Source organism: Juglans regia, chromosome 1 (genome assembly GCF_001411555.2).
Source record: "Juglans regia cultivar Chandler chromosome 1, Walnut 2.0, whole genome shotgun sequence".
Classification (NCBI taxonomy): Eukaryota; Viridiplantae; Streptophyta; class Magnoliopsida; order Fagales; family Juglandaceae; genus Juglans; species Juglans regia.
In genome coordinates this window covers 11,900,668-11,972,293 of record NC_049901.1, presented here as the reverse complement: position 1 = coordinate 11,972,293, position 71,626 = coordinate 11,900,668, and the positions used below count along the sequence as shown (strand labels likewise).

The 71,626-nt window shown below is 36.0% G+C and overlaps 5 protein-coding genes and 1 pseudogene across 9 annotated transcripts in view; 4 read left to right on the top strand and 2 right to left on the bottom strand.

Annotated features, from left to right (window-relative positions):
• Positions 1–4,954, bottom strand: part of LOC108996359 (O-fucosyltransferase 38) — an 8,742-nt gene extending 3,788 nt beyond the window's left edge. Inside the window, exons 1-3 of one of the 2 annotated variants that reach the window (XM_018972219.2) lie at positions 4,430–4,954; positions 970–1,048; positions 644–711 (exon numbers count right to left, since the gene is read on the bottom strand). In XM_018972219.2, the coding sequence (XP_018827764.1) occupies positions 644–711; positions 970–1,048; positions 4,430–4,627 (345 nt within the window). In that variant the 5' untranslated portion in view covers positions 4,628–4,954. Of the gene's footprint in view, positions 1–643; positions 712–969; positions 1,049–1,372; positions 1,427–4,429 lie in introns of those variants that run through there. The other variant, XM_035695443.1, reaches the window with a different exon arrangement.
• A 13,558-nt stretch (positions 4,955–18,512) lies between these two features.
• On the top strand, positions 18,513–19,328 carry LOC108996146 (annotated as a pseudogene).
• A 183-nt stretch (positions 19,329–19,511) lies between these two features.
• Positions 19,512–22,520, bottom strand: LOC108996197 (probable indole-3-pyruvate monooxygenase YUCCA10). Its single transcript, XM_018971967.2, has 4 exons — positions 21,877–22,520; positions 20,455–20,688; positions 20,207–20,329; positions 19,512–19,883 (listed from the first exon to the last, which is right to left on the bottom strand). Exons 1-4 carry the CDS (start codon positions 22,486–22,488, stop codon positions 19,707–19,709), a joined length of 1,146 nt encoding a protein of 381 aa, XP_018827512.1. The 5' UTR covers positions 22,489–22,520; the 3' UTR covers positions 19,512–19,706.
• A 6,585-nt stretch (positions 22,521–29,105) lies between these two features.
• Positions 29,106–56,130, top strand: LOC108996221 (phosphatidylinositol 4-kinase beta 1-like). 3 transcript variants are annotated; one of them, XM_035687967.1, is made up of 16 exons: positions 29,106–31,184; positions 40,129–40,320; positions 40,454–40,502; positions 42,206–42,338; positions 42,515–43,034; positions 44,600–44,680; positions 44,771–44,890; positions 45,504–45,573; positions 47,529–47,626; positions 47,747–47,851; positions 49,357–49,410; positions 49,970–50,113; positions 50,283–50,336; positions 50,460–50,534; positions 55,007–55,090; positions 55,177–56,130. In XM_035687967.1, the coding sequence occupies exons 1-16, from the start codon at positions 29,667–29,669 to the stop codon at positions 55,276–55,278; spliced, it is 3,399 nt and encodes a 1,132-aa protein (XP_035543860.1). In that variant the 5' UTR covers positions 29,106–29,666; the 3' UTR covers positions 55,279–56,130. The 3 variants fall into 3 exon arrangements, with proteins under 3 accessions (XP_035543860.1, XP_035543864.1, XP_018827537.1); XM_035687971.1 differs by lacking the exon at positions 49,357–49,410; XM_018971992.2 differs by lacking the exons at positions 47,529–47,626; positions 47,747–47,851; positions 49,357–49,410; ... (3 more) ...; positions 55,007–55,090; positions 55,177–56,130 and adding an exon at positions 46,940–47,522.
• Positions 56,131–57,535: 1,405 nt separating this feature from the next.
• On the top strand, positions 57,536–62,411 carry LOC108996223 (NAC domain-containing protein 82-like). 2 transcript variants are annotated; one of them, XM_018971994.2, is made up of 6 exons: positions 57,536–57,650; positions 58,151–58,537; positions 58,639–58,949; positions 60,049–60,429; positions 61,625–61,808; positions 62,061–62,411. In XM_018971994.2, exons 2-5 carry the CDS (start codon positions 58,378–58,380, stop codon positions 61,775–61,777), a joined length of 1,005 nt encoding a protein of 334 aa, XP_018827539.1. In that variant the 5' UTR covers positions 57,536–57,650; positions 58,151–58,377; the 3' UTR covers positions 61,778–61,808; positions 62,061–62,411. The 2 variants fall into 2 exon arrangements, with proteins under 2 accessions (XP_018827539.1, XP_035547388.1); XM_035691495.1 differs by lacking the exons at positions 61,625–61,808; positions 62,061–62,411 and adding an exon at positions 60,894–61,602 and having other exon boundaries at positions 57,558–57,650.
• Positions 62,412–62,811: 400 nt separating this feature from the next.
• LOC108996222 (BTB/POZ domain-containing protein At2g13690-like) lies at positions 62,812–66,246 on the top strand. The gene is made up of 2 exons (XM_018971993.2): positions 62,812–63,656; positions 65,108–66,246. Exons 1-2 carry the CDS (start codon positions 62,970–62,972, stop codon positions 66,041–66,043), a joined length of 1,623 nt encoding a protein of 540 aa, XP_018827538.1. The 5' UTR covers positions 62,812–62,969; the 3' UTR covers positions 66,044–66,246.
• The last annotated feature ends 5,380 nt before the right edge of the window (positions 66,247–71,626 follow it).

Genomic DNA, 71,626 nt, shown 5'->3' with positions numbered 1-71,626 from the left:
ACATAAATAAATCAAAGTAAATGATGCCATTAGGACAGATGGAGCCAGCAATGTAAGTAAACATTAGTTTTCGAATTCAGATCCAGGCTCCAGCACAGATGCAGATATATCATATCAGTTATAATGATCCAAACAATTATGGGCCCATTCAGGATGATGGTTCGGCAAAAAAGTAAGAACCAAACACATGCATCCAAAAGGTAGTTTCGAATAACAGAACCAAAGCATAAAGTGACTCACAGAGACATGTTAGGATATTTTCCCAATGCAAGGTTTCAATTCCAGGTCAACATTTGTTTTCACAGAACTGGCATGAGGAACTCCACACATACATCCGATCCTTTTTGGAAGAAATGAAATTTTGGGAAAAATGGAAATATGTTCAATTAAGCCCCAACAGCAGAATAAATTCTCCAATTGGTATAGGGGTAGAACTAACCATTAACATGATCTGAATTCTTGCATTGATTTATAAGTTGGACACACTATCCATGAGTATGTCCACAAAAATGCCATGTTCAGCAAGAGGAGCTATCTTAACACAATATTTTTCTAATTTTAAACAACAGCCAAAACGTATGACTTACACACAAGTGGAGACAGAGGAAAAAAAGTGCAGGATATATAAAGGTCAGTAACTTACACCAGTGCGCATTTGATTTAGTCCTCCATTACTTCGAACAGTTATATAGTGCTCTGATCCTTGGGCAGCTGGCATAGTGAAAGAAAATTCAGAGACAGTGATTCATTCACTGTGACTGAAGAATTTGAAGTATGGGAAGAGAGATATGCTCTGGCTTAAGCAAGAAACTACTATACACTTGACAGGACCAAATAAAAGAGCCATGGTTATATGCGTAAAAATTTCTTCTACATACGTAAAGAGAATAAACTTAAGAGGAGCAAACAAACATTTTCCATCCTAGACAGAGAGAGAGAGAGTATGAAAATATCATGTATGAGTGTAACCTTTATATTTAGAAGTAGGCTTGACACATGGGTGTAATCCATAGCCAAAAGGAGAATCCCAAAGTTTTTCTTCGAGAATCTGCATCATTGGAAGTGGAGGACAGAAGAGTTATTCATATTTATTAAACGAAAGGCAAAACTTGTACAAAATCTTTCCCAAAATCAGTTTGTAAAATTTGTAACAGCTATTGAAGATTATGGAAAATGCATCACATTTACATTATTTCGGCCATATCCACTTCATGAGAAAAAAGTTGTTTATAATATTTATTAGGTGAAAATTAACTTTTTATAATGTCGTAGAATGATGAATAAGTAGCAAACATGTCAATAAGGGAGGAATAGTACAAAGAACAATAAAGTCACATTATAATTTATAATTTTCAAGTTCCCAGAACAGTACCTGCAGATTTAGCATCTTTCTCTAGTAAGCACAATTGCGTGGATCAGAATGTTCTGAGAACCTAATTCCAGCAATGTCTGTTCCTTGTCTTTTATTGGGGGGGGGGGGGGGGGGGTGGGGTTTTGCTCACAAAGACTGGCACTATGTAAGTTTCTCGTTTCTTTCTTCCCCACCTAAAATGATTTACATTAGTTTTTTTTATTGGCAGCGGGGGCCGAAGAACAAAGTTAATTCAAGGGGGTGTATAGACCCTCAACAATGAGTTTCCTGTAAGTGCACGTCGGATAATTCAAGGGGAAGTTCCCCTAGTCCTATAACCCTAGAAATTATTTTGAATCTTAGACCTGGAGGGAGCATACCACCAAAACCAAGACTTTTTACCACTTGAGCCAACCCCTAGGGATTTTATGTACATTAGTTATAACTTTGATAATACTAACCCCAAGGGGTTGGCCTTGGTCTTACGGTATCACTCCCTTCAATGTCCAAGGTTCAACACCTCATGAGTGCAAACAGTCCTTTGGGGCCACACCCCTAGTGAAAAGTCAGCGATTTAACCAGTTTTGTGTAGGGAAACTTCCGAGAGTACAGTACACGGAACCGGGATTTACTCTGTAGGAGTGAGTCCAAAGGGCCCTGCCATGGAAAGGTTCCCCAACATTAAAAAAAAAAAAACTTTGATAATACTAATTTCATGCTCATAATCATTTTCAATGTCCAATTTACATAACAGTCTTGACTCCCATAATCTCAATCTACAATTAAGACATTCATTGGTAGAGAACTGAGTCAAGTATTTGCCTTCTGGTTACATATGCATTTTGAGAGTTGGAGATGATCTTTAATGACACCAATTTCATTCTATATGCAATAACTTTGACCTTTTGGCATAAGGGCAATGAAAGTGACATTAAGGTTCTTTCGAAGTTGCCCTACATAGGAAAATCTCAAAACACTTTAATGATACCATCCTTTACTACATCCCAATGTACTTGGAAAAATGGCCGTAGAATAACCATCTGGACCCCATGCCTTATCACCATTCACGACACTACCTCCCACACCTTGTTTTCCTCAAAAGGTATTTTCCAACCACAAGGCCTCAACTATTGGGCTTCTTTGTGTGGAGCATTTTTTTGTTTGTGTGCGGTCCGGTTTGATAACCCGACTCGACAATGATCCGTTTACCATTTTTTGGTGGATTTTCAACAAGGCTTGGATGGTACAAATTACATGGAGATTTAAATTTCTACCATTCTATTAATCAGACTTGCCTTTATTCTCTAAGATAAGATACATGAGGAAGAAAATAAAGGAGTAATACCAATCCTCTTGATAGAACAAGAAGTTGATTATTGCCCCTTTATTTTCAATAACTTGTATATACTAGGACTGAAGCCTTATCCACTTGTAGATGGAGCTTCGAAAGCAGCTAAGTCTAGAGGGAAATTATGAGCACTACGTTCATGCATAACTTTCATACCAAGGTTAGCACAATTAATAATATCACCCCCCATATTAATTACCCACCCTTGTGGTAAAGGCCTTGGGCTTGGGGGTATGCTCCCCCCAAGTCCAAGGTTCAAATCCCCTTTGGTGCAAACAATCTCTAGGGGCCACACCCCTTGGTGAAAAGTTAGCGATTTAACCAGTTCCTTGGAGGGAAACTTACGAGGGTACGGTGCACGGAACCAGGGTTTACTCTGTAGGGATGGGTCCGAAGGGCCTGCCTTGGAGAGGTTCCCTAACATAAAAATAAAAAAATAAAAATAAAAAATAAAAAAATTACCCACCCTTAACAGCCCAAATCGGAGCGATCACGAACAAGTCTCGTTTGGGAAAAATTTTTGATCTGTCTTGGCTCTTAATCCAACCCAACCTGCTAATTAGAATTTACTATATATTTTACTAAACCCTTGAATAGCCGCCGCACTGTATCCTTAATTATCATCTGATAAAATCCTCTGCGGCTTCGTGGACGTAGGCACGTTGCAGAACCACGTAAATCTTGTGTTGTGTGTGATTGATTCCAATTTTATTTTTTTATTTCTTTTATCATTCCTAACATCGACCTCCTCAAACGAAAGGAAAGTCCATCCAAACTTAGGCCTCTAAGTGAATTGTTCCATGTGCAAATTGTGCAGTTTTATGCACAATGTGATTAATAATCTTCGAAGGATCATAAGAAATTGTGCCATTAACAAACAAAGAATCAATGGAATTATTCCTTCTGAGTGAATTGGGCACCCTTATAAAAATCATACATTTATCCCCTCTAGAAGCCGTAGCACCCTTGATTTTTGTCTCTAACAGATTTCCTCAATTGGGATTGTCCTTTCCAATCACCAAGTGTTTCCTTCCTCAACTTCTCTTTAACATCCAAGAGTCTTTCTTCCCCAATCATTTCAATGCCCTTTAACCCTTCAAAGGGAAGCTTCTTTCTTTTGCCAAAACCACCACCACATTCCAAACCTGTAAACCACTTTCCAAGCTTTTAGTATACGTGTCAAGGTATAAGTTGAAGAACCTTGAGAACTGTAGGAATCACACTAGTAGTCTAATATGCTTATCGCACGTTTTATTTTTTCTTCAATTTACCCTATCAAACAGCAAAAACCAAGCTCCAGTTCTCTTCTCGTAAATATTTCAATTAGTTCATTACTTTTATAATCTCTTTTAAGAATAGCTGCCATTTCAACCGAGTGAGTATCAATATCCACTGACTAACATATATATGCTCAAAATCTCCAATTTTGGATCTATCTCAGAAGCAAATCCAAGCATCCATAGACTTCGCCGTAACCAATAATCAAACACATGTAAACATAATTAAAAAAAAGAAAAAAAAAAAGAAAGCAAAACAAAACAAAAACAAAAAAGCAAATGTCCATACGATTATAGCAACGAAAAAAGAAAACCCAGAATGGAAATGCAAAGATCAAAGAAAAAAATCGTCAAAACTGCAAAAACCCCAACTACCCATAAAAAATTACATCACCAGAAGCAAAACACAAAGCTCAAAACCACCAAAACAGAAAGGTTGAAAAAACGTCATACCTGCTCTGATTGCAATTCTCCAAATAAAAGCGGTTTTCGCTCATCTTCCTCCAAGATACTCCTCGCATAGAACAGAAAGACGAAGATGGAGAAAGCAAAAAGAGATATAATGTAAAGTGTGAGAACATAAGGCGATGGTTTTCGTGGGAGAAATCTGGTAGCTAAAGTCCTGTTGTGGGAAGACCCTCTGTTCACCATTTCGGCCACTACAAGAAGGCTACAACGGAATCAGATCTACTTGCATCGCGGGCACCGCTCGCTGCTCTCTTTATTGGCGGCACCCACCAAACAGGTCGTAGGTGTGTGCGAACCTTCACTCTAGTATAAATTTGAATGGCATGTTAAAAGCTGATTGATTGTGGCTGGCCATGACTCTTGAAAGCTCAGATTAGGGGTGCGCACTCCGCGGTCCCGTCCTGCTTCCGCTTTACTCCTATTTACGAGGCAGAGTCCTCATCTGTCAGATGCGGGATAGATGACTCTGCCCGCATTTAACCCCCAAGGCAGAGTGAGATAGGGGCGACCCTCGCCTCGCAAATCTCTCGCGCCACCCTGTTTATATAATATATATATAAATATATATAAAAAAAAATAACCCATGCCTCGGTTTTTTTTTTATTTACAAATAACGAAACGACATTGCTTTATCAATGAAAAAACAACATCGTTTCGTTATTTGTTTAGATCTCCCACAAGATTACCCTACCTAAAAATTCAGAATCTCTCTCTCTCTCTCTCTCTCTCTCTCTCTCTCTCTCTCTCTCTCTCTCTCTCTCCGCTCAGTTGCTTACGTTTTGCAATCTGCATCTCCGTCGCTGTCGCCGTCTCCATTATTGTTATTGTAGCCTTCCGTGACTCCATCTTCATCTCCGTCGCCGAAAGTAAGAAATCCTAAATCTACTTTAATTTTTTATAATTTATATTTTATAGAATATTGAAACTCCTAAATTATTTTAGGGTTTTGAATTCGAAATAATTTAGGTATTTAATTTAATTAATTAATTGTATGAAATGTCTTCTAATTACGTGTGTGTGTGTGTGTGTGTCTTAATTTTAATGTACCCTAAAAACATGCTAAGCATATGTTCCAGTTCCTATGCATGTGGTGAAATTGTTTTAAACCATTGATAGTTTCTTAAACTAAGAATCCAATGGTATAGTTTCTTGAATTGTAGTTGTAACTTGTAATGTAAAATGTGGATAATAGTCCATGATTGGAAAATCATGCTAATGGCTATCGTTTCCATGTGTGATCATGGGCATACAGTTATGCAAAACCTTGTTGAAAGGATGAAATCTACCCAAGAATACAAGTATACAAGGATCAAATTCCAATTGCACAATCTCAATCTCATCTTGGTTAGTGCTTTTAATATTTTATATTTTAATTTTTTTAATTTTTGTTTCATTTTATAACTTTATAATTCTAATTTGTTTTATTTTTAACTTATTAATATTTTAGGTTTTATAACTTATTAATTTTTATGATCTTGATTTTCAGTCTCACAGCAGTCGACACAACTCACCACTCAGTGAACTCACCGTCACAGCACCACCCCAAATTGATCAAATTGAAAAATTATGAGTTATAATTGTTAATTTACAATTAAGTGTAATGTTGCTACAATAGTTAATAGTACAATTTGTAATATTTAATATTTTTAAAGGAGTTTATAATATTGTAATAGTTTATTAGTTCTCTTAAGTCTTAATTTGTATAATTGTAATTTGTAATAACTTAGTGTCTTAGTGATGATTATTACTTAATTAGTTAATAGTTAAAATTTAGTATATAGTTAATAGTTCTATCTATATATATTTTAATTAGTCAATTCTTAAATATATATATATATATTTTTTAGTTAAATTCTAGGTCCAGACTGGCCCAAAAAAAATGATTCAGGACCCAAAGTGACCCCAAAATAAATTCTGGGTCATTTGGGGCCCAAAAAACTGAGCTGGGCCAAAGGCCCAGTAGAGGGGGGCGGAAGGATGGGGGTCCACCCCTGCACCCCGGCAAGTAGATGGGGTACCCCACCCCAGCCCATACGGGGAACAATTTCTCAACCTCGCCCATGCGAGATAGGGGTGGCCCCGCCCCGTAAGGGTAGGTAGCACCCCTAGCTCAGATACCAAAACCATCGCAACCCTTCTCATACTGTATTAGGCTCAGATACTAAAATCATCTCAATTAATTTCATTTCATCTCATTTCATTATTATAATTTTAATAAAATTTTGTATAAAATACAATAAATTATTTAATTTTTTCAAATCTTAAAACAAAAATAATATTAAAAAAAAATATTCTAACAATATTTTATTTTACTTTCAATTTTCATTTAAAATCATCTCATCCCATCTCATTATCCAAACCCCAACGTAGTGTCGCATTATTAAAAAAAAAAAAATTTTAAAAAAGTTTTAAATTTCTTATTTCCTCTTCTGTTTTTACTCACTCAATTAATATATCCTCATTTTAAGGTAATAAAAAAAATTTAATCCGTACAAAATATGTCGCATCTTTGTATTAACAAGGGGAAGGAAAAAGTCATGATAGAAAAATATTGCATTATAGATATGTATTTAGTAGTAATGTATAATTAAAATATGGGAAATACTCTAGTTATAAAAGGATTACAATAAAAATAATTTCACATGGTTTGATTTAATTCGTCATATTGTAAAGTTACTTTTATTGTAAAGTAGATATAACTATTTTTATTGTAAAGTAGTTAATTTCACATGGTTTAATTTATGAAATTGTTTTGTGTAATTTCTTAATAGATGTAGCAGTAATTTTAAAATATTGCCTAGCTTTACTTTCTATTATAAATATCCTATAATTTTGGGTTTCAAGCTTTGGTTCTTTAGCAAGTATTTGTAGATGAAGGCGGGATATAGCAACTAGTTTTGATACAGTAACAAAACCCACCACAAAATTCATGTCCTTTCTGGAGGTCAATAGTCAAAATCTAGCATAATGTGGCTTATATTTAGTTACCAAGTAGTCAAGTAGTCTTATCTACATTGATGATGAAGTTATTGTTGCAGATGTCCAAGATATATATCTACCAAATAAATCGAAATAACTCAATGCTATAACGTATTTAGTCCCCCACCATGTGCAATCTTTTTAAGAATTAACTCAATGTGATATGAGATTTAAAAATAAGATTATTTGTTTATTTTTTTGTCACAAAAAATATAAATCGAAAATATTTTACTGAATTACAAATAGCCACTGCCACTTTATTTTCTTACAATTTTATTAAAAAGCTTATTTTTATTCATTAAAATAAAAATCAAGAGGTTTTCCACAGGGAGGTGGCAACCACCAGATAACGTTCACTGTGAAATTTTTGGTAATTCCTTCTCCGGCACATGACGCCACTACAACATAAATGACTTTTTGTAAGGAAAAAAATCATTGTAAATAATCTAATTCTCATTACTAAATAGTATTTACAACAAACATTTGTCGTTGCCCTACTCTCGCAGAAGCCGCATTGGAGAAAGTTTACTCTACCAATGATTTTTTTTACAAATAGTCACCTTTAGTCACCAGATTTTATCGTTGCAAATGCATATATTGTCATTAGTATTGTCCATATAGGTAATGTGGGTGGTCGTCCCAAACAATTAGTCCTTTACCAACGAAAGCATGTCTCCTTGCAATTATTTTTATTTGCGACCAATTTTTATTGTTGCAAATAGTAGTTTGTGCAAATAGTTGGTCTTTTACCAACTAAAGCGCGTTGCAAATATAGTTTTGCAACAAATGCTACCATTGTAAATATATTTTCAGTTTTACAAATATATATTTGCAACGAAAGGCTAACGTTGCAAATATATTTCAATTGCAACGAGATAAAACGTTCCACATTACTAATTGCAACAAAATTAAACTCGTTGCAAATATATTTCTAGCTTATATTTTGTTGCAGATGGTTTTGGGTTGTTGCAAACAATTTAAATAATTTATACCTTTGAGGTTTGTAATTATACTAAATGTCATGATTGTGAATTGGATCCCATGAAAGAACAAGTCCTTCCAATAAGCCCTACATACCTATAGTATTGCATTTAATTCAACTACTAATATTTTAGGATGATTTCATATGCATACACATGCTATAATGCAGTACACATTTCTGCACGTGAACATCAATTTATTTGCAACAACTATGCACCATGTATTTGAGCAGACTAACCATTTTACAATTCAATCTTACATGATTACAACATAAATCAATCCAAATATATAAATTAAAATCATGTATTTCACATGCACATCATTTTCAGACAATAATGATGTATTTCTGTTGCACAAGCACAAACACAAGCTACAAGCACAAGCTACAAGCATATCAATTTCATTCATAAATTAGCACAATACATTATAAACCACTTCAAAACAGTTCCATTATAATATAAAGTCATTATAAAAAGTTCACAAAACATTAATATGTGACTATTCTATATATAGTTTGAAGAGCAATTGCATACAAATATACATGGTGCCTGAATTCAAATCCTAACAGTCAGGCCTCACCTGTTTCTTCACAATTATTGTCACCTTACACTTACATCAATGTTCTTGATGATTTACAACCACATAATTACATTTGTTACCTAACATATCACTTCTTTTGCTTAACAAAATACACATGCATCTAATTCAAAAGGCCAAACATGCCAGACCAAAATGAAGGTTATGTTCGAAACTATCTTCTTGATCATTTCCAAAACAACTTGCTTAGGACTATATATATATATACCTCTATAATCAGTTTCATGTCCTTCTGTAAGCCAACCTATGGATCTCTTTTGTTTTCTCTCTAAGACTCCATCAATGCCAATGTCATGTTTATTTATTTTTCATATAGCCTTTGATTATCCATGACTACTTGCAACATCCTTATTAGTTCCTCGCACTTTTTTTTTGTACATCTCAACTTGTTGTACTAGATTGTTTGCTCACCAAATGAGAGCAAATTTTAGGTTCAAGTATGACAGAACGACCAAATCCTCAAGCATACACAGATTTGTCCCCTATTTCCTAATACCTCTTTGAATACCTGTTTTGCTACATCTTTATCCATTATAGTAAGGATTTTTCTCTTTTCATAAAAGACCATTTGATTCTATCATACAAATATTCATATCGTAGAAAATAAGTTAACCTTATATATTACAAAATAACTTAACACAAAGACAAATAAACCAAATAAAAGTATTGTTGCTTACATAGTTCTCTTCATTGTGCTCTATTACAAATGTCTCCTTCTTCCGAGGTCACAAAAATAACTTATAGAAACCCACTGAATTATCCACTTCCTCACATTGCAAAGTAAATAATAAAAGTAAACTTTATACATCTGGTATACAAAAATTTACCAACTAGAGATACTATATAAAAAAATTTAATTCTTACATTCTTAGCGATTATTCTTTGGTTACCAAATAAGTGTAAATAAATGATATGTCACCTATTTACATATTTAGAATATGTTTATGCATAACAAAACCATCAACCTCAATCACTCAAAATGACCAATAAACCAATTAAACCCAATCATGGGCTTTGGTTGAGGTGTAAAAAACTATAGCATCATCACTATGACTATCATTATATTCAAGATCACTGGGATTTATTTCCACTATTTATTTAATTTAAACTAACCCAATTTGGATATAGTTATAGTTAGTTGAAAGGCATGAGATATACATCATTCACACAACTTTTTCCAAACTGGTGCATCCACCATCTTTGAGCCTTTAGCCTAGGCTGCTACATGTGTAAGGCTTGTCTTATATTCCACTTATAGTTAATGATAAAAGGCATTGTAACTATTTTGTAGTTATAATCTAGCATGTTCTCGGTGATTCGCGTTCTTCTAGTCCAAGATGAAATCCGCCTAATAACATATTCTTATTTAATTATTATGGTTATTTAGCAACAATAGCAAGTAATAAGTTAGTAATAGAAAATCACTCACCCTCACACGCTAAGTCAGGTCCTCTTCCTTACTGCCCGGAACAAACCTCCAGCTATCATACATCATGTTTACATGGTACTTGACAATCCATGTCACTTTTCGACTATAAACCTTAGCATTATCACATAAGAATGAGGTATACCCCTCATAAATTAATAGAGGAATGGACCTCAGAGAATGAAGCTTTGCAAGCAACCTCTCACTTGCTACCGCATGACCTTGCTTCCTTGTTGGTTGCACTACATATAATACACAATGCAAACCTAAACATATGAACATCTACATTCAAGCTGACTCATTTTCACTGTTTTGCCAATTTATCAAAAAATTCTCTCAGTACCGACATTATATAAAAACATCTCACACTACAACATGAAGTTAAATATACATGGCTAAGAGCCAAAATAAAGAGCCATAAAATTGATGTGATACGAAAAGACATGGAGACTTGTTGTATACAAAAACTTGAGAAATATCCACATAACATTTTGGTTAGACCATGTGACCACCATGTTCCCTACCAGTCTATGCATGTCTAGTTTTCCTCAAATAAACCAACAAACAAAGACAAAGTAAATCCAAAAAACACAAAGTAAAGACATTTTAACCATGCAGGTGATAGAAGATGAACTACAAGTAATAAAAAGTCGGTACCTTTAGTCGATAACTCCTGAATGTCCATTTTCAAACTGTCCATCGTTCGAACTTCAAAAGAACCTAGCTTTATCCAGTATACAAAAGCTCCCAAAACCACAATAGTTTAAATGAAAGCAGAGAATGGGTTGCCACTCCCAAATGTGCTAGCACGTGATGGTGTGTGTGTTGGGTTTCACAGATGGGGACATCGAAGGAGAAGAATGGCATGCAACTTTCCTTGGCCTAGCCCCGCCATACGTGTGGTAGCGCTTAGAGACATTGAAAGACTCGGTGAATCTGAAGGGGCAGATGAGAGGAAGAAAACTCCTAATGCTCTTTAGACTAACCTAAACATACGCCTTTTGTCTGAGAATGGAAAACAATTTTCCCTTGTGTCTGGACAGATTTTAGACAAGCCCATACATGTAAGATATTTTGCTTGCTGCTTTCAATCCTCCCTGGATGAGCTAGCCTCAATTCTCCTGCCTGAACATAAATATGGAAAAATACATTTGGTCTATTTGTGAAGGGGACTGTATTGATGATTAATATAAAGCAAACTCATTTTAGGAAAGTCTTTATTTCAAATTTTAGAATTTGTGGTTTTGGCGTCCAAATATTAGCCATATGTGTGCAAAATCTTTTGTTTATTTTAATGTCTACTCACCAACAAAGCATTTTAATTTGAGTCCAATTTTTTCTGTAAATTAAAATTATTTTTTATTTATTGACCCAAGTTATTCAAATGGAAGGCCAGACGGTGACTCGTCCGAACTATTGTGGTTTAGTTTACATTTGTTATTCACATAGATGCTCAAACAGAAGACCCGGCAAAGTAACACAAATGGACCATCCGGGCAGTCTCTCGTCCAAACTACTGTGCATGTTAGTGAGAAACCGAGCCTCAAAGAGTTATTCTAACGGAGTGGCTGAACATTCCACCGTCTGAGCATCTCCTATTTTAATTTACATAGGCTTATATGAATTGCTCGAACTAAACAGACGAGCGATCTCTCATCTGAAATATTGGGGTTGGATATACATGGGTCACGTACAGAGCCACTCGAACAGAACTACCGAACAGTCCTTTGTCTGAATGCGTCTACTTTAACTTACACGTGCATCTCAGAGATGCTCGAACGAAACAAACAAGGTCGCTCGTCCAGACTACTGGGGTTGGATACATGGCTCGCTCACAGAGACAATCAAATGAAATTAACAAACATTACCTCAACCGAACAGAGCCAATTTGAATTACGCCAGATGGTTAAACGAAATGACTGGTTCTCACACGTTTGAATGAGCCTCAGACAGAGATGTTCAAACAGATTATCTGAACGATCCCTCATTCGAATGGGTACTTCTTTTTAACTCATTCGATACTTAGTAGTGCTATGAGTTTTTTTAAAAAGCCCATCTCCCTCGACTCGAAGCCAAGGATGCCGCGCAAAAGAAGAAAACGAAAAAGTCACATTCCGATGAGGTACTTGGTGGCTGGCTTTCAGAAGAATATAACAAAGGATAAACATACTCCAATCCAATCCAACCAACGGATTATCTTCAAGAAACTAAAGGATTTCGACTTTCACAATAATCTGGATACTAATCCATTCGTCTCTTTAATAATTGTTGGGGTTTTTTTTTTACTATATATTTTTTTTTATCTATTTACATCAAAAGTTGTGTTGTGATGGTTGTTGTCGAAATGTGTATTTCACATTTGTATTGAAGACATTTTTTCAGTTATCTAATAAATATTGTCCTCCACTTATCAAATCATGCACATCAAGTGTTTGTAAAAATATCTCAATAATATATTATTTATTACTTTGTTTTTTCCTTTATTTTTGCAAAAATATTTTCTATACATGCTTATCAAGATATATATATATATATATTAATTCTATCATTTTCTTCAATCATTACTTATTTCACAACTATTGGATATATTATTAACGCAATGTGCTCATGTGTATAATGGACACCAACATAGATTCCTAATTTTCCACAAGACCATAAAATTGTGCAACTTGTAATGGTGTAAAATGGCTTAAACATGCTTATATCTAACAATTGACATCTTCACCATTCATATCTTGACATGGTCACATATTACATGTGATTTTTTTATAATTAATTGATAAAATTTGATTCTTGCAAGATATATGAAAGGAGTGATGACTGGAGTAAAAAGAAAGTGCTACAAGATGCCTGGGCAAAAGCTAAAGAAGTAGAAAACTCAACTGGAGCCATCTTTGACACCATCAGTGAACGTGGGTAACTAGTTCAAGAATCGAGGTTGTGAGAAAATGTACTATGACAAGTTCTACAACCAACTCGTAATAGGTGAACGAACTATTAAACTATCTGGTGATTCTGATCTAATTGACAAGACTTTTAGGTTCATACCACAACAATTTGAGTCTTGACATTGAGAGTATTTGACTTCCAAACCAACATCTATCTGTGTTGAACTCATTCGTGAGTTCTATACAAATTCCTCATCATTGATTGAGGATCCTCTAACATTTGTAAGAGGCACTCAATTTGAGGTAATGCCTATTTTTATCTCACATGTTATCGGTATTCCTATAGTAGATAATCCTATGTATCTCTATCCTAAGTTTGATACTCCTTCAAAACAACTTGTGTCAACAAAGTTTATCTATGAAGATAAGCCTCGTTATTGGTGTGAGCAACATAGGGTATTCAGTTTTGCTGATATGTCAATTCATGTGCGTTTACTTGCACGAATACTTTTTCAAAAGATTTGTCCTGTCGACTACTTCTCTGACATTAACATTACAAGAATTGAGTTCCTCTATGTCATGCTTAATAATAATAGTATTTTTTTTTCCATCTTTTACCATTATCATCATGGAGGGGGTCTTTCATGAAAGAACACTAAGCTTGCCTTATGAAGTATTGATTACTTAACTTTTGTGTCATCTATCCATGAGTCTTCACACGCCCGAACCAACTCAACATCCTCAAGGGCCTTTCTCTCAATACACTGTTTAGAAGTCGGTAGAGCAACTTTTTGAGTTGAAGATGAGATTCATTGATTGTACGACCATACCTGATGGTTCAAGCAACACCATATAGCAAGTAAGAATTCGTTAGGGACCTCATTTGCAGGGACAAATGATATAGTTATCTTGAGTTAGTTGTCTTCCATAAGGGAACAACTATCTCAACTTTACTCCATCATGGGTTAGTTATGGAAAGGTCAGACAATTATCACAGCTCGTCAGATCAAACTTTAAGATCAATTTGCCCGTGATCATGACCTTATAGTACAAACACAAATAGATGTACAAGCTATTCTTCAGTGTAGGACTGATAACGATAACATAGATACTGATTGAGAATGATGTAGAAACTTGGAGTTATTATTTAATTATTGGTAAAATATGAACTATTTTGGTTATTTGTATCAAAGTGGGAGAATGTACACGATGTCAATCAATACATTGCATAGTTTGCACTATTTGTAATGTTGTTCTACTTTGATATTTTTATATATAAGTGGTTGTGAGAAATCAAATTGCCACAATTAGCTTGTTAAATTCAACTATCAGTTTTTGAGATGGGTAACACATGCAAGCTAAATAAACAATACAGGCGCAATAAGATCTCAATATAGCATGTTACAAAGTTAATCAATGATCATTTTACTAGTATGAATTCCCATACAGTCACCGTGAATGTGAATTATTTCGTAGCTTGCATACCATCGTCACTATTGCTATCGATGTTTAAGTCATTCTTGGTGAGGAAGTCATATTTCTTATCCTCTTAATTTTTATCATTTATAAAATGAATGAAATCTATAGTTCGTCGATATTCTGGAATGGCTGACGCATCAACTATTAAAGTTGGTACATTTTCTCTACGTAATGGAACGTAGTTAGGCCCTAAGGTTTTAGGGGTTGGATATATAGATGAAGACTCATTTTCTTGATAAGCCTTAACCAGTTCATCTTCATGGTTCCATGTTTGTACATGCAAGACATTATATACATTATTGTCAATAATATTTTGTACAACTTTCCAATCACCACTCCATATAACATCATCGAAATAAAATACTTGCTGCACTTGAGATGCCAATACGAATGGCTCTTCCTTGTACCATGAACAAGATATATTGACATGGGTATAATGTGGATCCATATGTAGTCCACTATGATCACTAATGTCCCACCAATCACATTTGAAGAAATATACGTGACGCCAACCCATGTAGCACAACTACAATATATGATATATCTATGAGCACACTGTAGTAGTCTTGTATACTCTCATCATATCCTCCACTAACTACCATACCAAAACATTGGGTGCGATGGTTTGCTTCACAATCCCTCGTATGAAACATTATTCCATTGTCTATACAACCTGAATATAATGCAATCCCAAGTGTCAGGACCACACGCCAATGAGTACAATTCATTAAACACATCGTTTAAAGCCAACATACGCCTCTTTTTTACATGTTAGATATGGAGACGATAAATATAAATTATGCACATGAGCACAAATAACATAAGTGGATAGGAGCAGAAATCATTAAAATTAGTAACGGACACATGCTTTCAACCATTATGGGAATTCTATTTTGTGCCTCTCATTAACATTATTGGTGTATTCTACATTGATCTTCTCATAATGCATGCTACAACATGAAATACTTCTAAGTACAACATTTGAGATATATATAAGTATAGAAAATGAAGGAGAGAAACATAAAATAACTAAAACCAAAAACTCATTTGACGTAATCCCTAATCTGCATGCAATTATTGAGCACATACCAATGGACTTTCTAAAACATTTTATCACATAATTGATATGATGATTTAGATCCTAATGGATGCAAACATTGATAAAAGATAGAAAATGTTGGCCACTCCTGATGTTGAACAACATTCATGTTCTGTTCTTGTCGGTTGAATTTGGTCTCAACATCATTGAGGTATTGGGAGAAAAAAGTCAAGTACTCCACATGAATGTAAGTCTCTATTTCACACATAATGCTCAAAACGTCCAAACTATCTCTCGATTAAGTACATCCATCGATACTGAATTAGACCTGCTAACAATGTCTCGTGTGGTAGATGAATAGTTTGATAAACCATTATATCAAAAAAAGCAATTGGGAATATTCTTTCCAACTTACAAAGAATAACATAGATGTCACATTCAAGCTTTTTCAAGGCCTCCACATTCAAAGTTCTTGCATAAAGTTTCCGAAAAAATTTACTCTGTTCTGTTATTTTCAATGTTATATATTCTTGTAAATACTTGGGAACAACAATTGGCAGTAGTTGTTGTAAAAGCACGTGTGAATCATGTCTCTTTACTCCAGAGATCTTACAATCAATCTCGTTCACGTATCTTGATATATTTGAGGCAAATCCATCTGAAAAATACATTGATTTCAACTATACACAAAAACTCCTCCGAGCATCCCCCCTTAACGTGTAACAGGCAGGCATCATCAAAGAACGAGTATCATGCTCCTGTAGATGTAGATCTTTGAGTTTTGATGTAGATCTTTCATTTTTCCCTCAGTATTCATAACCGTTCCTAAAATATTGTTACAAATATTTTTCTTAGTGTGCATAATGTCCAAGTGTGTCTCAACATTAATGTTTCATAATATGGTAATTGGAAGAATATACTCTTTTTCGTCTAATTCAACTCTTATAGGGACTACTTCATTTTCTAGAATCCTTTGCCGAAATTACCGCACTAAGACTCATAAGTTACTCTAATATATTACGTCCAAAAAAATCTCTATGAGTCATACCATGCTCTTCCCCATTGTCTAACAAGTCGAAATTTAGCCGCCAACTATGATCCATTGGTAAGAATTGACGATGACGCATATAATAGTGTTTTCCACCATATGTCAACCATGTCAAGCCTACCTCCATATTACAAGCATGACATGGCAATTTTCTTTTCGTACTCCATCCAGAGAGGTTTGCATATGCATAGAAGTCTTTAATAGTCTATAATAAAGAATGTAAACAAAATGATTGATCAAGCGAGACATCATATGTGACCACACCTAATTTCTACAGATGTGTTAACTCATCAACCAAGGCTCTTAGATACACATCAATGTCATTTCCAAGAGCTTTTGGACCAGGGATAACAACGTCAACATGAAGTACAATTCTTTCATACATAACTAAGGAGGTAGATTATAAGGTACCAATACAACTGGCCAAATGTTGTAAGTCTTGCTCACATTATTAAACAAGTTGATCCATCGCTTGCCAAGTGAAATCGGATATTGCGAAGCTTGTTCACAAACCAACTATGTTGGTTGTCAAAATCTTTCCACGCCAAAGAGTCACTAGGATGCCTAAGAGTACTAGAATTGTCCACTCAATTCTTTGAATGCTAGGTCATATGTGAGGTTGTTTGTGATGTCATAAATAATAGCCTTTGGACCGAATAAACTATACTAACGAACAAGGAATGGGAGTACCCGAGCTGATACTCGGTCAGCTAGAGACGAAATCGAACGATGAGAATAAAAAAAACACACAAAGCTCGGCCACACAAGTACAAAATGGTAAAAGAGAGCATCAAACGAAAAAAATAATACCATTGCCCGATACTGGTTTTTATAGTATAAGATATATGTGTGTGTGTATATATATGTATATATATCATTAGATTCTTCCACCAGCAGGCCATCACCATTAACATCCAAACTGCTTGCCATCGAAAGCATCTAATTTCTTAAAGACTGATCAACCTTTTTGTCCCGACCACTTCCAACTATTCGACCAATTCATCATTATTCTTCCTAGTAATTCATCTCTGCTAGCTGTACTCTCAATTGGGTTCTAATGTTAGATATATATAGTGGCCTAACGGCTTCAAAAGCTAGAGCTATTTGCTAGGAAACCATTGGAGCTAGCTAGCAATAATATCAGATTCAACGTCCCTTGATGCATGCTGCATGATGTCATAAAACAAGAATAATCAAGCCAGTGTAGTACGGAACCTAGCCAGCTTCTGGTCATCGCACTCATCCACGCAATCAAGCAAATTAAGAATGATGATCATCAAGCTTCATTATCTCTTCTTCCTTCCCGTGGCTGTAATTATATTTGACTTACTACGACTTTGTGGTAACCATTTTTATTACATGCATGACACTCTTTTCTTTTATCAGAACAATAATCAAACTACGTGATCTCCAGTCAATTAAGCTACATAATTAAGTTTGTAATATTAGAAAATCTAATGCCTTTAAGAGTTCAATTAATTATTGTTATCAAGGCCTTTTATGCCTTAAGTTCTAATCGTTTATGGCCCCATTTTTATAGCCACTAAATGGTTTTTTTTTTCTTTTTATATTTGCATATATATTGATATTCTAAGCTATATAATTTGCATAATCTAGATGGGAATAAGGTGATGATGGACTATATAAGAGCCACGGGCTTCCCAGTTACATTCGATCCTGTTCCCATCAGCGATGGCATCGACTTCCATTTCATACTCAGCTTTGCAATCGATGCAGACCCCTCAGGCAATGCCCAAAACGGCAAATTCTCACCATATTGGGCAGCCACATTGACACCAGACTCTGTTGCAGCTCTCAAGGCTCGCCACCACCCCAACGTCATCAAAGCCTTAGCCAACCTCTCCGGTTGGAGCCTCGGCAAAAAAGTCCTGCATTGGTACGACCCTAAAGACCCTCAACTCTGGATATCCAATGCTTTCAAATCCCTCCGATCCATTATTACCACTTACCATCTTGATGACATCGACATTGACTATGAAAACTTCCAAAAAGGCAACTCAACCTTTGCTTTCTGCATTGGGGAGCTCATTTCCATGTTGAAGAACCAAAGCTTGATTTCTGTAGCCACCATTGCACCCTTTTATACCACTACTAGACCCTACATCGAGCTCTTCAATAAGTATAGAGGTTTCATTGACTTCGTTAATCATCAGTTCTATACCGATAAGGTTAGATCCCCGCAAGGGTACTTTCAAGCCTTTAGGCTTTGAGCTATGCAATTTGGCAGAGAGAAGTTGATGCCTAGTTATGAAGTCAATGGAAGAGGAATTCAAGGGGGTGCCTTTTTTGAGGCTTTGGATCTTCTGAAGAAGAATGAATTTGATGTTAATGGGATCATGATCTTCTCGACTGATGCTTCTGCCTCCAATAACTACTACTACGAGAGGAAATCCCAAGATTTCTTGCTTAATTCTACTATCGTGTAATGCAGCTAGCTAGCTAGGCCTTTATGCAAAATTGAATAAATAAATGATTTTTTTTTCCAAATGTTTAATTTTAGGATTTAGAATTATGCAAAGTACGTACTTCACGACATACGTACGGCCATTTAGACATGATCCAACCATTACACACTTACTACGACACTAATAAAACTAAGAAGACCAACATGAAATTTAGATTACCTACTAAAAACTAAGATAAAAGAACGACATGATGAAATTTAAACGACTTTGTTTTAAGTTTTCATAATAACTACTGATAACATGACACACATGCAAAGAGACGTTCCAAGACAGTATACTGCTAGCTGCATGGTGAACGACACATGGTGAAGTACTACGTGCAGTTGGTGGAGCGCTCTTCTACTTTTTGCTGGTATAAACCTTGTTAATATCGTCGGCTATAGCCATTGCATCCGTAGTTATTCCAGAAAGTCCTCTCCTTGAAAAACCAGCACAATGTAGGCCATTCTCTCCCTTCCAGTGAGATGGGAAACTCTCTTTTGGCATTCCATCCTCATTCATAATATATTTATAATCCTAGACATGAAGAGTCAAGACATGATCAAAATACATTTCAAAATTAATTTAAAGATTTTTATCACAGAAGTTGATTAGCTCCCAACGTATCATGAGTCACGTATGTGCACCACGTGGTTAAAGAAATTAAGCATATATATATTTCGAGTAATTCTACATACAACTGTAAAATGCGTAAATGCCGCGTAATTGCTTTGAAAAAGAGTAAGGTCTACTATTAAAAAAATAAGTTTTTTATGTGAATCTCATGTTTTATTCACTTTTTAAAAACAATTACTCGATAATTACATAATTCATAGTTGCAAATATTTTTTATAATATACCTTAAGCCAACGAGTAACCGTGCTTTTATAACCAGTCGCGAAAACTATCGCATCAAACTTTATTTCCTTGCTATCATCGAACACCACATTGTTTCCATTAATTCTCGAGATCTCCGGGAGAACCTATAAGTCCGCTCGAACATATCGCCAAGAAAAAAACATATGCATATCAGATCAACAGATTAACATACTAAATTTATTAGGTCACTTAAGTACTTGATTTATATAGATGATCTGGATATATCTACCTTTATCTCTCCTGATTTGATCTTTTTGACAGTCCCAACATCGATGACAGGAGATCTTCCAGTTAAGATTTTTTGAAAGAATGGGCCTAATTTTGGTTGATGAATCCCATACTTGGATAGGTTGCCATATATGAATCTTGCTAGCAACAAGGTCACTTTATCCACCGTGTCAACTGAAAACCATTTCAGTAGAGACATTCCTAGATGTACCATTCCTTTGGTGAGCACGTGAAACTGCAAGGGCGCCGACCCGTTTGGATTGAGAGATGAGATGAGATAGTTTTATATTAGTTGAATAAAAGATTATTAGAATATTATTTTTTAATATTATTATTGTTTTGAGATTTGAAAAGTTGAATTGTTTATTATATTTTGTGTGAAAATTTGAAAAAATTGTAATGATAGGATGAGATAAATTGAGATCATTTCTTAATCTAAACGGAACCTTAATGACACTGTTAAAAGAAAACATTAATGGTATAGAAGAAGGAAATAAAGTCTGACATTTATTGTAAATGAAATAAATGGAAATAAAGTATGACAAGGTGGAATGGAAAAGCCACAATTCTTTTATTGATGTGTTCGTTAGTTGTGTTAGTACGTAGCTAAATGGTTTTGAGTAGCTAGTTTGCCTAGTGTTTGTAAGCTCCACCTATTTTTTTAAGTAAGTTCATCAACTTTTTTTTCAAAAAAAATATACGAATTTTACGTAAGACTTCAAATATAATAATTTCCTAGTCTATTTTCCTTTTACCTCTTAGGAATGGAGTATTTACTAGGGAGAAAGAGAGTAATGTAGAGAGAGATTATTTTCACAGGTTTAAAGACAACAAAAAGGAAAAAAAAAAAAAAATTGAAATGATAAGCTATTTTGGACTGAAGAGGAAAAGCAGCAGTAGTTCGGCTAATTTGGCTCTACTGCCTGCATGTACATGTGTACGTACAGGCGCCTGTCAGCCTTGGTGCTTGGAGAGGGTAGTTTCTTCTGAACCAAACATTTGCCCAAACCAAAACGCACAAAGTTGCCAAGCTGCATGCAACAGGGAGGGAGGGAGAGAGAGAGAGAGAGAGAGAGAACTAGCTAGAGAACCTGCAGACGTGGCTAATTAATTAGCTATTGCAGAGATGCCTGAATGCTTTTCTAAGCTAAAAAATGATCTCTTTTAGCTTATCTGGACAAGATAAACAATGAATCTATGGTACTATATATTATGGCCTTGAGACGAAAACAGCATTAATGCTTTTCTAGGCTCAAAAATTATCTCTAATATATAGCATTTAGGATATTGCAAAGAGATTCTTTTTTTTTCTCTGCTCAAAATCTCCGAGGCCAGCAACCCTGAACAAGACAAAGTTGTTGACAAATATATACTTGTAGAATTGCCATCGAAAGAGAGAGAGAGAGAGAGAGAGTGGTCTTACAGGACTTCGAACTACAATGGATGTTCGGGCATGGTAATTGGAGAGATCATAAGCAATCTCCATTCCTGAGTTACCACATCCAACAACCAAAACGTCCTTGTTTTGATATTTCAAACCCGATTTGTAATGGCTGGAATGTACTATCTCTCCTTGAAAGCCATCCAAACCGGGTATATCAGGAATGTAACCCTCACTATTCTCACCAGACGCAACCACCAAGAAATTCGCAAAATAAACTTCCATCTTCTCATCTATGGTGTTGTGAGCCTCAATCCGCCATTTCCCTTGAACTTTGTCAAGCTCGGCAGATTCAACAGAGCGGTGGTAGCGAGGGTTAATTTTGAAATGGGAGACGTAATCATCTATGTATCGAAGAAAAGCATCCTTCGAGATATAAGTTTTTGCTGTTCTGGGGTGTTTCGCAAAAGGTAAGTGGCAAAATTCTTTGGCCAAATGGAGACTTAAGCGATCATAGGTTCTCTTCTTCCAAAGAGAAGCGTAACAATCTTCTCTCTCAAGAATGATAAAGGGTATGGAGTGAAGGGTTAAGCAAGCTGAAATTGCGAGGCCAGAAGGCCCGGCTCCTACGATCAGTACTGCGACAGTTTCCATCCTAACTGGGAGCTAAAGTTTGTTTGTATAGAGAAAAGACTTACAATTGCTACGAATTGTAGTGACTGATCAGATAAATCTTATTTATAGTGGATGTAGATTGGCATTATAATAATTATGACAATCTTGAACCCCTATCTCTTCAGATTGTGGAAATCTCCGCGGCTGAAACAGATGGAAGCAGCCTGATAATATGTGGCGTCCTTTCTTTGCATGGCATCTACTGCATGCAGGCTGCCACTCTTCCACGTAATATATGCCATGGCTTCTTTTTTTTTTTTTTTTTTTATAGTAATATATGCCATGGCTGGGTACGGTGCATGATAGCTGAAACTTTCAGTGCATGCATGTAACGGTTGCTAGCTTGGCATGCATGAATGGACACCCAGATTTAAATTAAAGAACGATTTCAAGGAAAAGGGGCAGATTTTGCAGTTACATATCTTAAAAGGATCGAACAATCAATTTCATAATTATAATTCCTTTTTTTTTTTTTTTACTTTATATAAAAGGATATATTAATTCATTCATAATGAAAAATCTAAGTACTTAAAGTATAATTACATAGCAGCATCTAGCATCAGTACTTAGAATTCCTGCATTTTTCTCAATTTCTGCTTTGATTAGAATTTATCTGCCCATTTATAATAATAATTTTTCTTTCCAACCTTACAATTCGTTACTTAATAACTTAGTGTCACTTATCAAATATTTGATTATTAATATTAGCGGCGAGCTTGGCTCGAACGACATTTGTCATTTTTTTAGCAGCCAACTTTTACGGCACCGCCCCGCCGTCATTCTTGTCGGGACGCGCTAATATTTAGGATATCATTTGTGTAACGGTAAACAGAATTGGATACAAATGAAGACATGAACATATTCTATTGTAAGTATCCAACACAAAAAATAACATGTACTCTCCAAATTACTTGCCAACAAACCACATGCATATATCATGTGGAAGAGAAAATCATAACTGAAGATCAGTCAAGACGAATCACACATACACACATATATATATACATAAAAAAAAATGATATTTATAATTTTAAGATGTACAAATCCTGTGCAGTAGTATTCAACTTTGAAAAAATTGGTTAATCTGACATCCACATTATCAAAAAAATAATTTTTTTAAGATAAGTATTTTAGTTATAAAGAGATTCTATAAAAATAACCATACAAACCGAAGTAGATTGATGTAGTAGTACGTTAGATTATAAAATTACTTTTATTGTAAAGTAAATTCAACGTATTATATAAAGTCAGTCAATTTGTAATTTACTTTTATGAAATTTTTTTATAATTGTAATACTTTTCTTTTTTAATAGTGAATCCGTACTTTAAAAAAAATGCATATGTAGTGCTTACTTATTTAGGACTATATCTAATATTATCCTATATAGATGTACAATGGGTAAAGTGAGCTAGGCATGAAGTTAATTATGAAAATCTTGGACTATTTATGCATGATTTCGGGTGGATCTGATGGATAATTAAACACCTTGATAATTTGTGTTGTCCGACATCTGCCGCTGTACTCGGCCTCTATTTGCATGGCATCTCATGCATGCAGGCTGCCACTCAGCTTCCACGTAACTATATATCCATGCATGTACGTTATTGGGTGGGAAATGCATAGTGAACTGGATCTGTATATAACCAATTTACGCGTAAAAGTTCGGGGTCCATATATAACTTTTTACTCCCGGCTGAGGAGAGAACTCGATCGGAGAATTAAGTAAGTGCATTGGATCTTTTCCTCCTGTATGTACCCGTTTGGATGTTTAGCTAAATTGAGATGAGATAATCTCTTTATAAATAGTAGTAATGAATTGAAATAATAAAGTGAGTTTTGTAGAATATACTTAAAATAAGTTTAAATGTATTTAAATATTAAAATGAGTTTAAATGTATTTATAAAAAATTGAAAAATATTATAAATCTCACGTGTAAAGAAGTTTTGAATTGATATGAGTTTAATAATTTGAGAATTGAGTATTTAAATATCAAACTCATCTTAAAATTATATTAAATTGAATTGATCTCCATTTAGACTAAATTCTAAACGGGGCCTAAAAGTAGTATCTCAAACAATTATTACAATGGAATCCATTATAATTTTGACAGGAATGGTTGCATTAATGTTGTCAAATTATGATGTACATGCAATTTGTGTAATAAACATATTTTAAGATTATATATCTAATTAATATTATTCTGTACATATAAATTAATTAGGTCAAATGTTACAGAAATATAAAATTGCTAACTCGAAGTAGCATTTTTTTGTACTTTTTAATTAACTAAACTTTCTTAATTGGCTCTTATATATAATAATAATAATAATAATTAGAATTTTGCTACATATAATTACTTTTGTGTGCTTTTTACACATTTCACTGATGTGATTCGCCAAACCAGTTATTTTCTATTATAAAAAGTGACGCAACCAATCATATTAATGGAGTGCGCAAAGAATACACAAAAATGACTGCACATAAATTTTTTGTAATAATTATCCTAGCTATTTTCTAGTGGTTTGAATTATATTAAAATGACTAATTAGGCCACATTTAGATGTTGAGTTAAGTTGATTTGAAATAAGTTCTTTATAAATAATAATGATTTGAGATTGTGAACTGAGTTTTATAGGACTTACTTAAAATGAGTTCAGATGTGTTTGAATGTTAATGAGTTTAGATCTATTTATGAGAAGTTAAAAAAAGTTATGTGTCTCACGTGTAAATAAGTTTTGAGTTGAGTGATGTTTAGTGATTTGAAATTGTGTATTTAAATTTTAGGATAGGTCTAAAACAGAATTTAACTGAGATGAGCTGAACTCATTCAAGAATCCAAACGAAGTTATGCTTCGTTTGGATGATAAACTTCTCACATCCAAACACACTTTAGTATTTATTTAAGCTACTTTCAGTTCAGACTTCGTGGGACCAACATTCTCTCTTCATTTCTCTTTTCTCTCAAAAAGTAATGGGACCCACTACAATCTCTCTCTATTTCTCTCTCTTTTTTTTCCTTTATTTGCCCAACACTCTCTCTATTTCTCTTTAATTTGTGGGACCCATTGACCCATTGACCCATTGACTCTCTCTCAAACTGTGTTTGACGTCAGAAGATAATTGTTTTTACTGTCATGTGAACAGTAGCCGAATAATGGTGGGACGCATTTCTTTTACAACTTCTCATAAATATATCTAAACTCATCTTAACATTCAAACACATTTTAAACTTATTTTAAGTGGACCCCACTAAACTCATTCAACAATCTAAACTCATTATTATTCATAAAAAACTCAACTCATCTTAACATCTAAACGCAGCCTTAGTGTATGTATGATTAGATAATGTTGAACTAAATTGTACAAGCTGTAGGATTGTGTAGCACATGATTCATGTTAGAGTTACTGGTTTAATTTGTGCAAAGGTGATATGATTGAACTGGGGGTTCGTTTAGATACTTAAAATATCTCAATATATATGTGAATAATAGTGAAATAATTTGAATTAAGATATTTTATTGTGTTTTAGGAAATGACATATAAAAAAATTAAATAAAAATATTATAAAGTTAAAAAATTGTTTAAATATCATTTTTTATATTTTTTTGTTTTAAAATTTGAAAAAGTATTTTTTTTTATATTTTGTTTAAGAATTTGATAAATTTATAATAATTAAGTAATGATTAGATAAAAATTTAACAATTTAAAATTGAAATTATTTTATATTTAAGTGATATTTAAAAATAAAATATTCAAAAATATTTAAAAATAATTGTATTGACAAGCATGACCTGAATATACCAATTAATTAAAGAGGTTGATGTGGTATAATTGAAATAGAAAAGGAAAAAAATATTTATGATCCTGAATTATGTAATTATCGCGTAATTATTTTGAAAAAAATGAATAAAATATAAGATTTATATAAAAAAAATTAATTTTTTAATAATAAATTTTACTTTTTTTTAAATAATTACTTTTAAAATTTTTTTATAGCATTTACATATTTATGATTGTACGTAAAATTTTTTATAGAAAAAGAAAGAATCCCTGTTGGTAAATTAAACAGGGCCAAGGCTTTTCAATCATTTCGGATTATCACTTCTTATTAATTACTTGGTGTCAATAAATTGGTTATAATCACGTGTGCGTGATAAATTAATTCCCTTGCTTTTCGTGCGGAATTCATCAAGTGGATTGCATGCTAAATTTATGATCTTTCTTTCTTTGCCACGTAGACTTGAGAGGTGTAATCAATTCAATGCATGCTTCCCCTTCTAATTACTTGCATAGTTTAGTGAGTATGTTGACATTATAAATGGATGAAAATCCCACTTCCATATTATACGAGAAAAGATCTAAATCTTACAAATTAATGTAGATTGTGTCCCATTAAAAAATCATTTAGGTTCATTTTCAATCTCAATGTGTTCTTTTCCATGGCTTCTTTAAGATGTGTTTGGATGTTGAACTGAGTTGAGATAATAAAATATTTTCAGAATATTATTGTTTATTGTTATTATTATTATTTTGAGATTTGAAAAAGTTGGAATTATTTATTATATTTTGTGTTGGAATTTGAAGAAATTATAATGATGAGTTGAGATGAATTTAGTTTCCAAACGAAGCCTTAGGATGTGTTTGGATATTGAAGTAAGTTGAGTTAAGTTGAGTTGAAATGATAAAATATTGTTAGAATATTATTTTTTAATATTATTATTATTTTTAGATTTGAAAAAGTTGAATTATTTATTATATTTTATGTTGGAATTTGAAAAAGTTATAATAATGAGTTGAGATGAGTTTGGGATCCAAACTCACCTCGTGTCCCCAAACCTAATCCTAACATTTTTGAGTATTTTTTCACATCGTTGTCTCTGTCGGCCGAACAATGATCAAATGGAGACCTTCACTTGTTTTTATAATCTTTTCCTCTTGCTCCTTTATTTTTTGATTGAAAAACACCATAAATATGACTGTCAAGAAATCAAAACCAGCGAAAACCTATAGAGCAACTAGCACTGTTCACCCAAGTGGTTTCGGACTAGGTACCATACTTGGCCTAAACCCAAGTTTTAAACTTGGGACGAGTTCTGGCTCGAGTTAGCCCGGTTATGACCCGGGCCGGAATCCAGATGAATCTAGGTTTTGAGTTGTACAAGATTTATTTATTTATTTTGTTTCAAAAATTCAACTTGGCTGGTATTACAGAAACTCAACAATTTTGCTTTCAAATTAGAAATGTATCTTATTGTGAATTAGAGAAGTGAGTGAAAATTTTGAATTTTGTTTTTAGAGAAGCAAACAACACGATTGAGTAGAAAAATAAATAGCTAGAGCATGATAATCCATTTTACAGGGACCAAAATAATTGCAATTTCCTAAAAATTGAAAATCTGTGGTCCATTGATTCAATGGACTCATTAAAAATTTATTGACATCTTATTAGTTAATTAATACTCTATATATAGTTACCGTGCCATTTTTCTTCTTAACGTAAGGCTTAAAGTCAGCCATGACACAAGGTGGTCTATAGCAAAAATCTCATTCAATTAATTATTATCTATATTTTTCTCATCCTAAGAACTCTTGAAGATCTATCAATAAAGTGTTGCAATAAAGTGTTGGATCAATAAATTAGGAAAATAAATCTAAATTTAATTTAAAATCAATAGCATCAAAACGTTCAAATCAAAAGTGGAGAGAGACAGAGACTTGGTGGTTGAGGGATATCAACGGGACTGAGACACGGGGCGACTATCGGCGAATAAGCCTGGAAAGGCTCTCTGTCTAGGGGCTCGGGTTGGGGACGACTGGGGCTAGGGGTTTCGGATTGGGGATTCTTTCGGGAATCCCTTTTATGTCTCTAATGATTTTCCATATGCAATTTCTGATATTTTGCTCAAATTTCAAATTGGAATCTCATTGAAAAGTCATGATTTCTTTATTGAAAATAAGCCCTTCCACTTGAGTGCCCCTGATCATGTAAATGTGGTACTAGAAATGTAGATACGATCCTCTCATGCACCACTTGATATATTATTCTGTTGACTTGTTACATGGATTTATCACATCATTAAGGACACTGTTTTCTTACTCCAATAAGAAAGAAAATTGAAAAGGTGTCAAATCACAAATACCCAATCCAAAATAAAAAAAAATGTAGAATAATACTATTCTTATCAATATTTTCTATTGTTGTGATTTTTTTTTATTTAATGATTAAGTAAGTATTTTTTAATAATATTATAAATTTTTTTTTATTTTTTCTTTCAGTTATAGTTGGGAGTGTCACTCAAAAAAGTATCCACCCTGTTTTTTTATTTTTTATTTTTTTTAAAGGTGGACCTGGGTCATTTTTTCATTTGGTCCCTTTGGACACCCTGGCCATTGCTTCCCAACCAAAATTCAAATCGAAAGCCTTTTACGTTCAGTCTCTTCTGGTGTGGAGGCCCGGAGCGAAATGGAAGGAAGTTGGATCCCCACGCCACCAACAGTGCGCACCCTCGCACTTTAGAATCTTTCAAATTTTCGCATTCTTAATTTATTTATTTATTCTTTAAAAAGAATAATCTCTCTCTCTCTCTCCAACAGGCAACAACAAAGACGTCGACGACCGCCACCACCGCTACCAGAGGAGCTGCGGCGCGACGTCTTTTGCAACGAGGAAGATCCATTTTTGCATTCGCATATCTTCTCCTATTATACTTGCAGAATCTGATCCCGTTCACTCTGCGTAAGCACAATTCGATCCCTCTCACTTTCTTCGAGTCCAAACTTTCTCGCATATTCTCCTTAAAAATCCCAGATCATTTCCGCAATATAAATCGTCTCTTCCTCTTTGTTTTTCCGAGAAACGGCCAGAATATTCATATCCTCGTTATTTCTGCTTTGGAATTTTGGTTCTCTGGTCAGGAACTGTGAATATATCAAGGGCTTGACAGCGGACGTTTGGATTGCATCACTGTGGAGTTGTGTATTAATATTGGTGGGGGATTAGGGTTTCCCCCGAAGGTTTAAGAAATTTCAAGGGTTTATAGTGGAGCAGTGAAATGCTAGATTTCATGAGTTGGTTCTGACGAGTGTTTATTTGGCTGTAAGGTAATTAGGATTCGGGGATTGAGGTGGTTAGGTTATCTGATGGAAGATTAAGAAATGGTGCGGCTTCTTGGACTGACTCGCGGGCAATCGGATGAGTTGCCTCGCGAGATCACCTCGCGGATCAACCGGGCGAGTGATACCGGTGAGAATGGGTGGCTCATTCGTTTCTTCGACTCTGCGTTCTTCTGTGAGTGGATCGCCGTCAGCTATTTGTACAAGCATGATCACTCTGGGGTACGGGACTACCTCTGTAATCGAATGTACACTCTACCCTTACCGGGTATTGAGAGCTATTTGTTTCAGATTTGTTACATGATGGTCCACAAGCCGAGCCCTTCTTTGGATAAGTTTGTCATTGATATGTGCTCAAAATCGCTGAAGATAGCTCTGAAGGTGCATTGGTTTCTAATGGCTGAGATTGAGGATTCAGATGATAATGAAGGGATTAACAGGATTCAAGAGAAGTGCCAAATCGCAGCGACTTTGATGGGTGAGTGGCTTCCTTTGAAACAGCCTCAAACTGTGCCGTCGAGCCCTGGTAGCAAGAACCTGGTTTTTAATAAGCTACTATCATCAAAACAGCGGCTGTTGTCACTTACATCTTCACCGCCATTCCAGAAGTCTTTGTCATTCTCGCCTTCTCCAGCAAACAATTTGCAGCAGGATGTTAGCCAGTTACCTTCTGAGGAGAACAACATCTTAAAGAAATTTATTCCAAGTCCAAAGTTGCTATTTAGGAAGTCAACAGAGAAAGATGATGATGGCTCGGAGAAGGATGGGTTCTTTAAGAGGCTTTTGAGGGACAATAGAGGTGATGATGAGTCAGGTTCAAAGGTTCGAGATATGTTTCTTTTCAGGAAGTCAATGGAGAAAGATGATGATGATTCTGAAAAGGATGGGTTCTTTAAGAGGCTTTTGAGGGACAGTAGAGGTGAGGATGAGGAATTGACGGCAAGCTCAGAGAGTCTTTTTAAGAGGTTATTTCGTGATAGCAAGAGTGGGTCTGAGGATAAATCAGTGGAAGATGATGAAAAAGAAGGTTTCTTTCGTAAGCTTTTCAAAGAAAAGTTTGACAACAAGAAGGATGGGAATGAAAGGAAGGAAGATGAAGATATTATCGACTCTGAAGCAAAATGTTCCAAATCTGTTGAAGATGATGAAAAAGAGGGGTTCTTTCGGAAATTATTTAAAGATAAATCTGATGACAAGAAAAATGAAGATATTGTTAACTTTGGAGAGAAAAGTTCCAAATCTGTAGAAGATGATGAAAAGGAGGGGTTCTTCCGGAAATTCTTCAAAGATAAGTTTGAGGACAAGAAAGATGCAAATGATAAAACTGATGAGGGGTGCGCCAATTGTGAGGAAGAAGAAGCTTCTGACTTTTCATTGTTACGCAGAGTGTTTCGTGTGCACCCTGAAGATTCCAAAATTACCGTTGCTAATGAAAACAACAATGGTGGTAGCTTGCTTGAAAGTAGTCCGGGAACTGAGAGTTTTTTCCGCAAATTGTTTAGGGATCGTGACCGTTCAGTGGAAGACTCGGAGCTGTTTGGTTCAAAGAAGCACAAAGAGGTTTGTTTAGAATTGGTTTACTCTCTATGTTTTATATGCTAATATGAAAACATGACCTTATGTAACACTCCCTTCCCGTAGGTTAGGAGTGTTACGTGCTTTCATAATTATTACTGGTAAAGAGACCCAAAATATTAAATATACCCAATTTATCGAAAATAAATTTCCAAAGAAAAACATAACAGAAAAATATAATCTCATAGCAAGAAAATTTAAAACTGATCTTTTAGTGAAAAATCACTTATTAACTAAGCCTGAAAATCCCTTGACACATGATCTATGCCTTGCCGTTAGCTCGTCAACACTATATTCTTTACCTGGACATTTTAAAAACATAGGGCTTTTTTGAAAGCGTGCGTACTTAATACATATACTAACATAAATATGTAACATGTACTCATTAAACTTGTCTTTCCCTTTTTTTAATGGCTAGCACACCTTAACCCTCGCTTGCAAGGATGTGCACCGGTTGCACTGCCTGTGGCCACAAGGAAAACCGTTTAACTTATCATAACATACTATGGTGGACCATGCTTAGATCCATGGCTTGCACATTTTCCCATAATTGCATTGGTACCATGCATCTCTTATGGCGATTCTTCAAACTTCTTTCATAACTTGTCTTTTATCTTTCTTACCATGATGCGTGTATGTAACGCCCCAATGGAAGGCCCAAGCCACATAGCCTATACTCCAAAAGGACTAGTCAATGATACAATTGGAGCTCCATTGAAACATTATAAAGAGCAAGAATTTCTCCTTTCCAAGCAATGTGGGATCCCATACACCACCTATCTTTATCCATATCATATGGAGTATCACAATCTACCCCCCTTAAATTCCCGACGTCCTCGTCGAGCCTGTCCATTGTAGGTGGCACGGCTCAAGTCCCACATTTCTGGTTGGGATAGGCTCTGATACCATTTGTAACGCCCTAATAGAAGGCTCAAACCACATAACTTATACTCCAAAAGGACTAATCAATGATACAATTGGAGCCCCATTGAAACTTTATAAAGAGCAAGAACTTATATTTCCTAAGCAATGTGGGATCCCATACACCACCTACCCTTATCCATTTCATATGGGGTATCACAGTGTAGAACACATAATGACATAGCTTATCGTAATCTAAACAAAAACATATCATGATGCATGTATTTTTGATAGGTGTATCATGATGCATGTAAAGAATAACAAACTTATCATAACATACTATGATGGACCATGCTTAGGTCTATAGCTTGCACATTTTCCCATAATTGCATTGCACATTTTCAGCATGCTATTCTTCTGAAATTATATTGAAATTGGAAGATAATACATGTTTTCAATTCAAGTTTTATAAGATTCTATACTTCTAAAATGTCCTCTTAACATTTGATTGCTAATTTCTTAATACAAAATGTGCGTTGATATCAAATTCTTTAATTCATGAAGAATTCCAAAAGTATACTTCCTCTGTTGCTTTTAGTGTTTACAAGCCTTTATGATCCCATTTACTAGAGTATTTGAACATGCTTTAATTTGTTGGATGACTCCATTTGGTAGCTACATCGATGCAGGACAAAAAGCTCCAATGCACTTTAAAACCATATCTAATGCAGTATCTTCAGGAATTCAGCAATATAGTTAGGTTTCTTGATGGAATCCTGGTCTGGGTTTAATAAAACAATGAGTGGGATTAAGTAGGTCTGAAAAAAAATTTGATCTCGGTGGCTTTTTTTTATCGGCAAACAAGTTTTTATTGATAAAAAAAGTGGGCAAGTGTCCAAGTATACGAAACATATACAAGAGCAACGCCTAAGCGTGCTAGTTTAGTGATACAAGGAATTCATGAAAGGTCATGACATGAAGATCAATTACAATCGACCAAAGGAGTGAAATATTGAAAAATAAGTTTATAAGCTCATCCATTGACCTCTCTTGATCTTCAAAACTTCTTTCATTGCTCTCCTGCCAAATGTACCATCGTAAGCATATTGGGACCATCTTACATATTGATGCAATCTGAGAGTTGCCTCGAACTATCCAAGAAGCGAGGAGGTCACTTACCCTTCGGCATCACCCAAGCTAGTCCCAACCGATTGAAGACTTCATTCCATAAAGTCATGGCAATCTCACAATGAAGTACTAGATGTCAACGGACTCTCTGCTCTTCTTGCACATACAACACCAATCCATTACTATGATTTGACGTTTCCTCAAGTTGTCTAGAGTGAGTAGCTTCCCCAAAGAAGCCGTCCATACAAAAAATGCTACCTTTAGAGATGTCTTTGTCATCCAAATGCTCTTCTATGGGAATGGATTTGTATTGTGCGTGGTCATGGCTTGGTAGAAAGAACGGACTGTGAATATCCCTTTTTTAGAGGGGCACCAAAAAATCCTCTCTTCCACTCCCCCCATCAAACGGGTGGAATACACAATGTCAAAGAATGCCAAAAAAACATCAATTTTCCAATCTTGTGCTTCTCTAAGGAATGTAGCATTTCATTGGGGAATACCATTGGAGATGAATGAGGTCCGTAATTGAGACTTCTTTCATTCTTGATAAACTATAAACGTGTGGATAAGTTTCCTTGAATGCCTTATCGCCACACCATACATCATGCCAAAACTTGACCTTGGATCCATTAACCATTTTAAAGCGCGTATTTCTTGCATATATATCCCAACTTCTTCTTATATGCTTCCACAACCCCACTCCATAAGGCTCACTCACTTCATTAGAACACCATGCTTCCCCATGTTTCAATTCAATGATGATTCTCCCCAAGGCCTCCCCAATGGTGGTGATATCTCCATAACCATTTGCCAAGCAAGGCTTTGTCGAAAGATTTTAAGTTCCAAATACCCAATCCTCCTCCTTTCATGGGAGAGCACATTGTGGCTCATTTCACCAAGTGAAATTGAAACTCGTCGTCCCCCCCTTCCCCTTTTGGAAGTCATGTTTGTCACGTTGGAGAAACTCCATTGATCTTGGTGGCTTTAGAGGTACTAAAATTAGGATTCAAGATTGTAGGATTTTCTAGCACTGGTTGTTGAAACAAAAGGTTAAAAGAAAAAGAATATAGTCTAGGGAATCATCTAGGCTTCTTCTTAAACAATCACTCTAGGGATCCAACTCTTAAAAGGGTTGCTGAAATAGTTTTTTGTAAGTAGGTTGCTGAAACTTATATTCAAGTATTCTCTGAATTTTGACCAGATGATAAAAGGTTTTTATATGGTTACTAATCAATTATTTCCTACAAAAACAAAGACTCCTAAATAATAAAGAGAAGTAATTAAAAAAAAATGAGACCAAGTAACCTGTCAAAAAATAAATTTTAGACCAAGTAGGAAGCTAGAAAAAATTGGGAGAAGTCATTAAAACTTATGAAAATTTAAATCTCATGGGTCTTTGGCAGAGCCCTCTACAGAAAAAAATATGATTTTTTTCAGCCTCTTGTATGCCATGAGGTTGAGGGATCAAGGAACTGATAAGATGTGGTGGGTACCTGCTAGGAAAGGTATATTTTTTGTTCGTTCCTACTATAAGACCCTTACAAACCCGTAGAGCTATCGTTTTCCTTGCAAAAGCATTTGGAGAATAAGGCGCCTCTAAAGGCGGTATTTTTTGCTTGGACGACTTCTTTGTGCAAGATCTTGACTATGGACAACTTATGGAAATGCTGGGTCATTGTTGTTGACTGGTGCTATATGTGCAGAAAGAATGGTGAGATTGTGGAGCATTTGCTACTCCATTGTGAGGTTGTCAGGTGTTACGGATGATGTCTTTAGAAGATTAGAACTAGCCTGCGTTATGCCTCTACTGTGGTCAAGCTTCTGGCTAGCTGGACAAATATTGGTGGTATTTCACAATTCACAGCTATGTAGAAGAGGGTTCTTATTTGTATTTTATGGTGCATATGGTTTACTTATAAAAAAAAAAACTTATGGTGCATATGGAAGGAACAGTTGGAATTTTGAAGGTAGGGAGCACTCACTGGAGGAGATTAGATTGTTATTTGTTATACTTTATTTGTATGGCCTAAAGCTGTTGATTTCAATGGTCTAAATTTTCCTGATTTTCTTGTTTTTATTTCTTCCTCTTAACTAGGTGTTACCTCTTGTGTACTCCCTTTGTATTTGGGCTATGCCTATTCTTATTAATATAATCTTTTGCTTATATATAACTCTCATGGGTATTTGGCTCAGCCCACTCCAGCAAAATCTGGATTGGTAGACCACCCATGCTTCAATAAAGCTTAAATATTCTAGAATATGTGGAGGTATTCGAGGAAGGAGTAGGTACTTTAAATTCGAGAATATGTGGTTAAAAACAAAAGGTTTTGTGGAAAGGGTCAGGCAATGATGGTCGTCCTATAAGATCCATGGCACCCCTAGTTTCATTTTTTACTGGTAAATTGAAAGCTTTAAAAAAAGACTTAAAGCTATGGAATGCTTAATCTTTTGAAGATATAGGCAACCGCAAGAAGTCCCTATCGGAGGAGTTGCAGGAAGTAGAGAGGGCAGAGGAGGGTCGGGCTTTTTCTATGGAGAAAATATCTAGGAAGGCACAGTTAGTTTCAGAATTAGAGAGAGTTACCTTATTGGAGGAGATTTCATGACGGTAAAAATCTCGAGCGTTGTAGTTGAAAGGAGATCGAAGTATGAAGTTTTTTCATAGAGTGGCCAACTCCCATAGGAGAACTAATACCATCGAGATGTTGAACATAGATGGAGCTGTTTGCACAGAGGTTCCTGTGATTAAAGAGCATGTTTAACATAGATGGAGCATGTTTTATCGAACATCTACTTATTGAGCAGGTGGTGTGGAGGCTAAAGCTTGATGGGTTAGCCTTTGAGATCATTGAGCAGCAGAATGTTTCTTGGTTGGAGAGGCCCTTTGAGGAGATAGAGTTTCATGGAGTGGTGAGGAAGATGATCAAAGACAAAACACTTGGTCCAGATAGATTTTCTATGGGCTTCTTCCAATCATGTTGGGATGTAGTGAAGGAGAACTTAATGAAGGTGTTCTAGGAATTCTTCTCGGTTGGAAAATTTGAAAAAAGCCTCAATGCCACTTTTATTGCGCTTATTCCCAAGAAGATTGGGGCTTTGGATGTTAAGGACTATCGGCCCATCCGTCTTGTAAATGAGGTGTATAAGATTATTTCCAAAGTGCTTGCAAACCGCCTAGGGGAGTCTTGGGGCGGATCATTACGAAACCCCAAAACGCATTTGTAAGGGGAAGAAAAAGATTGGACTCAGTACTCATGGCCAATAGATGTCTAGATACTAGACAGTAGATTAAAATCTGGCGATCTGGGTATCTTATGCAAGTTGGATATGAAGAAGGCTTACGATCACGTTAATTGGGACTTCCTACTATACTTGCTTGGGAGGTGTGGATTTGAGGAGAGGTGGTGCTCTTGGATTAGGTGTTGCATATCGACGACGTGGTTCTCAATTTTGGTGAATTGCATTGTAGTTGGCTTCTTTAACAACCTTCAAGGTCTAAGGTAGGGGTCCTTTGTTCCCATTTTTTTATGTCTTTGTCATGGAGGTGTTTAGTAGAATGGTCTCTGCCATGGTTAACAGTGGCTTTATGGCTGGATTTTCGGTTGGTTACACCAATCAGGATACTCTTAACACTTCTCATTTGTTGTTTGCAGATGATATTTTGATATTTTGTGGGCAGAACAAAACCAGATTCAGGCTTTACAGGCACTTCTACTTTGTTTCGAAGATGTGTTCTGTTTGAAAGTGAACTTATCCAAGTCAGAGTTGGTTCCAGTTGGTAACATTCTCAACATTCGATTGCTGGCTAACACCCTTGGATGTAAGGTCTCCTATTTTCCCACGAAATACCTTAGCCTTCCTTTGGGGGCCGCTTCCAGGGCTAAATCTATATGGGATGAAGTAATTGAGAAGATTGAACGTAGATTGACAGGTTGGAATAGATTGTATTTATCGAAAGGTGGTAGGATCACCCTAATCAAGAGCACTCTGACGAATTTACCAACTTATTTCTTATCTTTGTTCCCAATTCCGGCAAGTGTGGCGATCTGAATTGAGAAACTCTATCGTAATTTCCTTTGAAGTGGGCTGGGGGATGAATTCAAATTCCATTTGGTCAAGTGGGTTAAGGTATGCTCTCCAATCTCTTCTAGTGGGCAGAAATCTGAGGGTATTCAATCGGGCTCTTCTTGGGAAATGATTGTAGTGGTATAATATGGAAAGGGAAGCTTTGTGTGAGTTGGTTATTGATAACTTCAAGTATGGAGGTTTGTAATGGGGGAGTGGAGCACTAGGGAGGTATGTGGGGTTTATGGAGTGGTAGTCTGGAAGCACATCAGACGAGGTTAAGGAGTTTTTGCTCGCCACACTAAATTTGTGATGGGAGACGGATCTAGAATAAAATTCTGGTATGACTTATGGTCTGCAGATAAAGCCCCTAAGGGCACATTCCCTACACTTTTCAGGATTATGTGTGAGAAAGAAGCATCAATGGCTGACCTCATGGAGATGTCTGGTTGCTTAGTCCAATGGAATGTGAGTTTTATTAAGGCGGCCCATGATTGGGAAGTTGGCAACTTTTCAGATTTTTTCAGACTCTTGTACTCCATGAGGTCGAGTATTCAAGGAACTGACAGTTTGTGGTGAGTACCGGCTAGAAAAGGTACATTTTCTGTTCGTTCCTTGTATAAGTCCCTCACACATCCATAAGTCCCTCACACATGCACAGAACAATCACTTTCCGTGGAGAAGGATTTGGAGAAATAAGGTGCCTCCCAAGGCGGTATTTTTCATGTGGACAACTTCTTTGGGTAAGATTTTGACGATGGATAATTTACAGAAACGCAGGGTGATTATAGTGGACTAGTGTTATATGTGCAAAAAAAGTGGTGAGACTATTGATCATCTTTCACTGCATTGTGAGATTGCTAGAGCATTATGGGATGACGTCGTCAGATGGTTAGAGCTAGCCTGGGTTATTCCTGCTACCGTGGTCGAGCTTCTAGCTAGTTGGACGAACTTGGGCGGTCTTCTACAAATCACAGCTTTGTGGAAGATGGTTCCTATTTATATTCTATGGTGCCTACAGAATGAATGAAATGATCTGACTTTTGAAAACAGGAGCGCTCATTGGTGGAGATTAGATTACTATTTGTTAAAACTTTATTCCTATGGGCTAAAGCTGTAGATTTCGATGGCCTAGACTTTCATGCCTTTCTTGTTTCCATTTCTTCCTCCTAAATAGGTGTTACTTTTTGTATACCCCTTGAATACTTAGGCTATGCCTATTCTCATTAATACAATTGTTTACTTATAAAAAAAAAAAACCTGAACCAAAAACTTCCTAATGTAAAGAAACTTGAAAACAAGTCTAAAACTAAATAGATTTGGACTTAATCCCAAATAGGCCACACGTCAAATGAAGACCGTTATTTTCAATTATTTTGGTTTTTAAGTTTGCTCTTTCAGGAGTTGAAGAGCCCACATTTGTTTTCCCAATTTTAGTACTTGGAGTTTTTTACCTCTTCCCCCTCTCTTAATAGGCATATTTGTAGTATACTCCCTGTGTACCATGATAATGCCTATGCTCTTTTTTTTTTTTTTTTAATTTTTTATTATCAATAAAGTTTGTCTTATTCTTTTTTGAAAAAATAAGTTTTCTTTTCAAGGAGTTTCTTGTTGTTTGCATCACTCATAGCTGTGTTTTGTTGTGAAAATTGCAGTTTTTAGCTCTTAGCTTTCCATCTGCCATAGAAGCACCGTTCCTTGTAGATAATTGGTGTTTTTGGCATAGGCACATTGACTCTCAAAGGACATGTCTTAGATTTGCAACTTGAAATATGAGAATGCTTCCACTTATCAACAAAAGTAAATATGGGAATGCATCCAAGTGGAGTGGCCTAGTTGGAAGAGTCGATGATATGGGGGAGTGTTTTTTAGTTTGTCTACAAGAAAAGTTGTGCATTTCATAACGTAGTATGGATTTTGATACAAAATCCACTACATTGAGAAAAAAACTATGCGAATGTAATTTATCAAAACAAAAAAAGATAACTATGTGAATGTAATGGGGATGCTAGCAAGTGAAAAAAGTAAGTTGTATGTATTTCTAGAAAAGGATATGGTCTATGGAATAAGGTAATATACTCTTTACACCCACAAACTACCACCTATTTCCGATTTACACAACTTATTTCGAGTTCTAATAAAAGCCACTTTGCCTGAAGGAAATGGTATTGCTAGACTTGGAGATTTGAGTTCAATAAATAGATTGCTACTTATCAAAAAAAAAAAAAAAAAAAGATTGCTGAATCTAGAGGACAATCCATTCAATTGTCAGGAGTTGGTTTTGGCTTGCCTACATATCCTGAACAATTTTTTTTATTGGCACCGGGTGTCCGGAACAGCGTCCCGACTAATCCCGAGGGTGGACAAGCCCTCGGCAAGGAGTTTCCCGCAAACATATCCTGAACAATTAATGAACAGGTTCTCTAATATGTGCATATAGAATATCAATAGCAATGCTTTACAGGAAGCATCTAAGTAAGGTCTGTTTTAGGATTCCACTTGAGTTATTATCCCCTGCATGATGTTTGTCCGTTAGCTTGCTCTCTATAGCAACCCCCTCAATCCACTTGTTCTGCTGTGCCCTATTATTCAATGGACTCAATCTGAGATGTTTCACCAATTATATTTACAAATTAGTTTCTTTCCCTTGAATTTAATTGATACATCAAAAACATGATGAGGTTTTTGATATAGTGACATCTTCTCTGATTTAGTATGTAGAAAGAACCATAGGTTGATCCAATGACCATGCCATAGTAGATCCACTATACTTTAAAAGATGAGATGAAAAAAGGAAAATGTATATTGAATATCTGTTAACATGCAAATGTCTCATAATTTGCTATGCTGATTCACCATGCTCTTTATTTGGCAGAAGTATCCTGGTTCACCAAAGCAACGGAGTGAAAAGTCAAATGCAAAGCCCCCACTTCCAAGTGACACTGCATCCCAGTTTCGAAAAGGGGCATATCATGAGTCATTGGACTTCGTGCAGTCATTATGTGAAACATCATATGGCTTGGTTGATGTATTTCCAGTTGAAGATCGCAAAAGTGCTCTTTGTGAGGTTTATTATTATCTTTTTATTCTTTCTCCACCTTAGTTTATGATAGCGCTCTATGATACATATATACTTAGACATATGTTGCTTGAGTTTTTTCCTGATGCATTTGTTGTGTTTCCCATTCATATGTTTCCAGTCTCTCGCAGAGATCAATTTGCATGTGGCTCAAGCTCAAAATAATGGAGGTACTTCTTTAATCATTGTGGACTTAAGTAGATGAATGCTCATCTTGGGCACAGTGCTTTCGATTTTATTATTATTATTATTATTATTATTTTGTAATGCTTCAACACATTGCTTAGGTTTTTCTGGAACACTGCAGTATGTTTCTGAAGATGTGTTTTTGTAACGTGAAGATTGCAAAAACTTCAACTTTTGAAAATTAGAATACGACCTTATGAAAAATGTGTTCTGTATATCTTATATTTTTTCTCCATTATATTTCTAAAAAATGTTTGGAATGTGCATTTGGAAACAAGTCTAAGGATTTCTGAAAGGGTTATTACCAGGAGGTTTGTTTATTCTTATAGAAGAACATGCAGAAGTTTACATTATGTTTGTGGAATGTAACAATTGGCCTTCTCCAGATTGACAGATAATGTTTCTGCTAGGAGAATAGCTTTCTCAGGTTGATTTTTCTGGCTGGATATTTCTATTGAACTCCTTAATGCTATTTAACAGAAAAAGAGAAAAGTTTTGGTACCCCATACTAACTGATAAGGGTGGGTGGTGTATGAGATCCCACATTATTTGGGAATGTGAAATTATTGTTCTTTATATTGGTTCCAATCGTGCTCCAATTGTATCATTGACTAATCCTTTTAGAGTATAGGTCCATATGTGGCTTGGACATCCCTTGGGATTTTACAAATGGTATTAGAGCCTATTCCAACTAGAAATGTGGGACTTGAGCTATGCCATCTACGATGGACTATCCCAATGAGGACGTTGGGAACTTAAGGGGAAGCGATTGTGATACCCCATACTCCCCATACTAACTGATAGGGATAGGTGGTGTATGAGATCCCACATTGCTTAGCATGAAGAAATTCTTGCTCTTTATAATGGTTGCAATGAGGTTTCATTTATATCATTGACTAGTCCTTTTGGAGTATAGGCCAAGACGTGATTTGGGCATCCCTTGGGACGTTACAAATTCATTTAAATATGTATGTGCGCCTTTTGTTTTGTATATGTGGTGTTTTGGTTAACGTGAGCAACTCCTGGTTTTCCAAGGTCCTATGTGAACTTACATCTTCTCAAGCTGCATTACTAGTCTTTTGTCCTTTCCTTTGATGTGAAGGTTTTTGTTTTCACTTTCTTTCCCCTCTTTTGCTGCTGCTTCTTCACTTTCTCTCTCTCCCCTCCCTCCTAATTGTAATAGACTAATAGATTTTGACTGGTTGTACTAATATTAGCTTTAACTTGAAATTGTGGGATCTAAAACGTGGTCTAGTGCATGATGCTATTGTTTTCTTTTGAATGAGGTCATTGATCATTGATGTAAATGTGAAATTTTGTCAAGGTGAGGCTTGCCAACAGGTTTTGGCCTGTAGAAAATTGTGAGTTGTTTCTTGATTTCTTCATGTTCTTTTAGGTTTGGTATGCTATTCAAATTAATATCAAAGAGGAGTTATTTAGACACTGGTTGTTCTGGTCCCCGGATATCCTTTTCCACTTCTTGTAATTGGCTTTTACGCCGTTTTACCCTGTAATTTCTGTGTAGCATTGTTGATATATATTTTGTATTATCTGGGTTATTCATTTTATGATGTTGCTACATTGTCTTTGAATAATGCAGATTATATTTTTTAGGAGTTTGTTTTTAAATGGGTAAGGGAATATTGCCAAGTTCTATTATTTGAATAATTCCGATTCTTTGTTTTAGGAGTTTGCTTCCCAATGGGAAAAGGGATGTATCGTGTGGTTCATATACCTGAAGATGAAGCCGTTCTTTTGAATTCGAGGGAAAAGGCACCCTATCTGATCTGTGTCGAAGTTTTGAAAAGTGAAACACCAAGGTAATTAATGAATTACGTTATTCAAATGAGGGACAGTTGTTCCTAGTTGTTACAGTAATTGAAACAAGTACCATCAAATGAGAGGATTTTAACCTTTTGTTTTCTGCAAATGAAAGGACTCAACTGATTCATATTTTTTTTTTTTTTTTTTGCCTTTCTATAAAAACTTGTTTTAGCACTACAAAGGATGCGTACGGTGCACAAAAGCTTTCTAGAGGAGGAATTCCTCTGGCAAATGGAGATGCATTATTGCCAAAGCCCCCTCCTTGGGCTTGTCCACTGTGGACTGCCCAGGAGGTTTATCGTAATAGTAATGATCGAATGTCAAGTTCAACTGCTCAAGCAATTGACCAGGCAATGACACACACTTCAGAGGCAAAAATGAATATTGTCAATGTGAGTCTTTCCGTAGAGAAGCAATTTCCCAGCCATACTGAGAGTATTGAGCACAGTAGCATCCATTGTGGTAGTCTGCTGTCTGCTCCAGCTTCTGGCGGTGTTATGTCCTGCAATTTTCAAGGTGGCGAATGTTTGAACCACACGTCAAGAGCAGCACATATTTGTGATTTGGAGTGGGTACGGGTAGTTCTGACAGTAGATTCAGGGGTTAGAATGGAAGACATTGAGGATCAAGGCCCACCACATCGGAAGGAACACCGCCGTGTTCCAAGTACAGTAGCTATAGAAGCAGTAAAGGTGCGTTGTCAGGGGATTTAAGTTTTGATGCTGTTGTTGCCATTATTGTTTTTAACACAAGGACAAATTATTGATCCCCACTGCTTACATTTTTATGGTAGCAATCTCCTCGCTAGAGGAGCTTATTGGGGAGGAGGGTGAAAGGGCCCTTCACCCTGTTCATGGTACTTATGCCTGGCAGCTAGCTTTCTTTCCAACTTTGCTGCATTAGTTGTTATCTTTCTAGCATGACTATGACCTATCAAGATGTCTGTCAGTTAACGTGTACTTGGGTTGCACTCCTTGCTTTTTTGTCTTTTTACTTTTTAGTGAGTTTGTAATTGCAAATGAAAGTTAGCCTTTAAGTTGATTTTTGTTTATTCCCATTCCGTTCTTCCAATGAGTGGCTCTTATGTTAGTTCATTTGTCACTGTTGAGTATAGCCTTTTTTTAAGATTTTCTTCCCTGGCCACTAGATGAATGATTACCGATTGCTTTTCTTTATCCTAACTGTTAAAAAAGTGGTGGGACCAAGGGTCACTTAATAAAAAAAGGTGGGATTAAGGCCAGGATTTCTGTGGCTATTAGGATAGGGATCTCAGGTTCTGTGGTTAAAGTTTCCAGGCTTGGGAAACAATCTCCTGTGTGTATTTTATGGGAAAGTAAAGAGTACAAAATCTTGGCTGAATTTTATAGGTTTGAAAACAGTATGAAAATTCCTTTTAACGATTATGGTCTGGGCACTCTTTAGCTACATGTATTTTTTCCCCAAAGCATTCCTGGGTGTATTTTTTTTTTTCAGGCTTGGGAAACGGTCTCCTGTGTGTATTTTATGGGAAAGTAAAGAGTAAAAATCTTGGCTGAATTTTATAGGTTTGAAAACAGAATGAAAATTCCTTTAACGGATTATGGTCTGGGCGCTCTTTAGCTACACGTATTTTTCCCCCAAAGCATTCCTTTGTGTATACTTTTTTCTTCCCCTAAGCATTCAGCCTGGTATATCAGTACGCTGATGATTCATGGATGATGTGTGGGGCTCCTATTTTTGAGTTCTAAAGGCTCGGATATGTTTCTTTCAGACCATCTCTACATGCTTTCTTAATATCCCAAAGTTTCATGTGTGACTTAAAAAGATCCAAATTTGCATCAATTGCAATCTGGTTTGTTGAGTAGATGGATCTTTTTATTTTATGTGGTCACCATGGAGACTTAAACGAGTCCTGATTAGGTGGAAGTCAATATCTTGTAGACATATCCTGTGTTCATAGACTATGCCTAATGCTTTCATTAATCAAATTGTTGAATACTTATCAAAAAACAAATATTGGACCAAAACATTGAGCAGTATGACTGTGCGCTAGTATGTTGTTTCTGGAAAACAGCTGCTTTTTTGCAGTACAGAGAGGAGCTATATTGTGAGTGACCAACCTATTCTTCTTGCCATAGCTGGACTAAAGTAGAAGTTAACAAACATGAATGGGAAAAATTGAAGGGCCAGTACCTGGAATGATGGTTTTCTCTGCAGATTACCTTTTTCATTCATATTCTTTTTTCAGATGTTGTTGATGGACTTTAACTTTCTGTAGGCCGCTGCTGCAAAGGGAGAAGCACCTCCTGGGCTCCCTCTGAAGGGCGCTGGTCAAGATTCAACAGATGCACAATCAAGGGTGAAAATTCATTGAAAATTGAAATTTGTGGACTTGATTTAGTGTGGTGGTGGAGAATATTATACTGAGAGAATCCTAATTTCTCAACAGGTCAATGGTGGTTCACCCAAGGCCAGTGATGCCTTATCTGGTGAACTTTGGGAGGTAAAGAAAGAAAGGATACGCAGAGATTCGGTGTATGGAAATTTACCTGGTTGGGATTTGCGCTCTGTAAGTAATATATATGTCAATGTTTTGTTTTGATGACTGTAGTTACATTGAGCAATGTGAACTAGATAGCTGATAAACATTGTAGGCTTCTATTTTGGCAGCGAGTGGGATACCTAAGATATGAATTTGTGCAAAAATTAACTAGAAAAAGATGTCCATCTGACAATTCCTTTCTGATTGTAGGGTTCAACCTTAGGCTCATCAACATAGAGTTCCTTCACCTATCATGTTTATTACCTGGTTGATGTGAATGAGATTGCAAACTTTAATGATGGTATCCTGTTTCCTGTTGGATGTTGATTAGTTGGAACAATTATGATACTACTACCCCATGTTAAACTAATGTATCTAAATTGACGGCCCCCTGTTCATGTGTTTGATACTTGCTTTGTTTAGCATTAATGAATAGAATTGGGGACTGTTGACTGTGTGGTAAGGCTACTTGTGACTGTATTTTGGCCTTGTCATTTTTATTCTTGAGGATTTGTGCCGTCTGATTGTCTTTGTTACTGTAGAGCTGGCATGTATTTGCATATGTTGAATATGTCCTGTGGCAGGTCTTAGAGCACATTTGACGTTAATGACATTTCTCATTTTCTTGCTTTTCTGTTAGGTTATTGTGAAGAGTGGTGATGATTGCAGGCAAGAACATCTTGCCGTGCAACTTATCTCTCACTTTTATGGTAGGTGCCCTTTTTGTAATTGTTATGATTTTGTTTCATGTAATGTAGTTCCTTATCATCTTCAAAAGCTGTGTGAAATCATGAATAATTATGATCTCCAAGTAATATCCTCTTGATGTAGTTTGTCTTGTTTGATTGAGGATTTTGAATAGGATGATGAAACATTTTCTGACCCATTTGCCCTTCTGGGTACTTATAAAAGAAAAATGTAATGTAGTTCCTTGTTTTGTTCCATGGTACCATCTTTGTCTAGTTGATTCACTTAGAGAATGTTCTCATTCTTTATATCTGTCTTTTATAGTTTCTCAATCTTTTTTTTAGTGAGGAATAAGATGAACTGTTTAGATATGGAGGTGGATGATGTTTCTTCCAATCAAATTAAATTTAGTGTTAAAACAGAGGAAAATTGGATCATTTTTCTTCAATTTAGCTTTCAATAATGACTAGAAAATTGTAGCGCTCTCTATCCTGTTTAAAAAGCAACATTGCGGAGTTTATGGAGAGTGAATGCTCCTTTGAGAGTGGCATTTCTAGTGTGGACTGCATCATTGGGGAAGATATTGATGTTGGATAACTTGAGGAAGTAGAATGCCATTGTGCTTGTTTTGTAATGTATGTGTAAGAAGAGTGGGGAGCCCATTGTTCGCTATCTTCTTCATTGTGAGGTAGTGAGAGATTTATGGAGTTTTCTCTTCAAGTTGTTTGGGAAAAAAGTTAGAATGCCTAGGAGGGTGAGAGTTATGAGTGAGTTAGGGAAGAAAGAAAGGACATGATTACATTATGGAAAGAGGTTGGATCCTTTATGTTAAATGTGGTGAATCTAGATTGAGCACAGTGCACATACCTTTGAAGATGTGGTAAAGCTGAAAAAGATTGTTCTCAACTCAACGCATGGATTGCAGCACATTATAATTTGCTTTTTTTACCCTAGTTTTTCTGATTTTTTGAATTGTTCTATTTTTTTCTCCTAAATAGGAGATCTCATATATTTTTCATGTTCTAGGGTTGCACCCCTCTGTGCTTTTCTAATGAGATTATATTACTCATAAACAAAATGTGTGCATGGTATGTGCTATTTATGTAATGAATCTCTTCTAAAGTGAATGTATGTCTATTCTGCTTTTCGTCTCTTCTCAAATTTCTTTTTTCTAGACTGTAGATTAATAGCAGTTACTTTCAATGTAAGAGAAAATGTATCCAGGTTTATGATTGTTCTAAAACGCGGTGACTGAAATACTCTAATGAATGAAGCAGTATGTTTTAGTTTATTGACTGGTGTTGTCCGTTCAATAAGAGTAAGGAAATGATCAATCACCTTTTGCCTTGTTGTGAGGTATCTCTTTGTTTTATGGTATTCTATTTTCAGGATGTTTGGGTTACATTGGGTCATGCTAAGGCCAAATCGGTAATCTTCATGGTGCAACCTTATGAAAAATGATTTTCATGTTCGGTGTGGTGCATTTGGAGGGAAAGAAATGTTTGGAGTTTCAAGGATCATGAGAGGATGATGGGAGGATCTTAGGGCTTTTGTCTTTTGACTCTTTATCTTGAATGTTCATGGTTGTACTATTTCTAGTTTTTAGGACTCTATTCCGTGTACTTGGATGGCACCACCATAGCTTTCTATTAATGAAATTATTAGATTATGAAAAAATATGTAGTAAATCTCTCTGCAGTAGTGAGTGAATGATTTTACTATTACTTAAGGGCATTTCTAAGCCCCTTTTATCTCGTTTCTTGTAAGCAACTATTCATCTTTGATTGTGACCAAATGCACTCAAAACTGCACTTGCCTTTCTCCTGTTCACAAGTGGCACAGTAAGCAAAGAGAGGAAATTAATAAAAACTCATATTATCCAGTGTCTTATACAGCCAATGCTCATTCATTTCAAGAAACTGGTTTTCTCATATCTTTTTTCCTGTGAAAGCCTGTCATAATTGGATTTTGATGCCAGATATATTCCAAGAAGCTGGTCTCCCTCTCTGGTTGAGGCCTTATGAAGTTCTTGTTACTTCTTCATACACAGCTCTGATTGAAACAATTCCAGATACAGTAATATTATGTGAACTTATGCTTTTTAATTGAATTGGCATTTTACGCTCATGCTTATCTCCTGATTAATGTTTTTTTTTTTTATTTTTTTTATTTTTTATTTTTTTTTTTATGTTTTAGGCTTCACTTCATTCTATAAAAAGTAGATATCCCGACGTTTTAAGTTTACAGGAGTTTTTCATTGCTAAGTATGAAGAAAACTCCCCAAGTTTTAAGCTTGCTCAGGTAATTCACTTTGCAATCTGTACAACTATCTTTCAGATGCTATTATCCTTTGTGAGTCTACTCATTCCCATGTATTTCCAGTTTTTAACCATGGGGGGATACAACACTATTAATTGCATTTTTTTATTTTTCGAGAAAACAAAGCTCAGTAGGTCCTGATATTTCATTAAACAAAGTCCCTGCCCCATCCCTTCTCTATTTTTCAGAAGTGTTTTTTAAAATTTTTATTTTCAATAGAGGTAGTTATTTACGAGTGAGAAGAGAGAGAGAGAGAGAGAGAGAGAGAGAGAGAGAGAGAGAGAGAGAGAGAGAGAGTTGTTGAAAGTGGATGGAGAAAGTGCAGGTGGTTATGAGAATTTGAATTCTTTTCAAACTTTTAATTACAAAAACAATTAAGTAAATTTATAAGTAAAAACTTGTTTCTTTTAAGAAGTTAGTTGTTGAAGGCAGTTTTAGAAATATTTTTGGGGAAAATGCACATGACCTCTTCAAACTACCATGCCATTGCAATCACCACCCTAAACTATCGGTTTTGGCAATTAATCACCCCGGCGCCCACACCGAAAAAAAAAACTAACAAAAAATCTCAACTTACCCATTTTCTGTAAAAAGTCCAAGCTACGCCTAACAGTTTTTAAAATGTACTTATAATTTTTGTTTTAAAATTTTAAATGACAATATAATTAAAAAGAAAGGTGACACAAAAGAGAGTTTTTATTTTTTTCGATTTTTTGAATTTTTGATGAAGGGTATTTGTGTCAATTTCTACATTAGAGGTATATGGAAATATTTTGGTTATTTAGGGGTGTAAGTGTCTAAATTTATAGTTTAAGGGGTGATTGCAAATTGGGTGGTAGTTTGAGGGAGTTACCTTTATTTTTCCCAAATTTTTGTAGAGTTTTCATTTAAAGGCCACTTGTGGCTCTTTATTAGTAGTTAGGGCATGAGTATGTATACAGACACGAATGTGTATGTCTATTTATGTTATTCAATTGAGTATATGTAAAACGTGTTTCCTTTCCAGTGTTGTTTTTGTTGGAAGGCTGGAAATGGAGATATAAGGAGTGTTGGAGTATTTTAGAATGGGGCACTTGATGATGTCTTTGTTATGGAGAAGTGATTAGAGAGGAATAGCTCTATTTTAAGGGTGACTGGGTCTTGTCAAAAATATTTTTTCATGAGACTTTTGTTCTGCTTGTTTTGATGAAATCTTCCATCCTTCCGTTCAGTATTAGAATTTCCTTGTTGATCGTATCAAACCTTAGGTGAAAATTTTGGTTCTTGGTTTCAGTTTTTGTTCCTCTTTTTATAACTCTAATGCACTTGGTTGCACTCTTTTTTTTTTTGGTGTTTTGCTTTATTTTTTATGCTTGTTCAAAAAGAAAGAATGGATGGTTTCTAGAAACACTTATCTTTGGATGAGTTTTTCTGTTGTACTTTCACCTGATTAATTTAATTTTCTTGTTAGATATATTTTTGGTTTTACTTTTTTGTTCTTTCTGCAGAGAAATTTTGTTGAAAGTATGGCTGGATATTCTCTTGTATGCTACCTTCTGCAGGTATGGTTCTCAACACCCCACCCCAAAAAAAAAAAAAAAAAAATACCCCAACATAAATAGGATACTAATTTGGGATCTGTTATGTTGGTCTCTTCTGAGTTTTGAACTTGTCTCTTTTAAGTTCATGTGGTTTAATTTTCAAGGCATTAGGAGGGTAAACTACCTGATGATGCTTACAAAGGGGAAATTTGGACTGAAGTAGGAACAAGAATTACTTTCTAGGCTCCAAAGCGTCCAAGAAATCAAAGACTTGAGATTTCATCAATTACATAAGAAAACACCCTGTACAGTCACTCGAATGAGGCTAATATGTCATATCTCTGTCATGTGTTTATGTTTTTTGGTTGTATGTCTGTGTAAGTTATACTTATTTGATTTGAATTAGCATGTAATTGCGTCTATATACAACCTATTTGACTTTGCGCTTTATGCACTTATGTATCCATCCTCTTCTTTGAAAATGTATCTGGTGTGGCAAAGTAAAGCATCTTCTATAGCATATTCCAGATTGTGGCTTGTTTCATACCTGCTTCTCATCAGATGGTCTAATTTTTTCCAGGTGAAGGATCGGCACAATGGGAACCTCTTATTGGATGAAGAAGGTCATATCATACATATTGACTTTGGCTTCATGCTTTCCAATTCACCTGGTGGCGTCAATTTTGAGAGTGCACCTTTCAAATTAACCCGTGAACTTCTTGAGGTATGGCAGCAATGTTGTAAGATTCACATTCTTTCTTCTTTTACTTTTTCTTTCTCTCTTATGCTATGTTAATTGTAACAAGATATGTTGGGCTACTTATTTAGCATCTTGATCTTTTATAGACTTAGATTTTAACCTTAAAGTGATTGGAATGTTGTGATTGTTCTAGGTCATGGATTCTGATGCTGAGGGAGTTCCAAGCGAGTTCTTTGATTATTTTAAGGTTCTTTGATTATTTTGTTTTGGTTTGCTTTTGTTCTTTTTTTTTTCCCTGGTTTTTTACTCTTTGAACTCTTTAGATAGCCTAGGTTAAATTTCACTTACGGACTTTGCACCTCAAATTCAGGTTTTGTGCATTCAAGGCTTCCTTACATGTCGTAAGCATGCTGAGCGCATTATTCTTCTTGTGGAGATGTTGCAGGTACCAGCTTTTGCTTTTTGATTATTTTAACTTTATAGGTAAAATAAAATGCATGTGCATGACGAAAGTGTTAGGACCTTCATAATTCCAAGAAGCTCTCCAATACTGCAGCAACACTGAAATATATTGTTGCACCTTCTTGTGTTTTTCTTTTTGATATTGCTGCGAAGAGGAAAAATGTGATACCCCATATGACATAGATAAGGGTAGGTGATATATGAGATCCCACATTGCTTGAGAAGGAGAAGTTCTTGCTCTTTATAAGGTTCTAATGGGGCTTCAATTGTATTATTGACTAGTCCTTTTGGAGTATAGGCCATGTGGTTTGGACTTTCTATTGGGGCGTTACAAATGGTATTAAAGACTATCCCAACCAGAAATGTGGGACTTGAGCCATGCCACCTACAATGGATAGACCTGATGATGACGTCGGGAATTTAAGGGGGGTAGATTGTGATACCCCATGTGATATGGATAAGGGTAGGTGGTGTATGAGATCATACATTGTTTGGGAAGGAGAAGTTCTTGCTCTTTATAAGGTTCCAATGAGGCTCCAATTATATCATTGACTAGTCCTTTTGGAGTATAGGCCATGTAGTTTAGGCCTTTCATTGGGGCGTTACAAAAAAACTTGGCTCGAAGGCAAGAGGACTCGGTAGACCTACGATAGATGGGTAGCTCAAAAGGGGACAAGTGGGCCTAGGCTCTGAGATTGCTAGACCCAGTAGAGTTATAGCATATGGGTAGTTAAATAGGAGGCAAAGAGCAAAGAAAGTGGACCGCACCTTTGGGCCTCAGCTTGTGGGGCAAAATGGAGGCGAGGCAAGGCAAGGCTCGGGACCCAGCCCTTGTGGAGAATCAGAGAGGGTGGTGATCCAGGGCCTTCTACTAGCGGGAGTTTGGTAACCTCACTAGAAAAGGCTCCGACAGTCTCGCGACAGGCTGAGGAACCCTAAATGATGGGCCAGAGGGTGATGGTGACGGTGGGGAAATCGACAGTAGTCTCTAAAAGGGCTTCGGACACTTCCCTACCACTGAGCATTGGATCTCCGATGCATCACAGCCAGACAATGCCGTTGAGAAGCAGTGAAGTGGTTGCCATTGACTCTCTGGTTGCCATTCTCTCTGGTGGTATCCCTTATGGCAAAGGCCCTACAGCATACGAAGGTGGACTGAGACCTGTATTCAGCGACTGGAAGTGACGGAGGAGCTGTTGAAGGGCCTTCCCGAATGCTAATTCCGATGTAGGCCTTCTCTGAATGGGAGTGCAGGAATACCTTTGCGAAGGAGGAGATGGGGATGCCGTTGGATTTGCAGTGGGCTACTAGGGATGGGGATTCCATACCCCTAAATTGTAAGTTACCAGGTTAGTCTAGTGTTTTGATTGGGTTCTACATAAGGTGAAGGAAATTCAACATTGTGTGGGGATGGAGTGTGAGGGTTTTGAGGAACAATTTATGGCTTTGCTTACTGCCATTGAAATTGGTCATGCTTAGCTCTAGAAGTCAGATTCCAAGAAATAGAGAGAGCTAACGAGACTAATGTGGTTTTTTAATTATGAGGGCATCTCGAGCCTAGAAAGATCCAAAGGGAAGGGGCTAACATCTTCTTTATGAAGCCCAAAATTGTTTCTTGGAATGTCCGAGGGCTCAACGAAGCCAATAAGTGTTTTCGAATAAAAAATTTGCTTCGTGAGTGGAAGGCGGACACATTTATAGGAAACTAAGTTGAAATCTATTCCAAGAGGAATTGTTCGAAGTATATGGAGCTGTACATATGTGGATTGGGCTTATCTTGTATTTGATGGGGTTTTGGGAGGTGTTTTAGTTATGTGGAATAAAAGGGTGGTGGAGAAAATGGAGGAATTCATAGGGGAGTACACAATGGCATGTTCCTTTAAGGGTGTGGAAGAAAACTTTATGTGGCCTTTTGCTGGTATATATAGGTTGAATTTGGACAGCAACAAAAGACTTTTATGGGAAGAAATAGCTGGAGTACATAGCTGGTGGGACCTACCATGGTGCATAGGTGGTGAATTTAATGTTATAAGGTTCCCAAGTGAACATTTAGGAGAAAGTAGGCTGCAACCAGCAGTGGTAGAATTCTTGGAGTGTATTTTTCACTTGTGTTTGGTGGACATCCCCTCTCATGGGTGGAGCCCAAAATGTGGTCCAATAACCATACATGGTCTAGATTGGACAAATTTTGAGTCTCATCGGAGTGAGAAACTCATTATCTGGACACATGTCAAAAGAAGTTGCCTCGCCTTTCGGATCATTATCCAAGGAGGCGTTGGTACTTTAAATTCGAAAATATGTGGCTAAAAACTAAAGGTATTGTGGACAAGGTTAGGCAATGCTGTTCCTCATATCAGATTCATGGACATGGAGAAGACCTACGATCATGTTAGCTAGGAGTTCCTACTTACTTGCTTGGGAGGTGTGGATTTGGGAAGAGATGCTACTCATTGATCAAATGGTGCATATCAACGCGAAGTTTTCAGTTTTGGTGAATGACAGTAAAATTGGCTTCTTTAATAGCTCTTGAGGCCTAAGATAAGGGAATATTTTGTCCCCATTCCTCTTTGTCATTGTTATGGAGGTGCTTAGCAGAATGATATCGGCTTTGGTTCACAATGGTTTTATGGCTGGATTCTTGGTTGGTGACCTCAATAGGGTACTCTTATCATTTTTCACTTGTTGTTTGCATATGATATACTGATATTCTGAGGCAGAACAAAACCAGATTCAGGCACTGATGGCACGTTTACTCTGTTTTGAAGCAGCATTAAGTTTGAAAGTGAACTTTGACAAATCAAAGTTGGTGCCAGTTGGTAACGTTCTCAACATTCGACAACTGGCTAACACTCTTGGATGTAAAGTTTCCTCTCTTCCCGTGAATTATCTTGGTTTTCCGTTGGGGCTTGCCGCAAGGGCTAAATCAATGTGGGATACATTGAGAAGATTTAACATAGATTGTCTGGTTGGAAGGGATTGTATTTGTCGAAAGGTGGCAGGATCACCTTAATCAAAAGTACTTTGTCTAATTTACCAACGTATTTTTTATCTCTTTTCCCAATTCCCAATTTACCAACTCCAATTACCTTTGGAGTGGCATGGGGGATGACTGCAAATTCCATCTAGTCAAGTGGGATAAGGTATGCTCCCCAATTTCTTCTAGTGGGTTGAGAATTAGAAATTTGAAGATTCTCAATCGAGCCTTATTCGGGAAATGGTTGTGGTGATATAATATGGAGCTAGAATCCTTATGGAAATCGGTGATTGACTGCAAATATGAAGGTTTGTTGGTGGGGTTGGTGCACTAGAGAGGTAAGTGGGGCTTATAGAATGGGAGTCTGGAAGCACATTAGACGTTGGTGGGGAGTTTTTACTCGTCATACTAGACTCGTGTTGGGAGATGTCTCTATAATAAAATTCTAGAACGACTTATGGTGTGGAAATAATGCCCTCAAGGACTTATTCCCTTCAGTTTTCCAGATTGTATGTGAGAAAAAAGCTTTAGTAGCTGGTTTTATGGTGATATCTGAGGATCAAATCCAATGGAACATCAACTTCAGTAGGCGTCCCAAAATTGAGAAGTTGGCAGCTTTGAGGACTCTTTTTGTCTTTTGTATTCCTTGAGAACAAGCATTCAAGGAACTGACACGTGGTGGGTACCCACAAGTAAATGTACATTCTTGGTTCGCTCTTTCTATAAGTCTCTTACACATTTGCAGAACAATCAATTTCAATGGAGGAGGATTTGGTGTAATAAGGCGCCTCCCAAAGTGGCATTTTTTGCTTAGACAACTTCTCTGGGTAAGATCTTGACAACGGATAACTTGCAGATATGTGGGGTGATTATAGTAGATTAGTGCTGCATGTGCAAGAAAAGTGGCGAAACTGTGCATTATCTTCTATTGCATTGTGAGATAGCTAAATCATTATGGGATGATGTGTTCCGTAGATTAGAGCTAGCTTGGGTTATGCCCGCCACAATGGTTGCCTTTTGGCTGTTAGACAAATTTAGAAGGTATTCCACAAATCACAGCCGTGTGGAAGATGGTTCCTATCTGTATTCTGTGGTGCTTATGGCAGGAGCAAAATGACTAGACATTTGAAGACAATGAGCGCTCATTAGAGGAACTTAGATCTCTTTTTGTTAGAACTTTATTTCTATAGGCCATAGCTGTAGATTTGAATGGCCTATTCTTTCAAGACTTTCTCGTTTCCATTTCTTCTACCTAGATAGATGTTTCCTCTTGTATACCATCTTGTGTACTTGGACTATGTCTATTCTTATAAATACAATCGTTTCCTTATCAAAAAAATATTTTTAACAAACTCTAGCTTTCACTTCATTTAGTACTTTGTGTGGGGTCATTTGTGCAACGACATATTGAGTGGATAAAGAATTCTAGTGTCTGCTTTGCATGGTTGACTAAAGGTGCTATACTTTTATGTTTGGTTCAGGACTCTGATTTTCCTTGCTTTAAAGGTGGTCCACGGACGATACAGAACCTAAGAAAACGATTCCATTTAAGTTTAACGGAAGAGGTTTGATTTAATCACAAAACCTTTCTCTACTGTACAGCATTTCACTGCTATGGTTTTTATGGTGGTTATTTGTTGTTTTCTGGCAGCAATGTGTCTCTGTGGTGCTTTCCCTAATAAGCAGCAGTTTAGATGCATGGCGGACACGGCAATATGATTATTATCAGAGAGTTTTGAATGGAATATTGTGAAATTGAATCTCCTCTGCTGAATGGTTGTCCCATTCGAGAAGGCAAGCCCAGTTTAGGTGCCCCGATTAAAATTGCATGTCAGTCACGGTGTGATGTAAGGGCATTTGGGTCATTGTGGGATGGCTTCAGAGTTCTCTTGGAGCCCAAAGGATTGTTAACAGCAGCTTTTGGCCTGTTTTTTGCTGGCTGGGAGGAACTTGTAACTGTTTCGTCAGAAATATTTCTCGGGAAGTCTAGCAGGTGCATTTTACTTCAGCAGGGATTTCATTTTTCATTTTACATATTTTCTTCTTTTTGTTTCATGCGATATGAAACTCTTTTGGCCGATGGGCAAATTAGCTTGTTTGGAGAAGATATACAGCCCATCTTAACCATCATGGGGGAGCACACACTGTACAGAGCAACTCCGGTGGAAAGGACAGATCAGAAATGAAATAGCTACAGAATTTAAAAAAAAAAAAAGGGCGGTGGAACTACCAAGCTGAAGTGCGGTTGGGGTAGAGGAAATTTCTGGTAATTGTTTATTTATCAAAATAATAATAATAATATTTTGCACCGGTTAGTGATCTGAAGCCTGAAGGTATTCAACTAGTTTTGGTTCTTTACATCTTTCATTTCCATATGATATGAAGCTAGCCGATGTATTATTTTGAGTAAAGCTTGGATAAGATTCAACATTTAAAAAGTGGCCTGGTGTTCCTTGTAGTTGTGTGTATGATTCTTCTACAGTTTCTTCATGAAGTTGTGTTGGAAAAGAGTATACGATTGATTGTACACGAGTATTCCCATTTTGTGTTTCTTTGTTGCAACTTATCACATATAAAAAAGCATTTTGGTGGCATTGATTTTTTATCAACTATTTTATATCCCTTAAAGTGAGTGACAGCCCTTCAAATGAGCTTGTATATGTATTTGATTCTCTTTTGTAAGTAGTTGAAGTTTCTTTCACATCTTTTCTTCTAAGGAGAATGTAATTAATTAAATCTTGTGGCTAAAACCAATCTAGTGTTGGACTATTGGCTCACTGCCAAATTGATCCTCCACTCCGAATTGCAGTATGTTTATTATCAGGAATTTTAGTAAATTATTTCTCTTTAATTAGATTATGTGTAATTTTATTAAACAAGTATAAGTTTCATGCTTTTCAATTTACTATTAATTTCGGAAAATGATATAGTTACCACTATATTGCAACTAAATCATAATGAAACATGATAAATTTAGGAGAGGTTTGGATATATAAAGTCTTTCATCTTATATTGTCACATCTAATCATTACAATTTTTTTAAATTTTTATTCAAAATGTAATAAATAATTCAACTTTTTTAAATCTCAAAATAATAGTAATATTAAAAAAAATAATATTTTAATAATATTTTATTTAACTTGTATCTCTAACATCTTATCTCAACTAACTATCCAAACATTTCTTTAATCTTTCTTTGTTTAGAGCTACTTCATCAATAATTTTGAATGAAAGTGAAAATCATTTTTTAAATGAAAGTTGTATTTGAGTTCTTGTTCTATCATTGAGCAGCAATTTTAAACCTCTCTACTTTCCATGAAAACGGAGTTCATTTTGGTACACCCATCACTTTGTTTTGTGTTGACAATATTTATTTTTCGTTTATTTTTCTTTGAAATTGAAATGTCCACCTCAACAATTATCACGAACGGGTATGCTTTAATCATCACGGAAACTTCTTAGGGGGAAAAAAAGATTTTTTTTTTTTTTCTTGCAAATAAGACATTTATAGATAAACTATAGGATAGAAGATACAAATTTGAAGAAAAAAAGAAGTTGTTTGGTCAATGGAAGGGAATTGGGAATAAAATTAGATTACATGGAGTCGGCAAAATTGGAGAAAAGGGTAGTGTCGACTTTAATGTGTAATAAGATGAAGTTAGCAAGAGGCATACGTCTTCACCACCACAACCAAAACCCAAAACACACCCCCAATTAATCTCTTAATTATTTCGTTTAGATTAAGAGATGAATTTATATGTTTTAGATAAATTAAATCAAATATTATTATAAAATTATTTTTTAATATTATTATTATTAAAAAAATGAAATTATTTATTATATTTTATATAAAAATTTAAAAAAATTATAATGATTATTTGATATAAATTTTTAATCCGGAGCTTAAACGACTCGTACGTTATTGAAATAAGCTGACCGACCAATCAGAACTCAGGATTGCTACTTAAGCTTCCGCAGCCAACAAGATCACAGGAGTACACATGTCACATACTTCTCCTTCTTTCAGCTCTCAATATATAAACTCGCGCCTCGCCCCCCGCATTACACTATCGAATGTCGATTTAGCTTGAATTCTCTCCTCTCTCACTCGGTCTCCTTTGCTAGGTACACTTGTCTCTTTACCTCTTTCTTTCTGAATGTTTCCTGTCATTTGCGTTTGATTTCTCTTTGATTTTATGATTTCTTGTTTAATTTTTATTGCTGTCTCCTTCTCCGGCGTTTTTGGTTTCCTTTTTCGAATAGTTTCGTGTTCTACTGCTTTCTTGGGCTTTTGTTCTCTTTTTTTATTCGAGGCGTATTCTTTCGCATCTTACTTCGTATGCTGGAGTTTTCTTGCTACTTTTTGAGATAATTTTGACTGAGTCTATCTGGGTTTGCTTTACTTTCCATTTTCTGGTTTGGAGGTGCTATTTCGGAGATTTTATTTGAGAATTGATTGGATTTATATGCCTCTTGTGGGTGGTTGTCCACCCCCTTTTTTTATATTTTTATTTGATATATCTTTAATTTAATTTTGTTCGGTTGGCTTATTTATCTTCTAGTTTAGTCAGTGAGATTTGTTTCTGGGTTTATTTGGATTGCGTGCCTAATAATGTTGATCGCAGGTTAGTCACTGCTTGGCAAATGTCTTTTGACATCGGCGGGAATCATTTTTCAATTATTTGGTTTGGTTTCATGAATTGGAGAAGGCTCTGGTGTTTGGAATATCTATTGGACATGAAAATTGGCATTTTATTTTTCTGGAAAGCTTCCTTCTCATTGCCTTCTAAGTAGAGTTAATTAATTGTTTCTGTGGAAGACGTCCTCCTGGGACTTAATTTTGAATTAATTTATGGGGAAAGCACTGCGTCTACCTCCGGGGTACCGATTTCATCCCACTGATGATGAGCTGGTTCTGCTCTATCTAAAAAGGAAAATAAAGGGTGAACGTTTCTATTCTAAAGCAGTTGCAGAGGTTGATATCTACAAGTTTGCCCCTTGGGAACTTCCAGGTACATGGGAAGAGCCTTACATACACGCTTTTCTTTGTATGATTAGCGTAATATGCTTTCTCTGTGTGTTTCTTACTAAATTTTGCCTTTTCCTTCTTCAGATAAATTCAAATCCGGAAGTGGTGATTTGCAATGGTACTTCTTATGCCCAGTGGAGAGAAAGTATTCTAGAGGGCATAGAATCAATCGTGAAACCAGAGATGGGTGCTGGAAAAAAACCGGAAATGATATTTCTGTTCATCACGATAAAGAGTTGGTGGGGTCAAAAAAAACATTGGTTTTTCACAAGAACCTCAACTCGACAGCTATAGGGATACGAGGAGGAAAATCAACACAAAGGGAACGAACTGATTGGGTTATGCACGAGTACAGCCTTGGAGATCAGTATATGGCCAAGGAAGGAATTGTCAAGGTAATGCTTGGTTATTTGTCATCCTTGGTTTGATACTCTTGTTTGTGAAGTATGAAAAGCTTTCTTAGTATTTTTTTTTTTTTTTTTTGTTGGCTTAGAAAACAGGATTTATTATTATTAGTATTATTTGTTTAAGCTAATTGTTATTTTATAAGTAACGTAAGCTAATTGTCAATAATAGTTCTTTCCTGCTCAACAGATAATAGCACATATGCTTGTGGAATGACATGCACATTTCCGGGTTTGTTATCCCATTTTTTTCATTTACAGCCATCCATTGATTTGGTTACACTTCAGAAGTACAAGGATTTGTCAAACCAAAGTTGTTTACACCCACCGTGTTTAAAGACGGAATTCCCGATTTTTTTTTTCTTGTATATTTGAATTTGTGAAATAATATTCTTAAAACTGATGGGATGAAATTCTTTCTACCTCTTGCGTTTTTTACTGGCTGAAAGTTATTTTGTTGTTGTTGAGCCTGTTGGAAATACCATAAAAATGGATATTTTGGGTGCTGCAAATATGGATAATAAAGGTTCTCTTTTTCCCCTCTATTTCTACCTAGCAACAGTTTTTTTTCTTTCATCGTCCAGCTTATACGTTGTGTTGAGAAGCATAGGACTGAAACATTGCAACCATAACCTCCATTTATAAAAGGTTTCGTGTTGGTGAAGTTTTATGTTCTTTTGAAGCCAGCATAGTTTTTCTATGCACATACTCCCTCCATCACATATTCAATTTTGTAGATGTTCATTTTTTTCCCACTTTCTAAACTGAAAGTATACAATTAAGACATTCCAAAATTGCCCTTAAAAAGTTGCATCCTTCAAAAATATGGAAACTTTGTTAGAGTAACTTCTGGAACTGATTTTGTTCAAGAAACAAATCAATAATTTCTACTGATACTCATCAGGAAATAGAGGGAAAAAAACATAGAAATTTACTGAAATAATTGCCTCTTTTGATAATGGGGTTTACGGTGGGGAGTCGTATTTATTGGTAATACTATTTCCATCTCTGTTCCCGCATAATAAAAACCATTGATGATGGTGTTATGGTGCCCTTACTTGAATTCATTCCCGTCATGTTGATCTTGCAGAACACATATGTGCTCTGTATGATTTTCCAGAAGGAGGGCCTAGGGCCAAGAAATGGTGCTCAATACGGAGCACCATTTAAGGAGGAAGAATGGAATTATGATGAGGATGACGACTCTGCAGAAGCTGTCACTTTAGCTGGTTCGTTGCCTAGTAGCAGTAGCGGTTTGGCTGCTATCGACACCAAGTTCTCGGGTGGCACAACATCTGAGTCATGTTTATCTGAAGCTATGCAGTCACAATGTGAGGGGTTTTCTGCAGTTCTCAATAATGATGCCTCAAATGAGTTATCTCAAGTATTGGGCAATAGCATTCTTCCAGAAGTGCTTACTTCCTTCAAAGAGGACAACCCTGCGATTTTGAGTGAAGATGACAAAAATAAGGTGAGTAACAATTCATGTTTCGGATCCAGTGCATCTGCGATTTTAAAAATGCCATATTTTCAAATGTTCATGTTCATTTCATGCTTACACTGAGCTTTGCACATTTTTCACTTGTCTGATCTTGTAGATTCTTGTTTTTCAAGGTGGTAGTTGCGTTAACCATATTTTATTTAAGAAAAAGAAGTATCATTCATCTCTGCATAGTAGTGACCAAAACTCACTTGTGAAGGGTGACCCAGATGGCTGGATTCACTGTGTAACATTTAGTATTGCTAATTTTGTGTCTATCCACATTTCATTCTATTCTTTTCTTTTCTCAGCCCATTTTGAAAGGCAATTCGGAAAGTAATGTTAAAGTTGTACAGAGCAAGTCAACCGTTAAAACTTATATATCATTTGATACGATACTTCTTTATCACAGTCTAGAGTTTTATAACACAGTCTCTGTAATTAATATTATACAGGTACTTAACAAAATCATAAACATGTGTGGCACACCACGTTTCTGTTTCCTTTACAGTTTAGGTAACGCAGCATTTTTGTTTTTGGATTTACAATCTTGCTGTTCTTGTTGTTATATTCATTTTATCTTGGATAAGCATCTAATGATCTAATTTTTCCTCGCCTTTGTCTAACATATTATGGATTGAACCTTCAAAGTCAATTTTCATGTGTACCACGTTTCGTTAAAAATAACTGTTTGGCATTTTGACAATTGGCCATTCTGTGAAAGCAAAGAAGAAAGATGAATCTTGGTAATTGCCTTATTAATAGTATGTAATACGTCTCCATTTGAAACATTGTTTGCTGTCAGAAAATCATTACTGTTATGGTATATTTGCGAATGCATTGTCTTATAGTTTAGATTAGGTCAGTCTGTCTGCCGGAATTTCTGGAGTTGGGCTTCTTTTTTTTCTTTTTCCTTTTTCTGTTCCTTCTTCTTTGCATTATAACTGGCCTTTTTCCTAATGTACTTCTCTTTGCCTTTTGATAATCCTCTTTGATATCTTGCATTGGACGACATAGCCTTTATTTCTTGGGAATCTATCGTTTCCATTGGGACGTTACAGATGAATTTCTGAATGTTTTACAGTTGATCATGGTAGCATTGTCTTCTGTGAGTTGTGCTTGCAAATTTCTTTGAAGCTTTAATATTTACTGAGGTATAATATATTTTATTTTATGGATTTGGCAGAATCTCAATCCTGATGAAAATACACTTTGTTTATCTGATATCATGGGAGATTTTGAAGATTTCTACTATTGTGAGGGAACTACCTGGAGTCTGGACGACGGTTTTTTTGACATAGCTGATCTCGATCTCCCACTGGACGCTCCTCCTACATAAAATTCTGTCCCAAAAAATTTTATTGTAAAATGTATGTTTACCATTTGCAATTTTCTTCTACATGCTGGGTTGATCTTCAAATTTGTACTGAATAAATAAGAAACAAACTATATTTAAATACTTTCAGTGGCATTGCTTTTCTGATCAATTTGGTTATTCCTTCTTACCTTGCGAGCTTGTATGTATTTGATTGTCTTTCAAAAGTGACATGTGCAGAGTTAGAACTTCCCAAAATTTGAAATCAATCTGTTTATTCCTTATTCTGTTCCTTGGATTTTGCAAGGGTTACAAGCTGAAGGGCATGGAAGCTAGTCGGGAACTCTTTCGATGAAGACAAGGATCGAAGTGCAGAAGTGTTTGGGTTACAAGGTAATAAGGCATCTCTCAACGATGCCGTTTCTACCAGGGAGGAACGGATGCCGTTTCCATTCCGGAAGAGGTGCAAGCAACGCTGTCGTTTAGTCTAATTTCTTTTTAGTCTTTTACGTTGTCGTTTTGTATTGCAATTTAGTTCTAAAATACTCTGAATTCTGTTATGCTCCTTCCAGTAATTGTTTTACACGTGTAAGAATATTCGGAAGTTAGTGGACATTGCGTGACACTACTGTCCGCAGTTATCCATTCCATTTCTCCATGCTTCTTTCTTACATATTCATTCATTTTACTTTCAGACTTGGATTTCTACACAATCACAAGCAGCACCATAGTAAATGAATAATATGGATATGAGCAATTTATAACTAAAATCATCAATCCGCTCCACCCCCAACAACCTCCATGGTCCTGAAAATTCTTTAAAGTAAATTAAAAAAAAAGCCATCTTTTTTGTTTTGTTGCCTCGTGGATGAAACTTGAATAGGTAGCTCTAAGAAAAATGCTTTGGTCATGTTTGAAGGAAAGAGTTCGTGAAGTTTCTGCAGAACCAAACAACCTGACATCGATGCCTTTCCCACGGCAACAAGTCACCAATATCTCTCTCTCTGTATAAAACTATAAAAATTAGATATAAAAAGAATAAAAAAAAAAGTTGAACAGAGAAGAGAGCAAAAGGAGCCAATCAGCCAACCAACCGTTACCCAACTAAACTCCAAAAATTCCCCCCACGATTTCCAAGAATGACTTGACGTTTTTAACTCTTCACTCACTCTCACACTCTTACTTTCTAGGACTCCGTCCCTGACTCGGGCCCGGAATGGACCCTTCCACCCGCCACCACCCCCAGTCTCGCCGCCGATCATGGTGTTGCTCTTTCACGGCGCCGCCTCCTAGCCCCGAAAACCTCTCTCTTTCTCACCTTAAATCCTTTCCCTCCAACAAGTCGGAAATCCTCTCCAAACCCAGAGCCAACTCCGTCCCTAACTCGCCCCAGAACTCCAAATCTGGTCTGGGCCTCAAGGGGCGGACCCGGATCGACGCCCGCCGGATCTTGTCCCCGGGTCGAGTGTCCCCAATAGACTCCGATTCCACCGTGCTTTCCGTTCAAGAAGAAATCCCCGCGCCAGTCGATTCCTCAACATCTCTTCCCAAAGCCCAAAGCTTCCGGGCCCCAGCGGCGAGCTCGTCCCCAAGCTCCCGAAGTGCCGACAATGACACTGTATTCGACGTGAGGTTGAACTTGCGTGGGAAGAGCGGTGGGTGCCTCGTCTTGGAGCTGAACTCGGAGGTCCTAAGCGCGAGTTCGGATTTATTCGCTGGCTTGATCAGTGAATATAAGAGGAATTCGAGCGGCTCGTCTTCGAGGCGGAAGGTGTGTAGAATTGAGGTGCCGGATGTGGAGAATCTCAGGGTGTTTAGGGAGACAGTCGAGCTGATGTTCGAGGACGATATTCCAAAGCGGCTCTTGAAGATCGGTGTGTATCGGTGCATCGATATACTCGAGGTTAGTGGCATTTTGTTTCTGTGTTTTGTTCTTTGAATCGCGGTTTCTTGCGGGTTCTTGTGCTTGTAGTAATGCATAAGAGGCGATCACTATGTGATTCTTGCGCTCTTTTTATGGAAGCTTTGCTTGGTTCTAATACGTGTGTATCAAAGTATATATCTTTATGTACAATTAGAACGCTTGTATTTTAGTTAGACTGCATGCATGTTGCTTGAAAGAGTATTTGTAAGACTGGGGTGGCTGTGAATTTGATTGGTTAGAACTGTGTTAGAGTGAGATTTTGTTTTGGAAGGAATGTGGCTTTCGAAGACCATAATCTACTGCAAAATTAGCTTTTTCAGATTGCTTTTTTGTGCCATCAATCTCGTCTTTATCTTCATTAACTTCAATAAAATTTCTTGTCCCACCTGAGAACAGAGAAGATGATTCTTGTTATTTCCTTGCAAAATGTGTATTGGAAATTGGATGGATCAACTGTGCAATTGAGAAAAAAGAAAAAGAAAAAAAAAAGAACTCTTCAAAATGCATCTATTTGGACGAAAAGTTTTTTACTTTGAATTATATCCCAGCAAGTTACATTTTTCATCCCAATATGATTTCTAGAGTTAGTTTGATGTGAATCATACTTTTCAAAATCTAGATAGAATTTTTATTTCACATTGTCATCAAGCATGAGATGATATGCATTTTCGCTTCCGTACCTAGTTGACCACTGTTGGGTTTTTTTTTTCATTTGGGCTTCCATGGTTCTGTGCTGCATTGTTTGTTTCAGAAGCTATCTAGCTTAGAACCAGGCTGCGCCACCATTAGGGTGCCTATGAAGAGTGAAGAATGATCAAATGAATTCAACCTTGTTCTTCTATCAGATGCGAGATGTCGAATGGATGCTGGAACATATGAACAGATGAAACATGGATTAATCTTTTTGAGTACATAGGAAATTAGATTATAAAACATGGAAATATCTTTTCTAGTAGATAGGAAGCTAGATTCTGTCTTTGGTCTGGGTTTGGTCGCATGATTTGTGAAAAAGGGTTAATCAAATGTAGCCCGAGCTCAAATTTGCATGCTGGAGATTCCCAAACTAAAATTTTCAATTAATAAAAACTAACTATTCTGTCGAATATTCTCTTCCTTTTGGATTTGATCAGATTTTCTGGCGAATCTAAAAGGGTTATTCTAATTTTCTTAGTCTCTTCCTGTCTGGCTTTTCCTTTCTAAAGAGGGTAACTTCTGTCAGTTACATTGAAAGATTAATAATATCATCACCATCTTCTCATGTTATGCTTAACAAGCCTTTTGATGAACTGATTAGTTGTAAAAGGCCCATCCTTGCATAAAGTACCAGTAACATTGCAAAGTTCTCTGAAAGTTCGGTGTTAAGAAAGCTTCTGCAAAATATGGGCTATGATATCTGTAATAACATTTGCATGCCTGCTTATTATTTCTAGGTATCAGCAGGTATCATGTTCACCAAGGGGGTTTTGTCCTGTTTAAAGTACCTTGAGGCTGTTCCTTGGACCGAGGAAGAAGAGGAAAAACTGAGGATCCTGTTTACAAGATTTAAGTTTGATGATGCAACAACCAGAGATATTTTATCCAGACTGTACGCTCGTGGCTCGGTAGATTCCCATCAACATTTAGTGAGACAGCTTGTTTTGTCTATCACCAGTTGTACCGATGCCAATGCTAGGAACGAGCTAAAGTCATTAGTCAAGGGTCTCCTGTGTAGAAGTTCAGTCTATGAGGACCAATCTGACCTCAATAAGGAAGACCTTTACATTGCTTGCCAGTCATGTCTGAGTTCACTTTTCAGCTTGTTTGAGGAGGCCTCTGGTACTATCTCCCATGAGAGATTGTCAGAGAAGGAAAAGGATAGGCCGTTGATTGAACACATCTCAAGACAAGTAGATAACATCAATTGGTTGCTAGAAATCCTGTTTGATAGGCAAATGGCTGAGGAGTTTGTGGATATGTGGGCAGATCAAGGAAAGCTGCTTATAATGCACGAGAATTCATCTCCAATGGTCAGGTACGAGCTCAGCAGGGTTTCAGCCCTTCTATTCATTGCCATGGGGACTAGAAAACTGCACTGCCGTTCAGAATCGAGATCCAGACTTCTCCTGGCATGGTTTGGCCCTATGATGCTGGACTTTGGTTGGCTGCAGAGATGCAGAAAAGGGCTCGACGTGAAGGCATTGGAGGAAGCAATGGGTCAGACGCTCCTTACTCTTCCTTTGAAGCAGCAGTATGTGCTGTTTATGGAATGGTTTCAGTGTTTCTCCCAGCATGGCACTGAATGCCCTAATCTGAGCAAAGCCTTCCAGATTTGGTGGCGACGCTCATTTCTAGGAGGCTCAGAAACTCATGCAATTGAATCCAGGTAACAGGCAACAATTCCTCTATCATTCACTCGTGTGTGGTATTGCAGTAGAAGCGTAGGTGAGAGATTTGGAGAAACATCTGGAAGTCAATAATATCTAGATCAACTGTGTAGATTTGTTGTAACAGCTCTTAAGTGGATAATATCTAAGTGCATATATTGGCATCTCAATAATTTCTATGAAATCATCCTATACCTTGTTGTGCATGTCTGCAAAACCCAGATGAATGTTAGAGGACCCAATCCCCCCACAACAAACAAAAGAGTAATGTTACTCATCATCTCTTTTCTCATCATTTAATGATATGATATTAGACGATTGGAGACTATTTATCATGTTTTACTTGTGAACTTATCATTTAATGTCATATCATGGGATCTTGAGAGAATGATGAGAAAAATGATGATGAGTAGAATATACAAACAGCAAAGAAATAGAAAATACTAGCACTCCCCTAAATAATGTTTGTTTCTTTACGCAGTATTGCTGCATTATTTCTTCTGACAATTGAATGACAATAAGGCATGTTATGTATATTCCTGTGTCGATCCAACTTTTTTTCTCTTGAACTATCTTCCTCTTTCGGCTAAGTAAAACCCTCCCCAAAATCTTCCTCAGATATTTATCTTGTTTTTCCATATTTATGTAGTTTGTACATGAAGTCAAATGACTGCGTCAATCGGCGTTACTTCTTTTAAGAGCATTCTCATTGGATTAGTTAAAAGCTAAATCCAATGAGAATTTAGCTATTAGGTCAATAAATTGCACACATTGAATTAGCTATATTCCAAATATAGCTACAGTAATATCCAAACTAATTTCTAAATTTGGAACACACTATTCATTCATCAAATCCTTTTTATATTATTTATTTCTCTCTCCTTTTAATATTAATTATTTATCTCTTTATTTTAAATGACAATTGAAAAAATATAATTAGAATACAATTACAAATTAATATATAATATTATAAATAGTAAAATATGATAAAATAAAATAAATTTATAATTAAAAAAATTAAAAATTTTTCAAAATTATTAATTACTCATTACTAAATAATGAATAAATGGATAATTCAATTTGGAAATTTGATGTGAATAATCAAAATTAAATTCATCTTATATTATTTTATTGTCATATAATGAAAAAATGGTTATTCCAATGTGGTGATTTATAAAAATAGAATAGTTAAAAGTTAAATTTATCTTACATTCATAAAAAATGTACTTTAATTTAACCATTCCAATGAAAGTGCTCTAAGTACTACGTAAGAATTTTATCCAGACACATAGCAAGGTCTCGTGTGGGTGGTTGGAACTGGAAGACTTGGAACGGTAGAAACAACCATCAAATCGTACGGATTGCAAAAAGCTGCGGGCCCCAACGTTAGAAACTGTTCCACGCATTTGTAATGGTGTACCATGACAACCAAATTATATTTCCTGATGGAGAATCGAGATTTTATAGGGATGTTTCATCTGCAGTTAATCAACCTTTGCAAACATGTCACGCAGCAAAGCCACGCAAGATATAAACCTTGATATCATGCATCAAGAGATTAGAATATGAGAAATGACAGTTATAGTCGTGGGTACGTAAATGTCGTACAATCATTTTGAAAAAGATAAAAGAAAAAAAAAAAAAAAACTAAATAACTTATTTATAAATAAAAAAGAAATATTTTACATTTATAAATATAATTGAAGATGATAAAATGTAAAATAAATAATAATATTTCTCATATTAAAATAACTTATTCATTTTTATGATGTGATTATTAATTCTTTTTATAGAATTTATCTAAGAAAATCCCTAAATATATATATATATATATATTTATATATATATTTTATGAATTTTCAAATTTTTGGGGGCTAAAACCCCAAGACCAAGTGCAGGAAGATTGGAATTCATATACTGGAGAGAAACAAATTGAGGATGACATGCAAGCCAAACATGAAAAAATAAATGTGTTTTTTTACCATACAAAAAGCACTTGGAGAAATATGTTCTTGCAAATCGTTACACTCATGTTCAATTAAGCAAGGTCCCTTTTTTTAGCCAAATATGGAAGTCCTGATACGAGATTTTGAATGAAAAAAACTGAAGGGAAGACAGAATTCATTAATTCCACAGAGTAAATCAGACTTTAGGCTCTGCATTTGCTAGAAATGGTAACACTTCTGATCTGAAATTCAAGAGAAAGATCATATTGAATTCAATTATCCTATGCTAAAAATGAGTGCTTTTATAAGGTAATGACGTTATATGTATAATATGACGAAAGTATTAGGTCATTTATACCCTAAAATTTCATGATAATTTATCGTCTAATAAGATTTCCAAAAGAATATAAAATTATATTAATACACTGAAAAACATGAAATATTATTGAATTCATACTTCGTAACTTTCTACTAATTTTGCCATACAGCTAGGACATAAGATCATTTTTTTTTAATATCTCTTCTTATGGAGTTTAATATGTATAAAAATGATATAGATACAACTATGTTATCATTTTTACACAACTTTGTAATAAAATCTAAAAAATAAGTTTAAAAAAACTAAAATTTAATTAAATTTTAAAATAAAATAAAAAGTTATATAGAGAAAAATAATAATATTTTTATAGAATTTATTTGTAGATGTAATTCTCCTTCTCATATAAAAATAATTGCATCATCAGTGTCTCGTTTCCTTGACCATTTATCTGGCATCAGTCATGATCATGGAAAATAATTAGTCATCACGATTGACGAAAACGACGAGGTCATGCATAATCATTCTTATCTCTCTCTCTCTCTCTCTCTGTTTTTTTTTTCGTCTTCAAATTGAGTTTGATATTTTGTTTGGGCCTTAATTTTATAACGTGATTTTGATATTGATGCCTATATAAATACACCTGACACTAAATGTTGTATGGTTAATTTTTTATATCTATCTCTTTTCCACTTGAGGCCTTCAAAATCAGGCAAAAACTTGAGGGAACGATCCGTGAAAGTGCGAGGGATGGGATGAGCTAAGTAGTTGCCACATTTTGGTTGAGATTCCAAAATGATTCTTTCGGTGGTGTGAAATCAATGTTTCCTGGTTTTGTGTTTTTCTATAAGGTTTTATGCTTAGTTTTACCATTTTATTAGATATTGGACATATATTGGCTTCCATACTTGCTGCCAATTGAATGAAAAAAGCCATTTTTTTTTCCTAAGCCTTTTTCTTCTCTGTTATTAGATCATTATCTTCTACAACATAGCTCAAAGGATGAAAGGTATCTTTATTGTTGTTTTTGTTATTATCATTATTACTTCTGTTACTGAACAATGAGAAACAAATGGTGTTGATTTTTGAATAAGTTGTTGAAGTCACATGTTGTATTAATATGAAAATTGAGTTATGCATGTTTTGGTATCTTTGTAAGTTCATTTAGATTTTTAGATATGTTATTTATGTTGTATTTGATCATTTTGGTGAACATGCATAGTTTTGCTACTGGAAAAATGGTTTCATCTGATTCACTAGCACCCATTGATGACTCCCAGTCTATTCCTCCTGTGCTTCTTCAATTAAATTCTGCCATTTAAAGATCTCAAGGAAGCTTGTTGCCTCCACAAGGGGCATTTTCTTCAGTTGGACCTCCACAAACACTGTATAACATGAATTTGCATGGATATACACCCAAAAGTTCATCTCTTTTCAATCAAACATTTAGAGGTGGCAAACTGAACAATATCATTTCTTGTTTGGGAAGTCTTCAACAAGGAATTGTTGATACCACTACTGGGTCTGATACTGTTTTAACTGTAGAAAATGACAGTGGTCTTAGGCCTTCATTATTTGTGCCATCAAACTTTGCAAATCCTGTTTCATCTGATCAAGTTCAAAATTCACAAATATCATCCAGTTTTAGGAACCCGAATGTTGCCAGAACAACAGCAATTGCAAGTTAAAAAAACTTGACCTACAAAAGTTCCAGCATGGCTAGCAATCAAAGCAACAGTCATCTGGCAAAAATTTGTTGCTAATTTTCTCACTCCAAATAGCAAGAAGTGTTGCGTTTTATCTAGACTACATAATTTAACTATGAAAATGAAGCAGCAGCAGCAAGTGCAGCAAATTACAGGAGGGAATTTAATCAATAAATAATCATTAACGGTACAGTCTTATGCAAGCAATTTGTGTTTCAAGTGTAAACAGTTCACAGTCCCCAACATCAACCTTGACCTTTGCCACTAATTTTGTTGGGCTTCTCCATGAGAATTCCATGAACTCTCGGCATTAAAATCAAATGAACGGTCCAAGCGGTCCTTATGCTAGGACCCCTGTTTAGATGCTATGCACAAGCTCCTCAACCACTCTTCTGCCATCTCAACTCAATCCCTCTTCTCCCTTCTTATCTCCAGCTCCATCCTCTTCTAACAAACACCCGCAAACTTCTAACTTAACATCATCAGCCACAACAAACAATGTTAATTCAACAAATTCACCAGCATAAATCCCACAATAGAACTCAGCTCAGTCAAAGGAGGCCAAAGATGAATGCCAGAGCTCTGTCGAGAAAATTCTACAAGAAATAGTCCAATCATCATAGTATAGTAGAGAGAATAACATCATCTATATTGGATCCTTGGGGTGTAACATGAATAGTGTGAATGGAAGTAGCCGTTCGCTGACCAATACCAAGTCTTTAGTGGGGAATGAAGTTGTCAATAAAAATTTTGGAGTTCATGGTGGAGGGTTTGGGAACTTTGGTGGCGAGTTTGCTGCTGCTAGTGGAATAAGAACTGCCATGATGAATAACTCTGGCACTTTTACCGAAAGGTTAGGCTTGCCATTGATGTCTCAGGGTGCTAGCCTGAACCTTCAACAATAGGAATTGGCTAGCAGGTTGCTTAATGGACTTGGAGCTGTAAATGGCTTAAATAATCTCCAATTCAATTGGAAATATCCCTAGAGAGGCTTATTTTTATTAATGACAGGTATTGTTCATCACGAAAGTTGCTTGTGACTCCTAATCTGACTCTTCATTTCTGTGGTGACACAAGCTGTTTGTGCCATAGATGCTTGAGAATGGTCACTATGTTTGGGACCTTGGTGTAGTCCCTAAACACTAAGGTCCGCGAGCTCGCCTTGATGATTGTGATGACCGAGTGGGCCTTGCCAACTTGCTTGGCCTTGAACTTTCGTGGCAATGGAGGGTCCCTAGGTTGATAAAGGTTTAGCGTTTAAGTGATGGAAGTGATGACGATGATGATGCAATCGAGTGATCTAAGTGTTTTGATGAATGTAATGCAATGTAGCATGACTTGAGCTTGTCCTTAAGGATGGTGCCGAATGGGTATGAGCTAGGGTTGGATGGGTAATGTGAGGTTAGGGTTTCGGTGGCCAGGGCAAACAAGTGTTTTTGAATGATGGCAATTAGGGTTTGCATGATTTAGGGTAATGGATAGGGTTTTGGAATGATTGGAGATGAAGAAAGAAAGATTCCTAAATGGTAGGAATCTAATAAGGAAGGATGGGGATTCGGGTTTGGCAAATAAGGTAAGTCTTGGTTGACTTGATATAATGTAGGGGGATTGAGAGATT

Coding starts and splice junctions, on each gene's coding strand:
- LOC108996223 (XM_018971994.2), top strand. CDS start 58,378: ATGGGGAAAGCACTGCGTCTACCTCCGGGGTACCGATTTCATCCCACT. Junction 58,950..60,048: donor CCAAGGAAGGAATTGTCAAG/GTAATGCTTGGT, acceptor TTGATCTTGCAG/AACACATATGTGCTCTGTAT. Junction 60,430..61,624: donor GTGAAGATGACAAAAATAAG/GTGAGTAACAAT, acceptor TGGATTTGGCAG/AATCTCAATCCTGATGAAAA.
- LOC108996197 (XM_018971967.2), bottom strand. CDS start 22,488: ATGGAAACTGTCGCAGTACTGATCGTAGGAGCCGGGCCTTCTGGCCTC. Junction 20,689..21,876: donor CCATTGTAGTTCGAAGTCCT/GTAAGACCACTC, acceptor GCGCCCTTGCAG/TTTCACGTGCTCACCAAAGG. Junction 19,884..20,206: donor CGGTTACTCGTTGGCTTAAG/GTATATTATAAA, acceptor CTTCATGTCTAG/GATTATAAATATATTATGAA.
- LOC108996221 (XM_035687967.1), top strand. CDS start 29,667: ATGGTGCGGCTTCTTGGACTGACTCGCGGGCAATCGGATGAGTTGCCT. Junction 43,035..44,599: donor TAGCTATAGAAGCAGTAAAG/GTGCGTTGTCAG, acceptor AACTTTCTGTAG/GCCGCTGCTGCAAAGGGAGA. Junction 47,627..47,746: donor TTGAAACAATTCCAGATACA/GTAATATTATGT, acceptor TTTATGTTTTAG/GCTTCACTTCATTCTATAAA.
- LOC108996222 (XM_018971993.2), top strand. CDS start 62,970: ATGGACCCTTCCACCCGCCACCACCCCCAGTCTCGCCGCCGATCATGG. Junction 63,657..65,107: donor GGTGCATCGATATACTCGAG/GTTAGTGGCATT, acceptor TATTATTTCTAG/GTATCAGCAGGTATCATGTT.